Genomic DNA, 72,089 nt, shown 5'->3' on the forward strand with positions numbered 1-72,089 from the left:
CTGAGCCATTCTCCTGGCCTGGGAGAAGGAACAAATTAACAAACGGGGGGAGGGGGAGGGAATACTCTGCAGACCCCCCTAATCTGGAAGCTCAGAGCAGAAGCACTGCCAGTCCAGGCATAGGCAATCCACAGACTTTGTCTCTCACCCCTACATGGATCCAGGTTGCTATCATATTGCAACAGCAAATCTGTCTGAGATCCGACTATACCTATTTCAGCTGTGCAGGGAGAGGCAGGTTTTGGTGGTCTGATACCGCTCTGCCTAGTAAACAGGGCATTCACCTACCCACAGCAGGGGCCTGAGGACTGGAGTCTCCATCCACGCCACCTAGCCATGCACAAAAGGATAGTGGTGCCTACCAGTCCTTACAGATATAAGCATTGGGTGCAGAAGGTACAGCTGCAGAGCCAACCCACCAGAGTGCTTTAAAGAACAGAGATGCTCCTTCTTCACTGACACTTGGGGAAAGGCTGTCAGGCCCCTGCCTTTCACAGAGTATGACCCCCTGCCACTACCAGAAACCAGTGCATACAACTGTCACCACTGCTCCTCTAAGATAGTAGGTGAGCGCCTACACCACACATTAGGTGACCAACTATCAAGAAACCTGAGCTGAATCTATACAAGAATACTGAATGGACTCCGAGGCTTATATACCTGGTAACAGCTCTAGCCATCTGGTAACAGGACATTAGTGCTTCAAAGGCTCCAATAACCAAGTTAGCTCACTCTAGTAGCCTATTTGGCTATATCGAAACAAAACAAAGCAAGAAACTAGGACACAGTGAGTAAACATAAAATAAATTAATGCAATAACTTATAGATGGCTCAGAGACAACAGTCGACATCAAATCACATAAAGAAGCAGACCATGATTGCTTCAACAAACTTCCAAAACAGAGAATCAAGGACTCTCCCGGGTGAAGATGTATTCTTGGAATTACCAGATGTAGAATACAAAAGATTAATATTTTTGTTAAAAAAAAAAAAAAGAATACAGAAGATTAATATATAGAACTCTTCAAGACATCAGGAAGGACATCATGAACAAGATCAGGCAACAAACAGAAAAAGCCAAGGAACACACAGATAAAGCAGTTGAAGAAATTAAAAAGATTATTCAAGAACAGAACAAAAAATTTAACAAACTGCAAGAATCCATAGAGAGACAGCATTCAGAAGATTAACAATAAAATTGCAGAATTAGACAACTCAATAGAGAGTCAGGGGAGAAGAACTGAGGAACTGGAATGCAGAATTTGTGAAATTGAAGAGAAGTCACTTGGGACCAATATATTTGAAGAAAAATCAGATAAAAGAATTTTAAAAAATGAAGAAACCCTAAGAATCCTGTGGGACTCTATCAAGAAGAATAACTTGCAAGTGATTGGAATACCAGAAGGGGGGGGGGAGGATAACAGAAAATACAGAGAGAATTGTTGAAGATTTGTTGGCAGAAAACTTCCCTGATATTGTGAAAGATGAAAGGATATCTATCCAAGATGCTCACGGAACCACATGCAAGGTAGATCCCAAAAGAAAGTCACCAAGACATATTATTATCAAACTTGCCAAAGCCAAAGATAAAGAGAAAATTTTAAGACCAACCAGGGATAAGTGAAAAGTCACCTACAAAGGAGAATCAATAAGAATAAGCTCGGACTACTCAGCAAAAGCCATGCAGGCAAGAAGCCAATAGGATGACATATATAAAGCATTGAAGGAGAAAACTTGCCAGCCAAGAATCATATATCCAGCAAAACTGTCTCTCAAATATGAAGGTGAAATTAAGACATTTACAGATAAACAGAAGCTTAAGGAATTCGCAAAAACCAAACCAAAACTACAAGAAATACTAAAGGGAATTCCCTGGATAGAAAATCAATAATATCAGATATCAACCCAACACTGGAACACAGAACAGAGCAACCATATACCAACTCAGATAGGGAAATCATAAAAATAAATCAAGGTTTAAAAAAAAAAAAAGCTCAAAACAGGGAATCAGTGATGTCATATGTAAAAGATGACAATAATCAATAAAGAGGGACTAAATTTAAATAAAGTAGGCATCTTCCATATGTAGATCTTCCACATGGAGAGGAAATCAAGGTGATATAGGGAGACACAGGTTACATTTAAACTTAGAAAAATAAGGGTAAATATCAAGGTAACCACAAAGAAGGCTAACACTCCTACATTTCAAAATAAAAAAACAAGATAAACATAAAGACTCAGCAAAAACAAATTCAACCACATGAAAAAGAGGAACACATAATTCACAAAGAAAAACTTCTCAGCACAAAAAAGTAAGTGGAAAATGAAATTGTAAACAACACGCAAAAAAAGGCATCAAAATGACAGCCCTAAACTCATACCTATCTATAATCACGCTGAATGTAAATGGACTAAATGTACTGATAAATAGACAGAGAGTTGTAGAATGGATAAAAAAACGCGATACAGCTATATGCTGCCTACAAGAGACACACCTTAGACTTAAAGACACAAACAAACCAAAACTCAAAGGATGGAAAAAGAATATATCAAGCAAACAACAATCAAAAAAAAAGCAGGAGTGGCAATATTAATTTCTGACAAAACAGACTTCGAACTTAAATCTACCACAAAGGATAAGGAAGGGCACTATGTAATGATTAAAGGGACAATATACCAGGAGGATATTACCATTTTAAATATTTATGCGCCCAATGACAGGGCTGCAAGATACATAAAAAAACTCTATCGGTATTGAAAAGTGAGATAGATAGCTCCACAATAAGAGTAGGAGACTTCAACACACCACTTCCAGTGAAGGACAGACCATCCAGAAAGAACCTCAATAAAGACACGGAAGATCTAAATGCCACAGTCAATCAACTTGACCTCACAGACATATACAGAACACTCCACCCAACAGCTGCCGAGTATACTTTCTTTTCCAGTGCACATGGAACGTTCTCTATAATAGTCCACATGTTAGGCCACAAAGCAAGCCTTAAAAGAATCCAAAACATAGAAATATTACAAAGCACCGTCTCTGACCATAGGCCATAAAAGTAGAAATCAATAACAGAAAAAGCAGGGAAAAGAAATCAAACACTTGGAAACTGAACAATACCCTCCTCAAAAATGACTGGGTTATAGAAGACATCAAGGATGCAATAAAGAAATTCATAGAATCCAATGAGAATGAAAACACTTCCTATCAGAACCTTTGGGACTCAGCAAAAGCAGTGCTCAGAGGTCAATTTATATTAATAAATGCACACATACAAAAAGAAGAAAGGGCCAAAATCGAAGAATTATCCCTACAACTGGAACAAATAGAAAAAGAGCAACAAAAGAAACCTTCAGGCACCAGAAGAAAGTAAATAATAAAAATTAGAGCAGAATTAGATGAAACAGAAAACAGAAAAAACAATTGAAAGAGTTAACAAGACCAAAAGCTGTTTCTTTGAAAAGACTTACAAAATCAATAAACCACTGGTCAGACTGACAAAAGAAAAACAGGAGACGAAGTAAATAACCCGAATAAGAAATGAGATGGGCAATATCACAACAGACGCAACTGAAATTAAAAGAGTCGTAGCAGAGTACTATGAAAAGTTGTATTCTAACAAATTTCATAACCTAGAGAAAATGGACAAATTTCTAGAAACATACCTAAACTAACACAGAGACAGAACAACTAAATAAACCTATAACAAAAGAAGAGATTGAAAAAGTAATCAAAAAAAAAAAAAAAAAACTCCCAGCGAAGAAAAACTCTGGCCCTGATGCCTTCACTGGAGAATTCTACCAAATTTTCAGAGAACAGTTAACACCACTACTACTAAAGGTATTTCAGAGCATAGAAAAGGATGGAATACTCCCAAACTCACTCTATGAAGCCAACATAACACTGATACCCGAAGCAGGTGAAGACTCCACAAAAAAAGAAAAGTACAGACCAATATCCCTCAGGAACTTAGATGCAAAAATCCTCTACAAAATTTTAGCCAATAGAATTCAACAACATATCAAAAAAATAATTCTCCACAAACAAGTGGGATTCATACCAGGTATGCAGGGATGGTTCAACATTAGAAAAACAATCAATGTAATCCATCACATAAATAAAACAAAAGACAAGAACCACATGATCTTATCAATTGATGCAGAAAAGGCATTTGACAAAGTCCAACACCCATTCATGATAAAAATTCTCAGCAAAATAGGAATAGAAGGAAAATTCCTAAACATTATAAAGGGCATTTATACAAAGCCAACAGCCAACATCATCCTAAATGGAGAGAGATTGAAACCATTCCCACTGAGAAGAGCAACCAGACAAGGATGCCCTTTATCACCACTCTAATTCAACGTTGTGCTGGAGGTCGAGCCAGAGCTATAAGGCTAGATAAAGAAATAAAGGGCATCCAAATTGGTAAAAAAGAATTAAAAGTATCTCTATTTGCAGATAACATGATCTTATACACAGAAAAACCTAAAGAATCCTCAAGAAAACTACTGAAACTAATAGAAGAGTTCAGCAGAGTTTCAGGGTACAAGAGAAACATACATAAATCAGTTGGATTTCTCTACATCAACAAAGAGAGCGATGAAGAGGAAATCACCAAATGAATACCATTTACAATAGCCCCTAAGAAAAAAAAGTACTTAGGAATAAATCTAACCACACATTCGTAAAAGACCTATACAAAGAAAATACAAGACACTACTGCAAGAAGCCAAAAGAGACCTTCATAAGTAGAAAAACACACCTTGCTCATGGATAGGAAGACTCAACACTGTAAACATGTCTATTCTGCCCAAGCAATCTGTAGATACAATGCAATCCCGATCCAAATACCAGTGACATTTTTTAATGAGATGGAGAAACAAATCACCGACTTCGTATGGAAGGGAAAGAGGCCCTGGATAAGTAAAACATTACTGAAAAAGAAGAACAAACTGAGAGGCCTCACGCTACCTGACTTTAGAACATATTATACCACCACAGTAGTCAAAACAGCCTGGTACTGGTACAACAACAGATACATAGACCAATGGAACAGAATTGAGAATCCAGACATAAATCTATCCACATATGAGCAATTGATATTTGACAAAGGCCAAAAGTCTGTTAAATGGGGAAAAGACTGTCTTTTTAACAAATGGTGCTGGCCTAACTGGATATCCATCTGCAAAAAAATGAAACAAGACCCATACTTCACACTATGCACAAAAACCAACTCAAAATGGATCAAAGACCTAAATATAAAACCTAAAACAATAAAGATCATGGGAGAAAAAATAGGAACAACACTAGGCAACCTAATACATGGCATTAACAGTATACAAAACATTACTAGAACTGCAAAAACAGCAAAAGACAAATTAGATAACTGGGAGCTTCTAAAAGTGAAACACCTATGCTCATCCTAAGACTTGGCCAAACAAGTAAAAAGATTACCCACAGATTGGGAAAAATTTTTTAGCTATGACGTCTCAGATCAGCAGCTGATCTCTAAAATCTACGTGATACTGCAAAAACTTAACTTCAAAAAGACAAATAACCCAATTAAAAAATGGGCAAAGAATATGAACAGGCACTTCACTAAAGAAGATATTCAGGTAGCTGATACATGAGGAAATGCTCACGTTCATTAGCCATTAGAAAAATGCAAATGAAAACTACAATGAGATTTCATCTCACTCCAGCAAGGCTGCCATTAATCCAAAAAACACAGAATGATAAATATTGGAGAGGTTGTAGAGAGACTGGAACGCTTATACACTGCTGGTGGGAACGTAAAATGGTACAACCACTTTGAAAATCGATTTGGCGCTTCCTTAAAAAGCTAGGAATAGAACTACCATAGGATCCAGCAACCCCACTCCCTGGAATATATCCTAGAGAAGTAAGAGTCGTCACATGAACAGATACATGCACACCTATGTTCATTGCAGCACTGTTTACAATAGCAAAAAGATAGAAGCAACCAAGGTGCCCATCAAAGGATAAATGAATAAATAAATTATGGTATATTCACACAATCGGATACTACGCATCGATAAAGAAAAATGATGGATCTGTGAAACATTCCATAACATGGAGGAACCTGGAAGACATTATGTTGAGTGAAATTAGTCAGATGCAAAAGGACAAATATTGTATGAGACCACTATTATAAGAACTCAAGAAATAGTCTAAACAGAGAAGAAAATATTCTTTGATGGTTACGAGGGAGTGGGGGGGAGGAAGAGAAGGGGGGGGACTCAACTAATTAGATGAGTAGACAAGAACTAATTTAGGTGAAGGGATGGACAATACACAGTACAGGAAAGGTCAGCACAACTGGACTACACCAAAAGCAAAGGAGTTTCCTGAATAGACTGAATGCTTCAAAGGCCAGAATAGCAGGGGCGGGGGTTTGGGGACCATGGTTTCAGGGGACATCTAGGTCAATTGGTATAATAAAAGCGATTAAGAAAACATTTTGCATCCCATTTTGGAGAGTGGCGTCTGGGGTCTTAAATGCTAGCAAGCAGCCATCTAAGATGGAACAACTGGCCTCAACCCACCTGGAGCAAAGAAGAATGAAGAACACAAAGACAGAAGGTAAGTATGAGCCCAAGAGTCAGAATGGGCCACATAAATCAAAGACTACATCAGCCTGAGGCCAGAAGAGCTAGATGGTGCATGGCTACAACCGATGACTGCCCTGACAGGGAGCACAACAGAGAACCCCTGAAGGAACAGGAGAGCAATGGGATGCAGACCCCAAATTCTAGTAAAAAGACTAGACTTAATGGTCTGAGGCCAGAGGGATCCCAGAAGTCATGGTCCCCAGACCTTCTCTTAGCCCAAGACAGGAACCATTCTCAAAGCCAATTCTCCAGACAAGGATTAGACTGGACTCTAAGACTGAAAATGATACTGGTGAGGAGTGGGCTTCTTGGGTCAAGTAGACACATGAGACTATCTGGGCAGCTCCTGTCTGGAGGGGAGATGTGAAGGCTGAGGGGGACAGAAGCTGGCTGAACGGACACGGAAACACAGGGTGGAGAGAAGGAATGTGCTGTTTCATCAGGGGGAGAGCAACTAGGAGTATATAGCAAGGTGTATATAAGGTTTTGTATGAGAGACTGACTTGATGTGTAAACTTTCACTTAAAAAAATGCATTCTTGGTCTCCATATTGCATGCCAGGCTTATATTCTACACATATTCTCAAATACTACCCTTACTCTTGAATACTACCACCACCACCACAAGTGAGGAAAAAGAGAGTAGAATGTGATAATTACTAGCAGGCAATAATAATTTAACTTTCTATACTGAATTAAAAAAAAAGAAAAAGAAACTCTCCTTAATTCCTAATCTGCATTAAAGAAGCATCCTTTCCATAGTTTTCACTTTCTGGATGTTCTAAAATGAGGAGCCAGTAAGCTGGTTAGTCCCAACAAGGACTCAAAGGGAGAGAGAAATTATATCTTATTCAGGTTGGATATGGGAAAAGTCAACCTTAAATTCTAATTTTCTAAGTATTGCCCATCTCTGAGCACCAAATGTTTTCCCCAGCCTGACATTTCCTGAATCATAATGCAAGAAATACTACTATTACCCTGAGGTTGGCTCTAGTTCTAGGTCTATGGGATACCAAGAAGTCCAGGACATAATTTTAGATCTCAAGGAATATCTAATCCAAATGGGAAGAGATCACATACCAATTAAGAAAATGACCTAAATAAGGCTTATGTTGTTTAAGTTAATTGTAGCCTTATTAAGATACTTCCATATTAACTGCCTCAAGTCTCCTGAGAGCTCCCTTCCCTTGCCCCAGTGTTCCTGGCTCCTCCTCCAGGCTCCAGACTCCTCTCAAACTCTCCAGGATCTGTAACTGAAATGCTAATGTTTGGCACAGCGGGAGTCCTCTAGAAGCCACCGCCATTATGTCTATGTCCATTCTGATTGTTCGGTGGCCATGAAGTACAGGTTGTCAAATATTTTGAATATCACCCTGAAGACAAGACCGTAAATGAGTTACAGAGGTGCTAGGTGGTCAATAGACTCACAGGGTCAGGTAAGAAGACAGACCGCTACAATGAGTATAGATTTTGAGCCATGTAGAGAGAAGTGTGGTACAGAAGTGTGGTACAGAATTAGGGTCAGATAAGTACCAGCTAGGGGTCAGCCAGTTACATGACAGAATGAAGAGAGTAGTTCCAGTCTTTAAACTTCCAAAATTTATGCCATCTCCAGAAAAGAGGGAACAAATTATTTTCTAAAATAAGAAACAAAAATGTGGTTATGGTAATGGATTTGGAGACAAGATGAACCAGGTTTGTTCAAAAGCTAGGATGCTTCTTGGGAGTGAGATTTCTATGAAGAAGACTAGCAGGTGATATGCTTGAAAAGGAAAAAAAGAGCCATAGGCAAAAATCTCACACAATTCTAGTAGATTCCAGTTTCCATGAGCGCAGACTCAAGAGAATAGACTTTGTAGATTTTTATAGTTCGGTAGACCTTAAGGTGCAGAGACACGCTGTTGATATTTTACCAAAAGAGTATCTTTTTATAATCTGTGTTCTTTAACGTAATTAATGTCGTTGTTGGTTTACACGGTCGAGTTGATTCTGATCTATGGCGACCCTGTGTGTTAAGAGTAGAACTGCTCCATAGGGTTTTCTTGGTTGTAATCTTTACAGAAGCAGATCACCAGGTCTTTTCTTCCATAGTTCCCCAGGATGGGTTCAAACTGCCAACATTTAGGTTACCAGCTGAGTGCAAACCATTTGTACCACCCAAAGGCTAACACTACTAAATATACTGGATATTCTACTTCTGCTATGCCACTTTTTTTTTTGGCATATATATGTATTAAAAATTAAAAAAACTAAACTCATCACCATTGAGTCGATTCTGACTCATAGTGACTCTATAGTACAGAGTAGAACTGACCCATTGGGTTTCCGAGGAGCAGCTGGTGGATTCGAACGCCGACCTTTTGGTTGGTAGCTGTAGGTCTTAACTGCTGTGCCACCAGGGCTCCTATATATGTATATATGTGCATGTATGTGTGTGCATCTACATACGTGTGTATACGCACATGCATATATTCTACGGCACAGTTCTACTCTGTCCTACAGGGTTGCTGTGAGTCGGAATGGACTCGACAGCACACAACAACAGGTAATAAAATGAAAAAATGGAACCAGGAATATATCAGTCCTCGTTACATTTTTCCCCCTTTTCTTTGGACTATGACAAGCCCCAAAATGGAGACTTCAGGAGCTGGACAATTTTGAAGATAAAGGGAAGAAACATAGCGGAGTAATTTGCATGTATGAGATAAAAAGGCGTCCCTTAGGTCTGTTACAGGTTTACTTTAAGCCATTTAACTTAGGCTCCGAAGTAACTGTCATTTAATTTTGGTAGTATAGCAAATTACGATGCATAGCTTTAACTGTATGTTTGAAAATCATCACGTTTGCCTGCTTAAAATCTGAATATCAGAACTTAAGCAATTCTTGAAATGTATGAATGTCTCCTTAATATACTCATTAAAAAAAAAAGTGTATATAAGTATACTCATTACAAAGCCAAAAAAAAAAAAAAGATTTTTTTTTTTTTTTGCTGTTGTCTCAGATGTGACTTTTTAAAAATTTCATTTTAAAGCCACTAAAATTTTCACTTGAAAAATGGTCTGTAATGTGAGGAAATTGGTCAGGGAATGAAATCCAAAGAGGTTTTCAATGAAATTGTTTTACACATGCCCGTGGAAGTTTTAGCAGACATCTAAGGAATTTTCTGCTCGACATCCCTTTTCTAGAATGTCTCCCTTATCTACATGGGTGCCACGGGGTCTGCTGTTAGAACCGTGTGACAGATCCAGTGTGCGTGCCACAATCAAGCTAGTCAACGAGTCCCCCGCCAAGAGTTTTGGAATTTGGGGCTAAGAATGTGGTTAACTCCTCTCAGTGGGATAAGGCTACAGGCTATAAAACTTGGGAGTCCTTTGTTGCCATGTCTCCCGCTGTCTCCAGACTTATAGAACTGGAGGAGCCAGTCTGACAACATCCAGAGGAGCAGAGGTGTGACAAGGAGGGAATCTGATAGCATCTCAACTCTGCGTTCTGCTTATTCCTGAGGCCCAGCCAGGTCCTGTCATCAAGTCTGAGGGGCAGGCTGGGATCCTGCTAATGCACTCTCTCTTTATAAGCTAATTTGAGGGAGCTTCTGCTACTTTCAACGAACCAAGGCCTATCTAATAATGACAAAAGGCCTTGTTCTCTCCAGACAAATCATCACAACCTTGCAATCTTGTATTCTTATGGAAATTTCATTGGAGTGAAAGGAAAATAAGTTTGGAACAAGGAAAATTTGGATGCAATGGACTGGGCAGTTCCATTTCTGGAAATTAATACTAAAGAAATATTCAGCAGTCTAGTGTGCAAAAGATGTAAATGTAAACACATAATATAAATATAAGTAAATACATATGCACACAGAGAAGGTCATAAGAACATTGTTTATGATCGTGAAAAATTATGTACGATCTACTTTTCCACTGAAAAGATACTGATTAAATAAATGAGAATGTTGTTAGGTGCCGTTGAGTTGGTTCTGATTTGTATGTACAATAGAACGAAACATTGCCCTGTCCTGCGCCGTCCTCACAATCATTGTTATGCTTGAGTCCATTGTTGCAACCACTGTGTCAATCCATCTCATTGAAGGCCTTCCTCTTTTTTGGTGACCCTCTACCAAGCATGATGTCCTTCTCTAGGGACTGGTCCCTCCTTCTAACGATCCATGCTTCTAAGGAGCGTTCTGGATGTACTTATTCCGAGACCTATAGTATACAATCGTTAAAAGTTGTTGTATACCTTTACCTGTTGAAATGGAAAGATATCTATAATATACTGTTAAGAGAAAAAAGGAAGTTTTGCCGAGAATAAAAAAAGCAAAGCAAACAAATACTACGTGTGTGTATGTATGTACAGAAAAACGTCAGGAAAGATATAATAAAAATGGTAACAGTGCTTCTTGGAACTGTGAACATCCTTCATTACTTTTGTGATTTTCAGAATCTTAATTTTTTGCAATGATCATGTATTATACCTATAAATATATAAAAAAATAACAAAAACTCATTGCTGCAGTCAGTTCCTACTCATGGCAATTCCATGTGTTACAGAGTAGAACTGCTTCACAGAGGTTTTTTTGACTGTAATCTTTACTTCAGCAGATCGCCAGGACTTTCTTCTGCAGAACTGCTGTGTGAATTTGCACTGCCAACCTTTAGGTTAGCAGCCGAGAACAAACCATTTGCATCACTCAGGAACCCTTATAATACTAATATAAAGCCATAAAGCTACAAAAATTCTAATACAAATTACAAGTTCAACTCTTGTTTCAGTACGATATTTCTTCCATGAGCACAATACTGCTGATCCTCCTTCTCAGGAGACCCAGCGATGGCAGAACACTGCTGGCCCCAAGTGAGGATGATGTTGGTTTGGATCAACTCACAGAAAGAGAACAAGATGGCAATGGGAAAATCAGGCAAGGGAAAGTTAGAACTTGACGGAAAGGTCTTCTGACACTTATGAGGTCCACCACTCAGGGCAACTGCTCCTTATCTCTGCAGCCAAGTATTCACTTCTTTCTGCTTTAGAAGAAAGAGCACTCACACCTGTGCTGGGATTTGAACTCAAAGTGAATGTTTTTGACCCCGAGTCAGCCCCTCTGGCAAACTGTTGAAATAGAGTTATGATTTAACTAGAATACAACATGCCAAAGTCAACGTTTTGGCTTGTAGCTGTTAAGATCCGTGAAACAGCTGAGATTTTACCCTAGATTTTATCTTGCAACCTAACAAGGTAGCCTGTAACAGTTTCATGAATGCTGGCAGAAGACAAGAGCTTCCCGAGTCAGAGACAAAGAATAGTTTATTTCTCATAGCAATACCAGTATCCAGAGTATCATTCTTTTCTTGTGGTTTTTTTAAGCCCCAATTTCCACCGGGTGATATGACGAGACATCAGCTCTCTGTCAGTTTGTGGTACTGTGGTGGCTTCCATGCTGCTATGATTCTGGAAGCTATACCACTGATATCTCGAATACCAACAGGATCACCCATGGTGGACAGGTTTCAGCAGAGCTTCCAGAATAAGACTAGGAAGAAAGGCCTAATGATCTACTTCCAAAAATTAGTCACTAAAAACTCTCTGGATCACAACAGAATATTGCCCAACAGAGTGTTTTAGAAGATGAGATCCCTAGGTTGGAAGGCATTCAAAATACACAGTGACACAGCAATGGACAAGCATCCAATGATCATAAAGATGGCACAGGACTAGGCAAAGTTTCATTCTGCCCTATATAAGGTCGCCATGAGTCAGAGCTGACTCGAGGGCAGCTAACAACAACAACAATGTGAAGAAGGCCACGCGATGCCTGCACACACAGGGGGTGGCATCGCAGGAGATGTGCCTCTCCTTAGGAAATTTGAATCTTTTCTAATAGGCTGCTGATAGAACAGCTCTTTACCCTGGAGGGAGACATTGTACTAGCAAATCTGCCCTTTGCTTTGGAGCAAGACACTAGATCTTCTAAGGCTGTTCACTGTACCAATATTCTTGAAAAGATAAAGATAGCCTGGAACAAAATCTGTCAGTGCCTCTGTTTGTAAAAGGTACAGAAATGTGAGAGACCCACGAAGAATTGGCTCCTGCCTGCTAACTTTTCACCTTTTTCACAGGCCAAAGACATGGAATTCTGCAGGAACCACATTTGTCTGTTTCTTTAGGAGTTTGTAGAGTTATCAAAGCCAGCTGAGGGACTATTCTTAACTTTTCTCCCAAAAGGAGAAAGGTGGTTTCCTCCTGAGTCCCCAGTACATCAATTTCGTGAATTTACTCCCTAAGAAGAAATACCTAATAGCGGTTAGTGAATCTATCATTTAGAATGTCCAAAGGAGGTACTGTTCAAGTTCTCTAAACAAAAACAAACGGAAGCACACAACCTTTAAAAACCAAACCAAACCCGTTGCCACTGAGTGGATTCTGACTCATAGCGACCCTGTAGGAGAGAGTAGGACAGCCCCGCAGTGTTTCCAAGGAGGGGCTGGTGGCCTTTTGATTAGCAGCTGAGCTCTTAATGACTGCGCCACCAGGGGCACTGATTTAAGTGCTCAGAATATTTATTGATTGAAATGGAAAGATATTTTAGAAATCTAAAAATAAACGCAAGATGGATGTTGATTGAAAAGGGACAGGGGATACTTCTGGAGGTGATGGAAATGTTTTGCCTCTGGATCAGGGAATGGGTTACATGGGTGTGTTGTTTCTGAAAACACACCTTTCACTATAGGTAAATTGTACACCAACTTAAAACAAAACAAAACATAGCTAACTCTCACTCAGTGGCCCATGAACTTATCACAGGTAATCCGTATATCTTGTTTCACATACTCATTTTTTTCTTCTAGGCTCCATTTACTTATTTTCTACTTTCTGTCATGTTGCATGTATTGTCTCTCCTGGACAGAATGCAATGAAGGAGAAGCTAAAAAAAAAAAAAAAAAAAATGCTTATTAAAGAACCCACCTTAGCACAGTTCCTGGCATCTAGCAGGTGCTCATTACGTGTCTTTTGATTTCTTGACCGCTGCTTCCATGGGTATTCATTGTGGATCCAAGTAAAATGAAATACTTAACAACCTCAATCTTTTCTCTGTTTATCATGATGCTGCTTATTGGTCCAGTTGTTAGGATTTTTGTTTTATGTTGAAGTGTAATCGTTACTGAAGGCTGTGGTCTTTGATCTTCTTCAGTAAGTTCTCCAAGTCCTCTTCCTTTCAGCAAGCAAGGTTGTGTCATCTGCATGATGCAGGTTTTTAACGAGCCTTTCTCCAATCCTGATGCCACATTCTTCTTCATATAGTCCAGCTTCTCAAATTATTTTCTCAGCGTACAGATTGAATAGGTATGGTGAAAGGATACAACCCTGACACACACCTTTCCTGATTTTAACTATGAAGTATCCCCTAGTTCTGTTTGAACGACTGCCCCTTGATCCATGTACAGATTCCCCATGAGCACAATTAAGTGTTCTGGGATTCCCATTCACTACAATGCATTATTCATAATTTGTTATGATCCACACAGTCGAATGCCTTAGCATAGTCAATAAAACTCAGGTAAACATCTTTCTCGTATTCTCTGCTTTCAGCCAGGATCCATCTGACATTAGCAGTGATATCCCTGGTTCCACCTCCTCTCCTAAATCTAGCTTGGATTTCTGGCAGTTCCCTGTCAATATACTGCTGCAGCTGCTTTTGAATGATCTTCAGCAAAATTTTACTTGTGTGGGATCTTAATGATATTGTTCAATAATTTCTACATTCGATTCGATCACCTTTCTTGGGAACAGGCATGAATATGGATCTTTTCCAGTTGGTTGGCCAGATAGCTGTCTTCCAAATTTCTTGGCATAGACGAGCGAGCACTTCCAGTGCTGCATCCATTTGTCGAAACATCTCAACTGGGACTCCATCAATTCTTGAAGCCTTGTTTTTCGCCAATGCCTTCAGTACAGCTTGGACTTCTTCCTTCAGTACCATCAGTTCCTGGTCATATGTTATCTCCTGAAGTGGTTGAACATCAACCAATTCTTTCTGGTATAGTGACTCTGTGTATGCCTTCCATCTTCTCTTGATGCTTCCTGCATCGTTAAATATTTTCCCCATAGAATTCTTCAGTATTGTAACTTCAGGCTTGAATTTTTTCTTCAGTTCTTTCAGCTTGAGAAATGCTGAGGATGTTTTTCCCTTTTGGTTTTCTATCTCCAGGTCTTGGCACATGCTGTCATAAAACTTTACTTTGTCTTCTTGAGCCGCCCTTTGAAATCTTCTGTTCAGATGGATGGTAGAAAGCCATTTTATGGATAACCAGGAATGCTGGAAATAAATGAATAGGACTTCCAGGTCTCACTCCAATCAGGTGAAATCTTGGTCTTAAATGACAATGAGGGATTCTCCTCCTTACCTTTGATACTTCCTTCGTATTATTGGGAGTGGACGGGTAGGAAGACAGGTTAGCAAAGAATGGAAAAATAATAGACACTGAAAGTCAGAGTCACAATTACAGTAGACAAAGAAGCATTTGGGAAACTCATTCTTAGGGTGATGAAGTAAGCAACTAGTGCATTATGCCTTCTTTTTTCTTATTCTTGAGTCTCAGTCATAACAAGGGCTCTATCCTGGACCTATCTCTAAAGTCGGGGTTAGGGAAGGAGAAAATTATTCAACAGAAATACGTGTAACTTAAATGTCCCTAGGCTTTCAGAGTTTCTAGGTTCAAAACATGTCATGTTAAATTTTGCTAACTGAAAACTCTGACCTGCCTAAGTAGGAATTCCAGAGCTTACAGGGTTATTACCCAATATTCCCTCTGGGGAATATTATATCACATCTTCCTGGAGTCCACTCAAGGACCAGCCTGTCTGCTCTGGTCCTTCCAAAGATCTGCATGACTCTGCCTCATAAAGGGGGGGCACGCTCATCTTCATTAGATGACCTAATCAGATGACTGATGTCCTTGTCAAGGTTTCAGCCTCCACAGCTGGTAATCTTTGAGCAGCCAGAACAATATTGGGGTTATACAGACGTGGTGAGAATGGTTTCTTTCCAACTTCTGGCTATTTCAGGACCCAAAGCACAAAGGCTTCCATGAAAATAGCACCTTCAGCCTCTATTCCATCTCCTCATCAAGTCCCCCAAACTAATCCCAGGGTAGCAGTGTGGTACAGATGCCATGGTTTGCCTCATCATCTTTATCTCTATTTCTGTCTATGTCTATATCTATATAGATAGGTAGATAGGTATATATATATATAGGATGATACTACTGGGCTGTGTCTTAGTACAGGCACTGGAACTTGCCCATGGTGCTTTTGATTTATAAATCCCAGACATCCTGCCAATTCCTTTTGAGCAGCCATACCAGGAAGTCAACAGCCATGTGGGTGTTATACATGAGTTAATTGTCTGTCATCTTCACATGTCCAGCAGCCATGGCCAAACCCAGCACCTTCTTTATCAGGAACTTGATCATGGACTTTACCTTATCGATTTTGGCTGCCATGTTCTCATTGTGGGTCAGCAGGGAAGGAAATATGCCAGCCTTATTCAGGCCTGGACCCAGGATTCACAGAATCTGTTTCATCAGGACTCAGAAGCAAAACAAGCATTATATTTCTTGGCCAGCTTCTTGACTAGCTTCTTATTCTTGTTGAGTTTCTTCAGTGCCTCGATGTCTATGTAGGGGATATCATCATGGATTCATCACAGTGCTTCTGATCCCCATGGACACACCCAGAGAACCTGGGGTAAGGGGTGCACTTGAGCCTGATGACGCCCAAAGTTCTTCAAGCTGAACTGCAGCTCCACTGTTTCCACAAACTTCCAGCATTTGCACTTGTTCCCTCATAGCACCTCCTATGCCACCTCCTAGAGGGGGTCCCAAGACTTTGATGATCATGGTTCATTGTTGATAGCTGCCATTGAGTCGGCCCTTGACTCTTGGCAACCTAGTATACAACAAAACGAAATGCTGCCCAGTCCTGTGCCATCCCCATGATCGGTTGGGGATCACACTATTGGGATCCATAGAGTTTTCATAAGCTGATTTTCAGAAGGAGATCTCCAGGACTTTCTTCCTAGTCTGTCCTAGTCTGGAAGCTCTGCTGAAACCTATTCAGCATCATAGCAACACTCAGGCCTCTACTGACAGATGGGTGGTAACTGTACATGAGGTACATTGGCCGGGAACTGAACCTCAGTATTTCACATGGAAGGCAAGAATTTTATCACTGAACCAGCAACAATTTTCAGATTCCTTACTCCCCAGTAAGTGGAAAAGAGCCCGCCTTCATCCTTGTCCCACACAATTCACAGAACCACACAAAAAACTCCTCCCTCCGCTTCCTGTCCTGCCCACCCTCATCAAAAGCCACTCAGCCTATCAGTTGTGCAAATGAATCCCCAAAGGATCTCCAGCTGAGCAATTCAGCAAATGTTGTTGTTGTTGGGTGCCATTAAGTTGATTTTGTTCATAGCAACCCCATGTGACAGAGTAGAGCTGCTCCATAGGGTTTTCCAAGCTGTCATTTTTACAGAAGCAGACCTCCAGGCCTTTCTCTCGCAGAGATGCTGGGTGGGTTCAAATCTCCAACCTTTCCATTAGCAGCCAAGCACTTAACCATTGCACCACCAGGGCTCCTTAATTCAGGAAATAACCAGCCTAAATCCCAGGTGAACACAGCTAGGACCCCTGCTCTACAAGGACATGTCCTAAGACCAGAGCAGGAGAGAGCTGCCTGCTCTCGCTTCAGAAAAGAGTTTTCTGACTTGCCTTGTTTATACACAAAAGAATAAAGCATGACATACCAGAGCCTTGAATGCTGCTTCTTTCTGAAAGCTCTCTCCAAACATTCCAAATTATGATTTGTTGAAAGCCAAAAAGCCTTAATGTCATCTGTGCCCTGGGAGTATAACCACAAGGACAACAAGCACGCACAGTGCACGTGCTCGGCTCTAAGCCCTATTTTTAGGTGCTTGGCTCTAAGCCCTATTTCTAAGTCCTTACATGAAGTGGTTTTTCATTATTTGAGGTCCAGGCAGGTTAAGTAAATGAATTAAAAAAAAAAATCCAAATCCATTGCCATTGAGTTGGTTCCTACTCATAGCGACCCTATTGAACTGCCCAATAGGGTTTCCAAGGAGTGCCTGGTAGATTTGAGCTGCTGACCTTTTTGTTAGCAGCCAAACCCTTAACCACTATATCATCAGGGTTTCCAGTAAATGAATATGGTTATGCAATTAAAAAGGATAGAACCAGCTTTGAACCCAGGCAATCTGAAATAGAGCCTAATAGCCATTCAACTATGGCACGAATGGTCTGTGCTTGACTGCTAACCTAAAGGTTGGTGGTTCAAACCCACCCAGAGATACCATGGAAGAAAAGTCCTAGCAATCTGCTTCTGTTAAGATTACAGCCAAGAAAATCCTATGGAGCAGTTCTACTCTGTAAGACGTGGGGTCGCCATGAGTCGGAATCAACTTGACGGTCACTAACAACAACAACTATCCTGTAGAAGAGGCAGCGGTGATTTAGTGGTAGAATTCCCATCTTCCATGTGGGAAACCTGGGCTTGATTCTCAGTCAATGCACCTCGTAGGTAGCCACCACCTGTCTGTCAGTGGACACTTGCATGTTGCTACGATGCTGAGCACGTTTCAGTGGCGTTTCTAGGCTAAGACAGACTAGGAAGAAAGTCCTTATGTTCTACTTCTGAACTCTATGGGTCACAATGATCTGATCAACTGATCGTGGGGATGGTGCAGAGCTGGGAGACCAAAAGAGAACGGCAACAATGCTATCCTGTAGTTTCCGGAAAGTGTCAAGCTCTGCGGAACCTGTGGCCCCGGGGTGTGGAAGGAGGAGATACTGAAGCTCTGGGTTATGAAGGCCCCCTTCCCCAAAGAGAGAAGAATCACCTGTAGAAGCTTGGGCAGGCATTTCCTGGAATAGTATGACATTGACACTTGCAGAAGAATGACAAGGTTTAAGTCTGTCTGGTCCAATATCTAATTGAAAGTATAGCAGACAACCGGACAAGCATGCTTAATTTTATTGAAGGCTTGTGTGGTTTGGGCTCTTAATAGAAGCTGGAAGCAGAAGAGCTTTTCTCAGACTCCTGAGAATAGCTATGCCCAGAGGACAGTGACTAAGGACATCCAGTACTATATTTGTATATCTATATCACAGTGACGCAGCTTTACCTTTGTCTGGTGGCACCACCACTGTGACTGGGAACAGGGAAGAGAGAAATGTGAGAGGGGAAGGGATATGAGGTAGCAATATCCCACAGTTTTAACTTGTACAAGCACTTTTTTCCCAGTAGAAGAGTCAAAAATTGTTTGTAAAATTAATTTGTCCTTTCTTTACCTTTAGTGATACTCTTCAGTTTGAAGAAAACAAAGGACATTTCAAGAAGAAATATGTGCAAAGGCTCAGAGAAAGCCCACATATGAAGAAAGGCGAGGGGTCTGGTGAGGTTGGTGGGGGCAATATGGATATGAAGGGAAGGTGGTGAGGCAGCTAAATTTGTATACGAGCTTGAGGTGTATAAGCCACTTTGAGTGTAAGAAATAGATTTTCTGGACTCTGTTTTGATTAAACTGTGTTCATGTAATAGAAGTTCCCCTATCCAATTTACATTGTAGTCATAAGTAGTGTCTGATAGTCAATTTTTATAGTTAGTAAAGAGGAACACACTACACCAAGTAGTGCAGGCCTTTTCCTTAGAAGGTTCTAGGCTTTTGTGACACTGATTTATCCTCAGAATCCTAGGAATCCTGAGGTAAAACAATTACATTGGCCAACGAAAGGTCCTATTTTATTCAAAACTACCAAGAAAGGCATACCATTCCCCCAGCCAATACCACACATTAAGACTTCAAGCACCTTGGCTTATATTGGCCTATATTAGTAGGTCAGCTCTCTCCTCTCTCGCATGCCAAAACTATTCCACTTCCTCTCACTTGAGGCAACCAAGGAAGGCAGAGAGCTTCCTTCTTTCTTATGTTTTCTAATTAAAGCTAACCATTAGGGAGGAGAGGGAAGAGGGGAAGAGGCCATGGACATCTCCAAGTGAGACAAGAACTCCACTGAGGTGACAATAGGGCACTGAGGAGATGTAAGATGGAGGAGCCTTTGTGTGGAGTGTGTTTCCATCTTGCTTTAATGAGTGTGGCTTATTTCAAAGGGAATAGGAGGAGAAGGAAGAGGCACTCTGCCCCAGAACCATCCTTCATGTTTAAAATAGCCTCAGCACATCCTGGCAAAACAATACCTGACCAAGGGATGGCAGGTTTCTTACCTGCCCCTTGGCCAAAGCGACCAGGCTGCACTGTTCCTACAGCATCAGGCCGGTGCCCTTCTTCCCGAACACAAATGTGGGGAGGCAGCCTGGCCTGGAAAAGGCTCAGGAGGGTAAGACTCCCTTTGGGAGTCACTCTTTTTTGGTCTTTCCTCCTGCCTTTCTCTGTCTAACGGAAGCCCAAGAAGGTGGCCTGGTAGTGACTTTTTTTAATCGCATCTTGTCTTTCGGCTTGATGTAGCCTATGGAACTCACCCACAGGGAGGTGGCGTGAAGCAGTTGAGGCATTGGGATTAATTGGGTCAGGAGTCACAACCTCTGTGGGCTCTTTTTGTGGGTTTCTTCGCTCTCTCCCAGCAAGTCCTGTGTCTGAGGGATGAACCTAGTCCTTAACGTTCTTGTATTTGAAAGGCACGGATGAAAGCTGCTTTTCTGGACCAGCCTAATTGGAGGGAACTGCGGTTTAGAGGTAAGGGACAGCCTACTAAGAACGGGGGGAGGGTGCAGAGAGGAGGGGCCAGCTGAGGAGGGTAAGGGCTCTTTCTTATGAAAATATGGGCCTTCCCACAGTCATTGCTCTTCAGCTGCTGCCTTGCAGATGGACCCTTTAATTGAATTTCCTTACAGGCCTGGGAGAGGGAGTCATTTCAGGTCAGGAGAGCAATTGAAGTGGATCTGATGGCTTTAGTTTCTTTTCTTTGGGAGCTGAGGGGCAGGTGGGGTGGATGTCAGCCTTGGGGTATTCATCCTATGCCTGCTGCCCTCTTCTACCTTTCAATTCATCTGCATTTTTTCCCCCCTCTTTAAAAATTTGCTTTTGGGATACTTTGCTACTTCCTGGCCTTAGCTCTTGGAATACTTTGCTACTTCCTGGCCTTAGTCGTCAGGAGGGCATAGAGTTGGCTTGGAGAAAGACAAATTAGAAAGGAAGGGGCTTGTCTGATGCCATGCGATTCAACAGCCCTTTACTGAGCATCTGTTATTTGCCTAGGTCTGTCCTCTGCTCTGTGGACATGGCAGGATGTGCAAACACATGCCTTCCCTTGTAAGAATTTATACCCAATCAAGAAGAATAGGCTTAAAAAGCAAAACAAAACAAACAACAAATAAACAAAACCAGGCAAATAACATTTCCACATTGAATTCTAAGCTGGATTAATTAATTCTAAATTGTTTGAGTCAACTGTGACTTACGGCGACCCCATGTGTGTCAGAGTGGAGCTGTGCTCCCTAGCTGATTTTTCGGAAGTAGGTCTCCAGGCTTTTTTCCAAGGAGACTCTAGGTGGACTCAAATCACCAAACTTTCCGATAGCAGCTTAGTATGTTAACTGTTTGCGCTGCCCAGGGACTTCTAAATTGGATAGGAAGTTCTAAATTGTATATGATGAAGGACCAAGACATATGTGTAATGGAAAACAGTGTGGCGGTTCCTCAAAAAGTTAAATATATGACCCAGCAATTCCACTCCTGGGTGTACACCCAAAAGACTTGAAATCATAGACTCAACAGATACTTAGTACAGTGTTTATTGAAGCATTACTCACAATAGCCAAAAGGTGGAAACAACCCAAGTGTCCATCAGCAGATGAATGGATAAATACAGTGTGGTACACACCTACAACGGGGTATTATTCAGTCATAAACAGAAGTGAAGTTCTGAAACATGCTGTGACAGGAATGATCCTTGAAAACATGCTCATGAAATCAGTTAGACACAAAAGGACAAATGTTGTGTGTCATCCCGCTTATATGAAATATCTAAAATAGGCGAATGAATAGAGGCAAAGGAGCTCTGGTGGCACAGTGGTTAAGAGCTTGGCTGATAACCAAAATATCGGCAGTTCAAATCCGCCAGCCGCTCCATGGAAGCCTTATGGGGCAGTTCTGCTCTGTCCTATAGGGTGGCTATGAGTTGGAATAGACTCATCAGAATGAATTATAGAGGCAAAAGTAGACTGGTGGTTTCCAGGGGCTGTGGGGTGGTGGGGAGGAGGAATGTAGAATTATTGCTTAAGAGGTATTGAGTTTCTGTTTGGGGTGAAAAGTTCTGGAAATGGATAGTGGTGATTATTGCACAACATGGTAAATGTAATTAACATCACTGAATTTTACACTTAAAAATGGATAAAATGAAAAAAAATACATACATGTATCTATGTATATATAAGACAACTATACCAAATCTTGGAGGGTCAGAGGCATTGTGGGGCTTGTAATCTGGACAATTGTGTGGTGAAAAAAATGCACCTGTAGAAGGCTGCACACCTCTCTGTACCCAGTGGAAAAGGAACAGAGCAGGGAATATTCAAGAGAAGAGAAAAGGAATAAGGTGCAGTTCTCCACCCCCTGTGAAAATAGCAAGTGTGGGCTGTGATCAGGTTTCTGAAGTTGGCCAGCAACTGCTAAGCAAAGTATAGATGTCAGAGATGGGTGTGTGATTCTCAGGAAGGCCACAAGGAAGTCTGAATGCCTGCTGTTCAACGTCTTCAACCGTCTTAGAAGACCTTCACGAGATGGGGAAGTTGGTGGAATAAAGGGGAGGGAAGATTATTACCACAAAACTCGGGTATTGGTTTACACACTCATCATTTGTCAAGTGCCTACTCTATTTCTAATTTTTTGTTAAATCCTGGAGATACAAATATCACATAACCCCTGAAGCTCATGGGAGGAAAGAGCTATCTAGGTACACTTAATTCTGTTAAATAATGTTTTATAGCAAGAAAACATATTCATGGAAATTTGGGCAAAGAGTATGTAAAGGACATGGTAGATGATAGAAGAACTTTGCTCTGTTACAGAGATCTCTAGATACAGAACATTCTAAACAAAGCAGGCAGTCCATACCTTCTTCATCGTGGCCCCCCATGGTAGCCACATAAGGCATGGAGATTACATTTGGCTCAGCAGTCCTTCTCTGGTATCAGGGGATAGAGACTGAAGCTCTTAGAGACAGAAGGTGACCAGGGGAGATGAGACCAGAATTGTGCTTCGAAAGGAGAGGGTTTGGATGGAAAGAGAAGGAAGGATATTCCGAGTAGATCACTACTAACAAAGGAGTGATGTGGGAATGAGAATTCACAGAGAGAGGAAGAGACGGGGGAGGGAGAGACAGAGAGAGAGAGAGATGGCTAGCCTATCTGGGTGGAGGAATCAAGTCCATGAGTAATGGGAGAATTCTTTAGGCAGGGGAAGTAGAACCATCTAGGCAGAACATCACCAGCAATGGAACTTAGCTATTCCTTCAAAAAAAACAAAAAACTCTTTTTCAAGTTCCCACTGTAGTCAGGTACTTTCATACTGATTATTGTCATCATCATCGTTGCCGTTGTTGTCATCAGCTCACCCCCCCATAATACAGTGAAGTAGCTAATATTATCCATTTTAAGGATAATAATAACCAGTTGCTTTTGAGTTGATCTCCATGTGTGTCAGAGTAGAACTGTGCTCCAGAGGACTTTTAATGGCAGATTTTTTGGATGTAGATCCCCAGGCCTTTTTAGAAGCATAACTGACTTACTCAGCTAGCAAGTCAGGGTGGTACTGAGATTTACATACCATCTCCTAGGCAGGTATTAGGACAACAGGGTCATGGCCGGCATTCTCTCATACACTACCTCAGGTAACCTAGATATTTTTCCAGTCCTCAACTGAGAACTCCCAGGAGGCCCTGGAGGTGTCATCCTGACCTGTGGTACCAATCACGCAAGGACCTGAGTATGTGGTGACCAGGAGAAAGGTGAGCAAAACCTGCCAAACAGCATGCAGGTGACTCTATTAACAAATAGGCCATATCCCAGGCAATCCTCTGAGGCCAACCTGTCTCAATCTCTTCCTAATAAGAGGTACCATTTAAGTGTCTATTATGCCACCTGCTGTGCTAGGCACTTTACATTCATTATTTTAATTAATTCTCACACCAGCCTTGAAAGTAAGAATGATTACTCTTTATAGGAGTGGCAGCTCTGAGAATAGTTTTGTGCTGCAACTCAAAAGCCAGGTCTGACTCCTGCTCTTTGGCTGACAAAATTGCCTTGGGAGCCCTCCACCCCTTCCAAAGTCTTAGAGTTCAGATTCAATAAACATTTGTTCAGAGATCAGTTTACACCACCTATTTCTAGTCATACCTTGCCTCCTTTATTTAAGAAAAAAATTGGTGAATTTATTGATTCATAAGGAGTTATACAATCAGCCCTCTGTATCTGTGGGTTCCATATCCACCGATTCAACCAATTGAAGATTGGAAATATATGAAAAATTTTTTTTCAAAAACCAAAACTTGAATTTGCCACATACTGATCACTACACTGAATCCACGTGAACGAAGTGGTGAGTTGGCATACCCTGCTGTAGCCTCCCGCCGTTTCACAGACTCTCAGTCTCTCTCCAGCACTAGGTGTTTGAGCGTTGTTCCCCTCCTGTCTACTTTGTTTGCTACTTGTGTGGTGTGCACGCTTTGTTTCTGTGAAACAATGCCTCCTAAAAAGCAATAAAGTGGTCAAAGCAATCCGTCCAAGGCTAAGCGTGAGGGGGTTGAGGAGAGCAAGAGGAAGGAGTTGGCTCAAAGACACCTAACAACAACAACAATTCTTTGTTGGGGGTAGCTAGAGTGTCCTTTGCATTGTTGGATATTTAGCAACATCCCTGGCCTTTATCCACTAGATGCCAGTAGCATCCCCCTCCTATTTGTGACCGAATGGCCACTGAAAGACAAAATTGCTCTCAATTGAGAACTGTTTTTTTGTTTGTTAATTTTAAATTTTATTGTGAAGAAATACATATTAAAAAACACTTGCCATTTCAACCATTTTTAAATGTACAATTCAGTGACGTGAATTACATTCAGTGACATCAATTATGTTCACAATGTTGTGCTATCATCATCACTATCCATTTCCACAGTTTTTAATCACCCTTAACAGAAACTCAGTACCCCTTAAGCAGTAACACCCACCCCCATTTCTTCCTGCTCCCCACCCCTGGTAATCACTAATAAAACTTTGTTCTCTGTGCATTTGCCTATTCTGGCTATTTCAGATTAGTGGGATCATACAATATTTGTCCTTTTGTGTCTGACATTTCAGTCAGTATAATATTTTCAAGATTCATCCATGTGATAGCATGTACCGGAACTTTATAGCTGAATAATATTCCATTGTATGGATACACCACATTTTGTTTATCCATTCGTCTGTTGATGGACACCTGGACTGTTTCCGCGTTTTGGCTAGTGTGAATAATGCTGCAATGAACTTTGGTGTACACGTTATCTGTTTGAGTACCTGCTTCCAAGTCTCTTGGGTATATACCTAGGAGTGCTTTTGCTGGGTCATATGGTAGTTCTACATTTAACTGAGAAGCACTGTTTAAAACTGTGAACTGGTGGCTCTAAATTGATGAATTGGGACCACTTGCCTCTAGCTCAGGCTAGCGCAGAGCTTGCAAGGCAACCCTTGACAGCTTTGATTCTGGATCATCCCAGGCTGTTCTGCGCCATCTGCCTGGAGTTCCAGTAACAAAGCCACCCTTATAGAATTGACCTTCCATGGAGCCAACGCATAGCAAAATGAGCTCTGCTAATGAGGACCCAAAACAGAATTAATTGTCCCAAAACTGGGCCTAGGGTTTCTGGGGTCAATTTCCTTAGGAACAGCTGTTAGTAGACATAAATCCCTGGGAGAAGCTTTACAAATTCTGCCTCACCACTAATTAATGAGTAATCCTGGAAAGTGACTTAACCTCTCTAAGCTCAGATTTCTTGCCTGTAAAATCAGGATAACAGCACTTCTGGGAGGTGGGGGATTAAATCGGATGTTACATGTAAAGCTACCAGTCCTGTGCCAAGCACAAGGTGCCGTTGTTAGCTGCCATTGAGTCAGCCCCAACTCATGGTGACCCCATGCACGACAAAATAAAATGCTGTCAGTCCCGTGATGAGTTGAGGGTCAGGTCACTGACCTTTACGGTTTTCACTGGCTGATTTTTGGAAGCAGATCACCAGGCCTTTCTTCCTAGTCAGCTTTAGTCTGGAAACTCCGCTGAAACCTGTTGAGTCTCATAACAACACGCGAAACTCCACTAAGATGGGTACGGCTGTGCTTGCGGTGCTTTGGCCGGGAACCGAACCGGATCACCTGCACAGACGGCAAGACTTCTACTACTGAACCACCAATACCTCAGCCAGGGACACAGCAGTCTTCGTAGATCTAAATTGCTTTTCCTTCACCCTTATCTCACCAAGACAAAAACAGGATTTTATTTGGAATAAAGCTAGCAAGGGGTGTGAAATAAATTCCATCAAACAGAGTCCAGGTTATGAATGGACAGTTGTATTTCCTGCGAAGCATGGGGTTTGGGCTCTACATAATCCGATCCCTTTGTGACTCCCCAAGTAATCACTCTTTGACCGTGTGCACAAACCTGTTGGGTCAAGATTGCTGTTAGGGCCCTCGCGAAAAAGGCGTGGGCCATCTGCAGGTGTCTGCTCTCTGATAAGCTTGTCAACGGAGGCTTTTCAGAGCTTGACTCATCTGTCAGGTGTACAGGTGTGCACAGGCTCAGCTTACACCCCTGAGCCAGGATCATGGTTGCTGGGACAGAAGAGTATTCCCCCAGGGTAGAAGCTTTTATGCACCTGAACAACAACCTGCTGCAGCCTGGAGCCCGCAGAGGTCGATGAATAGATTTCTCTTTGCCTTGATTCGAAAACCAAAAGTCAGAGCTCCAGCAAAGATTGTATTGCTACGTTCCCTGGGGAATCAGGTTGGAGAGGCTATTGGTAAAGCCACAGATGACAAGGTAAAAAGAACCTGGGAGGTAGATGTTCGCTGCCAGTTAAGCCTTTGTGTCCTATAACGCATGACTAATTAAGCAGAGCATAGGTTACTCCAAGGCTGAATGTTTAGCGTTGGATGGTCTTCTTTTCTCTTTTCGCAGGCATTTCTCTGAATATTGAGAGGACGAGAGAGAGAGGATGAGAATGGGATAAATGAAGATGATGCTCGAGTCTGAAAATCTTTCTAATGGTTGCAATTGGAAAAATCATTTTAATGGAAAATTCTGGAAGGTAAAGCTTTTAGGTGAAATGGAGTTTGGGGATATTCAGATTTCATTTATTCATGCCCTGCTCTCTCTCCCAGTCAGCAGAATCCTCTAACAGTGGCTATAAAATGTTCTGCGTATAGCAGCTTGCTTCTTCTGGGGACGGAGGCACAATCACTAGGAGAAGCAGTCAGCCTTAGGAATTAGGCTTCTCTCTTCTGTTGCCCGAATATGTATTTTGGCATCACCCACAATAGCTAAGGAGGAAGAGCAGTGAGTGGCACCTCGGTTGCCAGCCTGTCGTGACACAGCTGGGCTTGAGGACCTTGCTGTGTGAAGCTCATGCAAATTGCATGATTTGAACATAGACTCCACTGGGCTAACGAGGACAGGACTTCAGACAACCCCATGGCAAAATCGCTCTTCAACCACAGTACAATGCCTCTTGGGGACGGTGGCGGGTGAAGTATATAAAAATTCAAAAGTTGGAAATAAAAACATTTGTCTTCCCCAGGAAAACAATGAAGCTACCCAGAACCCACCTGAATGTTGCCTAATAGTTAAGAGCACAGACTCTAGAGTTGGTTTTGGATTCAAGTCCTAGCTAGCTCACTGGTAAGATTACTTACCCAATCTGTGCCTCAGTTTTTACATCTGTAAAATGGGAAAAATAATGGTACCTGTCTTAGTTTCCTAGGAGACCGATGTGACAAAGCACCACAATCTGGGTTGGCTTAAAACAACAGACATTTACTGTCTCACAGTCCTGGAGGCTAGAAGTCCAAAAACAAAATGTTGGCAGGGCCACATTCTTCTGAAGGCTCTAGGAGAGGATCGTTCCTTGCCTCTTCCTAGCTTCTGGTGGTTGCCTGGCATTCCTTACCTTGTAGGCACATCATTCCAATCTCTGCCACCATTGTCACAGGGTGTTCTCTCTGTGTGTTTGTGTCTTCCATTCTTATAGGGACACCAGTCATTGGAGTAGGGCCCACCCTAATCCAGCAAGACTGCATCTCAGCTTATCTAATTATGTGTGCAAAGACCTTATTTCAAATAAGGTCACATTCACAGGTATGTAGGGTTAGGACTTCAACGTATCTTTCACACAATATAACCCACAACAGTCTCCCATGGGCTTGTTGTAGGATTAATGAGATAATACGAGAACAGTATAGACCAGTGCCTGTTGCATAATTACTCTTTTTGGTAAACTTTACAACAACATAAAGAGGTGGGTATTATTATCTATCTTCGACAAAGGGGAAACCTAGACTGGAGGTTAGGGAAATAGGCCATCCAGCTAGAAAATGGCAGAGTTAGAGTTTACATGGATCGTCATGACTCCAGAACCCATACTCTTTCTTGTGTTTCAGTATTCCATACTTACTCTAGAGTGCCTTGGTTTTTTTAATCAAAATCTATCTCCTTTACACTTTCCTTTTCAGACTCACTTTCCAACCATTGGGTTCTTCTCTGTGAACCCCTACAAATTATTCAAGTTCTAGTTCACATCTTTAGAACGCAAGATTAGAAAGTATTCAGCTAGAATATTATTGATTCTTGCATTCAGCACAAGTCTTAAGCCCTTACTTGTGCCAAGTTCACGGGAACACCAAAGAAGACAGTGACATTCCCTTACTTCAAGTGTTTGCAGATGAGATATGCCCAGAATGAACCATTTATAAACTAATTTACAGCATGCTAGATATTATTCTAAGTACTTTAACTAATATTAACACATTTAATTCCCTTAACAATTCTGTAAGGAGCCCTGGTGGCACAGTGGTTAAGCGTTTGACCGCTAACAGAAAGGTCACGGGTTCAAATCCACTAGCCACTCCTCAGGTGAAAGATGTGACTGTTGGCTTCCATAAAGATTGCAGCCTTGGAAACCTATGGGAGAGTTCTACTGTGTCTGATAGGGTCGCTATGAGTCAGAATTGACTTGATGACAATGAGTTTGGGTTTTTATTTTTGGACTGGCAACTCTATGAAGTAGGTACCAGTTTATCCTCATTTGATAGATTAGAAAACAGATGCACAGAAAGGCTGAGGGCACTGCTGGAATGTGGTGGAATGTGGTGCTTAACCTAGACACTCCACCTTGTGGCTCCAAAGCCTGTGCTTTTATGTGCTGGGTCCCATGTGGAATGGATTTATTTAAACCTTCATTGGACATTAAGGTTGTTTTCTATATTTTGCCATTAGGAACAATGTTAAGTAAACATCCTTACACTAAATCTTGGTGAATGCTCTGGGTTATTTTTCTTGTAGAATTGCTAAGTCAAAGGGTAGGCTTGTTGTTCAGGTTTTTGATACATAATGTCAAATTGCAAGAATGAGGGAAGGAGTTCTCAGGCAGCGAAAATGTGATCAGCAAGAGCAAGAAGTAGAAAAGCATGGATTAGATCAGAAAAAAAATGGCAACACTCTCATCTGAATGGAATGTGGAGTGTTTGAAGGCAAGAGATGGAAGAGCAGTCTCCAAAACAGTCTGGAACCACTTTGTGGAGGGCTTTGAACGCCAGCCTGAGGAATTTAGACATTGTCAAGCACTGCTGAAGAACCAGCATACGTTTTTGAACTGAGGAGTGAAATGATCAAATTCCATCTAAAATAATGTCCTCCAGAAAAACTTTCTCTGTCTCCCCTAAGAGCAGTTATTCCCCCTGACTGCCTTAGTGGGACTGGATGGTGGCCAGGGGAGAGGAGGTGGGTGTGCCTTTTACCTTTTTATTTTTTTTTTTCTTTTAACATGGCACATTCTCTAAAGGATCTATTTTAAAATACAGAAAAAAGAGGAAATGATGTAAAGAAGACATGGTATGCACTACCCAGCTGTTTCAGTTCTTAGCATTTGCTTCCTATTTGTTTCAGTTTTTTTAAAGAAATAAAACATTACTGATGTGAACTTCTACTACCCCCATTTTCTTCCTTTACTTGTGGGGTAACGATTCTTCTGACTGTGGCTTTATCATTCTCCTGTGTTTTTTTATATATATTTTTACTATGTATATAAGTTTGCGTAAATAATATATAATCATAAATTGCTTATTTTAAAATTTCAGGTACATAGAATCTTACTGTACATATTCCCCTGCAATTCAATCGTATGTATATATATTTAACCTTGCTGATACACGTGATTTTGGTCACTTATTTTTTTTTTCCCCACTGCTGTATAGCAGTTTGCTGCATGAACATCCCACCACTCGTTTCTTTTTCTCTTCCAATATTTTGTCTTTTTTTGCTATTACAAACCATAATGCTATAATGATATTCTTCTAGATGTCTTCTTGGGCATGTGTGCAAGTGTGAAGCCTTTCTCCACCAGGGTACCTCCTCTGAACCACAGGACATAGAAGATGATTAGAGTGACTGTTGTCTAAATTTGCCATGAATGGTTTGCAACTAGCACCATTCTAGAGGCATAAATGAGAAGTTAATTCATTTCACACAATCCCTCAAGGCAATAGGGCTTCATTCCCTGCAAAAATGGTTAAGAAAGACTGCTAGGATATGTCTTAGGAGGGGAAACTCTGCTGAGTTTGCTTAATTCCAACTTTACCTGATGTTGCCAAATTGCTCTTCAAAGTGGTCGTAGAGATTTACGCTCATACCAATAACGTGAGAGAAATCATGGCTCTCTGCAGCATTGCCAACAAATGGGATGGTCAGATTTTATAAATCGGTGCTAATCTGACGAGGGCCAGATAGTATCTCACTGTTCTGAACTTGCTTTTCCATGATGACTAGGAAGCATTTCGTGGACTATTTGGGGTATTTTCATGGACTATTTGGGTTTCCATCTTTGGGAAATCGCCTATGCAATCCTTGGTCCATCCAATTTTCAATTATATATATTTTTTTCGTATTGATTTGTAGGCATTGTTTACGTTGTCTAATGCTAATCCTTTGTTGGTGCCGTGTATCATAAATCAGTACCAAAAACCCATTGCCATTGAGTTGATTCCAATCCACGGTGACCCCACGTGTGCAGAGTAGAATTGTGTTCCATGGGATTGTCAAGGCTGTGACCTTTCGGAAGCTGATTGCCAGGCCTGTCTTCTGAGGCACCTCTGGGTGGGTTTGGACTTCTGGGCTAGCAGTTGAGTGCTACTAGCTTTAAGCATTTGTGTCACCCAGGGATTCCTTATTAATGCATTGTAGTAAGTATTAATTAAAGTAATCCTTGATGGTGAATTTTAGGAAGTCCGGAGTTCCACTTTAAGGTTAACGCAAGGTAAAAAGAGAGGGTTCCCAGAGGAAGAACCAACAAGCAAGTTACAATTCATTCACTCGGGTAACCTCTATGGGTTACACTCTGTAGAAGTGCTGCGTGTGTGCTGTGTGCCATCAAGTCAATTACAACTCCTAGTGACCCCAGGTGACAGTAGAACTGCCACATACAGTTTCCTAGGCTGTAATCTTTACTGGAGCAGATCGCCAGGTCTTTTATCCTGTGGAGCTGCTGGAGGGTTTGAACTGCTGACCTTTCGGTTAGCAGTCGAGGTCTGAACCATTGCGCAACCAGGGCTCATTGTGGAAGAACTGAGGGTATAGAAATAAGCAAGGCAGGATCTTTTTCTTTATGGGACTTGCAATCGAGAGGAAGAAACTGATATGTAAACACTTAAATTATATTATAACCCTATAAGTACCAGCATGGTCAGCAAAACAGCGTTACATGTCTTAGCCACAGTGAAGTCGTTTCAGGAGAAAGAGGATACAACGTTTCTGCAGGTGGTTACCACGGGCACCCAACACCAACCTAGCTGAACGAAGAAGAGCAATGGCAATTGGGAATGGCTTCTTTCCCGAAGTGTCAGATTCCAATACGGGCAAGACACAGTGAGGCCAGTTCAAGGGTGTGGTTGTCCCTGATGTCCTCTTGTGCCGAACACACCTGGCAAGACCAAAGGCTTTCTTAAAATTACATTTTTTAAGTACATATGTGCTCTTTGTTGCCTCATACCTCTGTAAACAAGGGTTTTTGCTCCCATTCATATCAAGCTGCTTCCTGCAACTGTGTAGAAAGACTGTCACGACAGCACTTGTCAGGAACGGCAGCGGAGCAAGCCATGACAGCTGGTGGCATGAGGAGCCATGCATCTGCTTTTTCTCCCTGCCAGGCCTCCCTGAATAATGGGAGGTCTTGTCTACATAAGAATGGTGCTATTGATCCGCCAACAGTGGGCCCCCAGCACTGCGTTGTGTTTTAAGTAGCTGGATTGCATTTACACTACCCAACGCACACACTGTCACCTAACTCGCTCTGGATGCAGGGAACATGTTTGCGCTTGGTTACAAGTACAAAGAGCCCTGAAATCCTTATCAGGAGAATGGGGTTTTGTGGCAGCCCTGCAGCATACTAGCTGGGTGACCATGGGGAAGTCATCAGGCCTTTCCAACTTTCTTTCCTCCTATGTAAAAGAGGAAAATAATAGCTGTCTTCACTCTCTCAGTGATACACACATAAAGTTATTTTTGAAATTGATTTGTGAACTCTATTTTTTGCGTTTTTTATAGCGTAAGGCCACTATGAGTCGGAGTCGGCTAGATGGCAGCAGGTTTGGTTTTTAGTTTTTAGTTGTGTGAGGAAAATGTACCAAAACCTGTTGCCGTCAAGTTGATTCCGACTCACAGTCACCCTATAGGACAGAGTAGAACTGCTCCATAGGGTTTCCAAGGAGTGGCTGGTGGATTCGAACTGCTGACCTTTTGGTTAGCAGCTGAGCTCTTAACCACTGCACCACCACAGCTCCAAGAGATTATAATTATTTGTAAGCACAGAGCAGCACTGCACTTGATAGAGGAAGACACAACTCTTAAGTGGTCCATTGATTTCATCTTGTGGTTTCTGAGCCCACACATCTGTGGCCAAAACAAATGGGCACAACCTTGGACAGCTGATATACTCAGCACTACTGGTGGGATCCAAGGAAAACAGCTGAGAATGCTCATCAAATTCATAGAATCTATGAGTCCCTGGGTGGTGCAAGTGATTCATACTCAGCTAGCTGCTCACTGAAAGGTTAGAGGTTCAAGTCCACCCAGAGGCACCTCAGAAGAAAGGCCTGGTGATCTCCTTCTGAAAAATCAGCCATGCAAACCCTATGGAGCACAATTCTACTCTGACACACATGGGGTCACCATGAGTAGGAATCAGCTTGAACTGCTGACTTTTTGGTTAGCAGCCATAGCTCTTAACCACTGTGCCACCAGGGTTCCATATGGAGTTCTTCCTGTACCACACAGCAAATCATCTTGCCCACCCCTGACAACATGCCCATGACTCTGGAGTCTACTGGGCAAATGAGGAAATTGAGGCCCAGAGAGATCAAATGATTTTCTCAATGGTATGGGTGACTGGGTTGACACCCTGGCCTGAGATTGCTGCTTCCTGATACTGTGTACAATCCTGGCGTTTACCTTACATTGGAAATTAACCTCAATGGAATTACCACACTTTGTTCTTAGTTTATTCCTGACCCACTGAGAGCCTCTTTTTTTTTTTTTCTTTTAATTAAGTTCTTCTTTTTTTTCTCTTTAATTTCTGAGAGCAGATCTGAGAGAAGGGGTATAGATTACCTTCACAGAACAATGTGAGAAATAACAGAACAAGATTGTATGTCACAGATGACACTGCTATATTTATGCCTCATTGTAATCCATTCATTGCTTTATGGATCCAAAGTCCCCTTGGGAGTGTCACAAATCCACATAATGTTCCTGAGCGCTGGATTTGGCATTTGGATCTCTGATTTAGCTGTCAGATATGTAAAATCACACGTAGCCAGACAACTCCCCAGGGACTGCACAGCTGCGAATGCCGGAGAGCGCAAGTTATCCCAACAGAGGTCGGCATTTATTTACGCACAGATACTGTTCATTTCCCTTGAGCTACCCTCTCACTGCCCCATCTCATTTTATCTGTGACTCAGACGGGTCTGGTGGGGTGACTCCAATAGAATTCTCTTCTCAGGGACTTTTCCAAGCCTGGGGGCAGGGAGGGGTGTGTGACTTTCGAAAGGGTCACATTCCCTTAAGAGACCAGTTGCCATTGAGTTCACTCAGTGGTCCACTCATGGTAACTCCATGTGTATCAGAGTAGAACTGTGCTCCATACGATGGCTGGTTTGGGGGAGGTAGATCGCCAGGCCTTTCTTCCAACATCCCTCAGGGTTGACTGGAACCTCCAACCTTTTGGTTAATCATTTGCACCACCCAGGGACTCTGCCCTTAAGAGACACAAATAGCTAACCTAGCACAGCTGACCTTGGACTAGCACATAAGGGGTCGAGAAATATTTGTTAAACTGTGCAAGTTATTTCACTTCTCTGCACTCAAGTTTTATCTGTAAAATGGGAATACTAACAGTTGTGATGATTAATGCTTAATAAATGTTTATGTAAATGAACATGAAACAAGAAATGTCTACATATTATAGTTTCCTAATGCCTCACAACTCTTAAAAGCGGGCATGTCTACCTTTGAGATTTCCATGAGGCCTTGCAAGTTGTACCCTTTCTAGGCACGACAAGTCTGGAAACCATTGCTGTTCTCTTAGGTCCCTGTTATGGATTGAATCGTGTCCCCAAAAATATATCTTGGTGTCCTAACCACCACTACCTATGAAGGTGACTTTGTTTGGAAATAGAGTCTCTGAAAAACTCATCAGTTAAGTTAACATGGTGTCCTACGGGAGGAGGGTGGGTTCTAATCTCATCTGAGTGGTGTCCTTGCAAAAGAGGAGAAGACACACAGAGATACACACAGAAGATGGCCAGTGAAGCCAGAGGTAGAGATGGGAATGATGCTACCACAAGCCAAGGAACACTTGGAGCTACCAGAATCTGAGAGAGATTAGAAACGATCTTCCCCTACAACCTTCAGAAATAACATGGCCCTACCAACATCCTGAATATGAATTTCTAGTCTCCGGAAGTGCATAGAACTTAATCTACGTGATGGGTCACCAACCCAAAGGCCCACCAGAAGCAAAGCAGGAAACAAAGAGAGTAAAGTGGGGTGAATCTGTTGGTCGGCACAGACACACTTTTTAAAATTATTATTAGAAATGAGTTGGGTGAATTTTCTATTCTTTAAAGAAATATGCTCTCTCCCAGGGCGTTCCTGTAATAGCCCACACTGTCTCTCTTTTGTTTTCTACTGTTGATACAAACACAAGTACAGGGAAATCATTTTCTACAATGAGACAATAGTGCAAGCTGAGTGGCCACCCACACTTGGCCTCAGGACAGGGCAGACAAAAGGGAAAGCAGAGGTCTGACTTGTCTGGGCAAGTCTATCCTGGATAAAGGGGGAAGCCTCCACTCAGCTCTAGGCATTTCCTCCCAGGAATTGTGGACCCAGGTGTACTAAATCTTCTGGGGTTTTTGTTTTTAAAGGAAAATAGACATTTGAATTATTTTGTGAAGTTTCTTTTTGTTTAAGGTTGCCCATATTTCTAATTGGAGCCCTGGTGGCACAGTGGTTAAGAGCTGGTTTGCTAACCGAAAGGTCGGCAGTTCTAATCCACCAGCTGCTCTTATGGATTAAACAAAACAAGACTTCAGGGCAAATCACATCTATTGTTGCTGTTGTTAACTGCCATCAAGTCGATTTCAACTCACAGAGATCCCATGTGACAGAGTAAAACTGCTCCATAGGGTTTTCTTGGCTGTAATCATTATGGGAACAGATTGACAGGTCTGGAGACCAAGGAGCTGCTGGGTGGATCCCAAGTGACAACCTTTCAGTTTGGAGCAGATCACTTAACCGTCGTGCCGCCACTCTCCTAGATTCCATCAAGGAGGCATTATTATATATTTTTTAATTTTAATTTTATTATTATTTTACATCTGGCTAAGCTATAATCTAAGTCCTGGTGGTCCAGTGGTTAAGAACCTGTGGCTGCTAACCAAAAGGTCAGCAGTTCGAATCTACCAGCTGCTTCTTGGAAACCCTATGAGGCAGTTCTACTTTGTCCTATAGGGTTGCTATGAGTCAGAATTGACTCAAGAACAACGGGTTTAAGCTGTAATAAAATAGTAATAGCAGGTCTGTTATTCCGCAGGCAGGCGCAGATACCGGTTGTTAAAATATTGAAATATACGAGTACCATTTGGTCAACGGTCTCTGTCCCTCTGTGCGTCCTCAATGCCTCCCTTCACAGCTCCCTGTGTTCAGTCCTTCACCAGGACCCCTCATATCTTCCTCTCCCTTCCTTCAGACTGAAAGGTTAGTGTTTAGGACAGCAGGGGCCAACCTGACTCTAGAATCTAAGGCTGCCACTCCTTCTGATTACCCTATTGCCGTGGAGTTGTTTCTGGCTCATGGTGACTCCATGTGTTACAAAGTAAACAGGGCTCCTTAGGGTTTTCTTGGCTGTAATCGTAATGGAAGCAGATTGCCAGGGCTTTCTTCCATGGTGCTTCTGGGTGGGGTCGAAACACTAGCCTTTGGGTTAGTTAAAAAAAAAAAGGTTAGTAGTGGATCAAAAACCATTTGTGCCACCCAGAGACCTTTCTCTTGTGATTAGGTGGTGATTTTGCTCCATGGACTAGTAAATATATTTACTATGATTCTTGTAATAGTCACAACGGTCCTCTACCTATGGCAAGAGGCTTCAACTTTTTCATTTTTCCCTCAAAGAGGTCGTCCTGGATGCGGCAGGGTGGACCCTGCTGGGGGAACCCCTGCATGTTACAAACGGCAGGGAATGTACTTGGCTGCTCACTGAAAGGTTGGCCATTTGAGTACACCCAGAGGTACCTCAGAAGAAAGACCAGGTGATCTACTTCCAAAAGATCACAGCTATTGAAAACCTTATGGACACTGAAAAAGACCGGACTTACTGGTCTGACGGACTGGAGGAACCCCTGAGACTGTGGCCCCCAGCCACTCTGCAAACCCAGAACTGAAACTCTCAAAGCCCACTTTTCAGGCAAAGATTAGACAGGCCTATATATATTTATTTTTATAAAACAAACAATAACACACATAAGGAACGTGCTTCTTAGTTCGATCAAATATATGAGACCAAATGGGCAACCCCTGCCCAAAAGCAGGACGAGAAGGCAGTAAGGGACAGGAAGTGGATGAGTGGACCGGGGGTGGAAAGCGGGAGCCTGTTGTCACATTGTGGGGATTGCAACCAATGTCACAAAACAATATGTGTATAAATTTTTGAATGAGAAAATTAGCTTGAGCTGTAAACTGTCACCTAAAGCACAATGAAATAAAAAAAAGAAAGAAAGAAAACCCTGTGGCGTGGACTGCAGACTTTCTGGAGCCATGGAGGCTGGATGGAATCCTGAGATAATCTTTAAACCTTGAACCAAAAATATCCCCGGAAGTCTCCTTAAAGCCAAACAGTAGTTTAGCTTAACTAGTAAAGAATGCCTGCCTTAAGCATTGTGCTCTTTCAAGATCTACCTATATGGGATCAAATTGCCAACCCGTTAAAAAAAAAAAACCATTGCCGTTGGGTCAATTCAGACTCATAGCAACTCTATAGGACAGAGTAGAACTGCCCCACAGTGTTTCCAAGGAGCGCCTGACAGGTTCAAACTGCCGACCTTTTGGTTAGCAGCCGTAGCACTTAACCACTACACCACCAGGGTTTCCAAAATTGACAACAGCAACTCAAAAGATTAGATAGGAACCTCAGGGGGCAGTGAGTTTATGTTAATGGGGGAGGGACAACTCAGAAAAGGAGGGTGGGAATAGTTGCGCAGCTTGAAGGGTGTAACCAGTGTCACTGATCTATACATGCAAAAACTGTTGAATTGGTGTATGTTTTGCTGTGTGTATTCTCAACAACAACAATAAAATAAAGTAAAAAAAGAAAACTCTGTGGACCACAGTTCGAGTCTGACACACCTGGGGTCACCATGAGTTGGAACTGACTCGATGGCAACTGGTTTTGGGCCTTGCTAGGAAATCCATGGTTTATTTCAAACTGACCAGATTCCATCTTCTGAGTCCTTTCTCTTCCCTGCCCTTCTTTGGGAACCATGTTCTCCTTTCCTACCTCAGCTTTCCAAATGCTTCCTAACGTTCTAAAGGAAAAATGGCATCCCACATGCCTCCTTTTCACTAAGGAGTAAATGAATAGCAGCTTGCTATACTGTAGGTAAAGGATCCCTGGTGGCGCAACGGCTGCTAACCAAAGGTTGGCAGTTCGAACCAACCGGCAGCTCCGAGAGAGATAAGATCTGGTGATCTGCTCCCATTAAGATTATTATCGGGTCAACTCCATGGCATACAGCAATAGTACTGGGTCTGGGTTTAAACCTTAGATCTGTTGCTCACAGGCATGCGAGCATGGGCAAGTGAATTGGCCTTTCTGAACTCAGGTTTTCATTCTGCAAATCAGGAATAATAGGCCTATCCTCACAGGGCTTTTTGAGAACTTGGTGGACGAGGTATGCAAAACACCTGGTACGAAGTAGGCAGCCAGCAAACCACAGAGCTGGCCCCTCATTCCTGAGTGTCACGCCACCAGGCCGTGTCGATTTTAACTGGAATCAGAGTCTTAAACTAAAGGGACCAAGCACTAACGATCCATCTGTTATGGATTGAATTGTGTCCCCCAAAAATATGTGTCAACTTGGCTAGGCCACGATTCCCAGTATTGTGTGATCGTCCACCATTTTATCATCTGATGTGATTTTCCTATGTGTTGTAAATCCTACCTCTATGAGGTTAATGAGGTGGGATTAATGGCAGTTACGTTAATAAGGCAGGACTCAGTCTACAAGGTCGTTTTAAACTAAATAGACAATAGATAAGCGGTAAATTTGGTGACGGTTAAGACAGTACGAAATACTGGGAAAGCCAGCACAACCTGTACAAGGCAAGGTCATGGAAGCTCCATAGACACATCCAAACTCCCCAAGGAACTGAATTGCTGGGCTGAGGGCTGTGGGGACCATGGTCTCAAGGAATATCTAGCTCAATTGGCATAACATAGTTTGTAAAGAAAATGTTCTACATTCTACTTTAGTGAGTAGCATCTGGGGTCTTAAAAGCCTGTGAGCATCCATCTAGGATACTCCACTGGTCTCACTCCTTTGGGAGCAAGGAAGAATGAAGAAAACTAAAGATACGAGGGAAAGATTAGTCCAAAGAACTAATGGACCACATCTACCATGGCCTTCACCAATCTGAGTCCAGTACGATACGATGGTGCCCAGCTACCGCCACTGCTCTGATTGGGATCATAATAGAGGGTCCCGGACAGAGCTGGAGAAAAATGTAGAGCAAAATTCTAACTCGGAAAGAAAGACCAGACTTGCTGGGCTGACAGAGACTGCAGAAACCCTGGGAGTATGGCCCTCGGACACCCTTTCAGCTCAGTAATGAAGTCACTCCGGAGGTTCACCCTTCAGCCAAAGATTGCACAGGCCCATAAAACAAAATGAGACTAAAGGGGCACACCAGCCCTGGGGCAAGGACTAAAAAGCAAGAAAGCTGGTAATAGGGAACCCAAGGTTGAGAAGGGAGGGTGTTTACATGTTGTGGGTTGTTAACCAATGTCATAAGACAGTATGTGTAATAACTGTTTAATGAGAAACTAGCTTGTTCTGTAAACCTTCATCTATAGTACAATAAAAAAAAACTTCATCTATAGTACAATTAAAAAAAAAAAAGATTAGGTTGTTTTAAATCAATCTCTTTTGAGATATAAAAGAGAGAAGTAAACAGAGAGACAGGGGGACCTCATACCACCAAGAAACAAGAGCCAGGAGAATAGCATGTCCTTTTGACCAGCGGTCCCTGAGAAGTTCCTCGACCAGGGAAGATTGATGATAAGGACCTTCCCCTAGAGCCAACAGAGAGCGAAAACCTTCCCCTGGAGCTGGCACCCTGAATTAGGACTTCTAGCCTCCTAGACTGTGAGAGAATAAATTTCTCTTTGTTAAAGCCGTCTACTTGTGGTATTCTTGTTATAGCAGCACTAGATAACTAAGACACCATCCTTCCCAGGGCCCCTAAGGGAAGGTCAATGCCTCTTTTTAATAACTCATGGCACCATGTACCTCTCCACTGTGCACTTATGACAGTTTTAAGCTATGTATTTTTTGCTGCCACCACCCATCTGTTAGTTTGTCATACTGTGGTGGCTTGTGTGTTGCTATGATTCTGGGAGCTATATCACTGGTATTTCAAACACCAGTAGTGGCACCCATGGTGGACCGGTTTCATCGGAGCTTCCAGACTAAGACAGACTAAGAAGAAAGGCTTGGTGAGCTACTTATGAAAATTAGCCAATGAAAACCCTATGGATCACAACAGAAGATTGTTCAATATAGTGCTGGAAGATGAGGCCCCCTAGGTTAGAAGGAACTCAAAATACACAGAGGCTACAACAATGGACTTGAGCATGCCAATGATTGTGAAGATCGAGAACTGGGCAACGTTTCATTCTGTTGTACATGGGGTCACCATTAGGAGCCGGCAGGAAGAAACAACAACAAGTTAGTGCTGTGAACCTTTTATTATTATCTGCTTCTTCACTAGCCTGTGTATGCTCCATGAGGGCCAGGATCAGATCTGTTTTCCATAGAGTTTCCAGCCTTGGAAGAATGAAATGTCAGGCTTCACTGTCCAGGTGTTGATGGAAGATATTTTTGGATACAGTCTTCCTCAAGTTCTTATAATGTGGCCCTTGGAGAGAGAAGGGAGGAAAAGTCCTTCACTTCCCTTCTACCTCACAACCATCCCGTTCAGCTCCTAGCTTCATTGCATCTCCATCTCTACTGGGTAAAAACAATCTATGGAGGTATTTGTGAAAACAATGGTATGCTTTCCCAAAGCCACAGATGTAGGAAGAGTGGTGGCAAAGGAAGATACCAACCAGCTGAGTCTCCATCATGCCAATCCTTATACCACCCTTGGAAGTGGGATGAGAAAAAACAGACTTTGGTCTGCAAGGGTCGGGACAAATTCAGATTTTTTTCCAAACTCTGGAATTGCACATAAGTTGGCCCAGCACTCTGCTGAGCACAGATGAGCAGCGTTCATTCTGGGTCTCTCGCAGTTCCTCCAGGGCAGGATCTAATATTTGGGTCCCAACCCAGCCTGTCAAGCCTCCACCCTCACCCCTAGTCCCCGAGCTCAGAGACAGTCAGCTACTCAGGAAATGGCTTTGTTCATTACCTTCCAGAACTCTCTTTAGCCCTAGGCTTCCCAAGGCCAACCCCGGCAGGAGGAGTGAATTATCAATGGAGCCAAGTACACCGCCTATGGTAGTAACCCAATCAGAGCAGTTGCTTTAGTCATAATTGCTTTATGGAGATACGTTTTTTAAAAGGAGAGGGGAATGAAAAGGTTGCCCCGATAAATGATTCACCAGTGTTATGAGAATAAAAAGGAATTGCTTTTATTTCCAAGCCAAGATTTATGGAAGCAAAAGACAGTCCCCTCCTGCCAACACACACACACACACACACACACACACACACACCCTTTTAAATTAGAATCCAAGTCAGACCAGTCCCTGCATCTGAGTGCAGTGGGCACATCTATTTCCTAGATGGCAGCTTCCTTCTCCAGTTGAACCACAAATACATAGGGACACGATGCTAAATTTCATTTTATGGTCACAAGTGTATACAGGAGTTTTGTTTTTGCTTCCTAAGTTATCTATTTTACAGGCCAGTGTTCCATCTCTTATTATTGTCCTGTTTGAGCATCGATACGTTCTAGGAGCTGAGGATGTTGTTGTCAGCTGTCATTGACTCAGCCCCCGCTTCATGGTGACCCATGTACAACGGAACAAAATGCTGCCCGGTCCTATGCCATCCCTATGATTAATTGCCATAGGATTTCCATTGGCTGATTTTCAGAGTAGGTCACGAAGTCTTTCTTCCTAGTTCGCCTGAGTCTGGAAGCTCTGCTGAAACCTGTTCGGCATCACAGCCACACGCAAGCCTCCAGTGACCAATGAGTGCGGTGGCTGCACATGAGCTACGTTGGCCAGGAATCGAACCTGGGTCCCCTGCATGGAAGGCGAGAATACTACCACTGAACCACCAATGCCTCGTAGAAGGATACAGCAACACAAAAGCAGGGTCCATCTCCTTTCAATGTAGATAATAGTTGGGGAGATACAGCATCACCACAGGGGCCAGGGCCAACTTCTAAATGGGTAGAAAAGGCAACGACTACTGCGGGGGCTGAGAAGTTGAGAGTGGTTGTTGGTTGGGGAAGGCTTCTCTCCTGTGGTTGTCAGTTACTGGATGAAGAACAAGCACAAAACACAGAGACTACTCTCCATCCAATTTCCTCAGAGTTCTTTCCTGTACCAAGCACAAATGGAAAGGTTGATTATAACCTGTGGTTGCGTGGATGCTGATAAGCACAACCTAGATTTCGCTTTTAATGTATCACTTTACAGCATAGTACCTACTCTAAAGACATTAAAATAGTAATTACAAAGATTTACAGAATTTTGTAACAATTTTTTGACCACTTCTCTGGACCACAATTTTCTTATCTGTAAAATAAAAGAAGAGACTAACCAAACTTGATCATCTCATAAAGTCCATGAACAAGGTTACTTTTAGTTTCTGACAATAAAAGTAATATAGTTTCATTGTAAAATAATTAAGACAGTATAGAAAACTATAAAGAAAAAAGAAAAATTCTTCTATGATTCCTCTTTTAGATGTATATCTTTGGAAACATTTTTCAAATAATTTTTCTTCTGTTTTTATAAAAATATAATTGCTCTATATGAAATCTATTAACCTTTTTAAAAAATGTATATTATAGATGCCGGAACAGGTCACTGTAAATACGGCTACATCTCGGTTTCAATTACTGCATAGTTTTCTACTTAGCACAACTCCAACTGAGAAGCATTTGTTGTTGTTGTTAGCTTTTGTCAAGTTGGCACCTACACATGGTGACCCCATGCACAATGGAAGGAAATACTGCCCAGTCCTGCACCATCCCATGATCAGTTGTAGGTCAAACTGTTGTGATCCATAGGGTTTTCACTAGCTAATTTCCAGAAGCAATGGCCAGGACTTTCTTCCTAGTGTGTCTTAGAGTGGAACCTCCACTTAAACCTATTCAACAACAGAGAAACATGCTAGCCGCCACTAACAAATGGGTGGTGGCTACACATGAGATATATTGGCCAAGAATTTAACCCAACTCTCCCACATGGAAGATGGAGATTTCTGCTACTGAACAACTAGTGTTTTCATGATGAGTGTTTAGATTGCTTTACATTTTCACTCTTAAAAATAAATCACCAATAGCATCATTTTACATAGATCTTTGTCCACTTGTGAACTCACCTCTTTGAGGTTCACTTTTAGAAGTGGAATTCCTGGGCCAAAGTTATGTGCATTTCTGATACAAGATGCCCACTGCCCCACAATGAGGCTGCAGCACTTATGATCTAGCAGCTGAGTCTGGGAGGGGCCATTTCCTCACACCTCACCCCAGGAGTTGTCATCCTCCTTTATCTTTGCCATTCTAGTAGTTGAAAAATAAGAACTTTTGTCTTTGCAATAAATCAAAAGTCATTTATTTCCTAAGACGATGTCTACAAAAAGTTCTTAGCCATCAGTTTTTGTGAGCCTTGCTAATTATGAAAGTGACCATCTACCAGAAAATTTAGAAACAAACTCACGATTTCTTTATATGCAAAAGTCTGGAGTATTGTCTTATGCATTTTTCTTAGCCTTCTACCTGTTTAGATTTTGTTGTTGTTGTTCTTAGGTGCTGCCCATCCAATTCCAACTCCTAGTGACCCTATGCACAACAGAACAAAACACTCCCCGGTCCTACGCCATCCTCACAGTTGTTGCTATGTTTGAGCCCGCTGTTGCAGCCACTGTGTCAATTCATCTTGCTGAGGGTCTTCCTTTTTTTCACTATCTTTTTTTTCAGTATCCTCTGTTAACTTTTTTTTTTAAACAACCACTTAAAAAATATGGTAAATAAAAATGTAAGAAAACATTTGCAGTTTCAACATTATTCGCATGTACAATTCGGTGACATTAATTCCATTCATCATTTTGTTCAACCATCACCATTATCCATTTCTAAACCTTTCCATCACCCTTAGCAAGCTCAACTGTCCCCCTAAGCAATGAGTTCCCATCTTCCCTTCCCTCCTGTCCACCCTGGTAACCATTTTTAATCTTTCTTTTCTTAGTGTATTGTGTACATCTTATATGTCGCCTTAAAAGCTAAGACAGAGAATGAACGGTGGATGAATGAAGTAATAAACTACCAGAGGTTTCTCATGATGGTGGTGATGGTGAGGACATGGCGTCATAGAACTTTCTCATCCACTTCTACAACATGAAGGTAAGTGTTGCTCCCTGGGTCTCCCTTTCTCACAGAAAATTCTAAGTGTAGAGAGGGTTTGTCAAATATTTGGCACAGGGGGAAGAGTTTCTAGGAGACTTGTATATATGGAGTCCAGATGGCGCTGGGAGAAATTGTAAAAATATCCTAGGGATTGTTGAGATGGAATGGGGAATGGGGAATGGGCGCAGGACACTAATGTGGTACTCTGGAGCAAGACTGTGGGATAATTACAACCGCTCTTCTGAAGAAGTGTCCCAGATGGGTATGAAACTATAGTTTCTGGGCTCTGTTCTGGACACTAAGCTGAAGGAGCCCCTTCTGGCTAAATGAAGTTGAGTGTCCACGAAATGTCCCCATATCAACTCCAGGGAAACTTGGCCTAGATGACCTCTTAATACACAGACTCGGTCAAGCGCTTAGTAAGTAGAATGTTCCCCGTCACTGGAAGTATTCCAGTGACAGGGCTGGAAAACAAAGACTCTGTCAGGATTACTGTAGGAGAGCTTCCTGCATTACACGACTAGGTGCCAAAGGTATTTTTCATTACCTTGGAATCTGTCACTACCGAAACAGTCAATTCAGCTCAACAATTAAATGGAAAGAAAAACAGTCAGACTGGTTGTTTTACTTTTTTGTAAGAATTGATTGTTATACTTGAACAAAGATGTTGATCCCATTTTGCATGTGGAGATAGTCAATTTAGAGGATTGTTCTCACTGGCGTAAACCCTGGGAGATGGAGATTAAATTCGACACAGCAGCAGAGGCCGGGATGTGGAGAAGGTAAACGAAGCACTTGAAGGCTTGGAGTTTTTCCCTCTGGCTCCTCAGGGTTTTGCAATCTGGTGGATACTCAGAGTGGTGGTGATTATTGACACTTCAATAAACGTTAAGCAAACGTTTCTAATTGGTGGTAATTGGATGGTGCAGATAACCAACTGATTCTCTGTGGCCAGGGGAATTGTGAGTTACTGAATCATGGGTGTGGCTGTGAAAAGTAGCCCTTAGAGCTTCTGTTAAGCATGATGGAAAAATTCAGGAATGGTTAATGGTGATGGTTGAACAACATGATAAACATATTTAATGTCTTGAAAGTATACATGTGAAGAGTTGTTGAAATGGCAACTGTTCTGTTACCTACATACTTACCACGATTAAAAAAAAAAGAAGGAAAATACTAGCAGGGTCACCCATGGTGGACACGTTTCAACGGAGCTTCTAGACTAAGACTAGGAAGAAGGGCCTGGTGATCTACTTCTGAAAATCAACCAATAAAAACCCCGTGGATGACAACAGAAGATTATTCAATATAATGCTGGAAGATGAGACCCCTAGGTTGAAAGACACTCAAATGGTTGGTGACCATGACAATGGACATGTGCATACCAACAATCATGAAGATGGAGCAGGACTGGCAATGTTTCCTTCTGTTGTATGAGGGGCATCCATGAGTTGGAGCTGATTTGATGGCAACTAGAAAGAGATTGCCCTCCGTAATGAGGATGGGCCTCATCCAATCAGCTGAAAGTGTTCAGAGTAAAAACTGAGGCTTCCCAAAGAAGAAAAGATTCCATCTCAAGACTAACACAGAAATCCTGCTGAATTTCCAGTCTGCGGACCTGCCCTACAGATTTCAGACTTACCAGTCCTCACAACAGTATGAGCCAATTTCTTAAAATGAATCTTTCTCTCTCTTTCTCAAAAAAAAAAAAGTATCCCTCAGAACAAGGTCTACAAGTGTCAGGGATTATGTTTGCCTTGTTATTTAAAACAAAACCAAACCAGATGCCATTGAGTTGATTCCGACTCATGGCAACCCCATGTGTTTCAGAGTAGAACTGCACTCCAGAGGGTTGGAAGTAGATTGCCAGGTCTTTCTTCTGAGGTGCCTCTAGGTGGATTTGAACCACCAATCTTTCAGTTAGTAGTCAAGTGCTTAACTATGCCGCCTAGAGTATCCTTAACTGTAACAAGGCAGTCGTAAAGCGGAGCCTCAAGAAACAAAATTCTTCTCCTTTGAGCTCTCAACCCTAACCAAGAGGAATGGAAGCCAACACGAACTACCTCTGTTGCCCACACTGGGTGGGGGATGTTTGCAAGTACACCCACCCCTCACTTACAGACATGGTTAGGGAACAAAGACTGGCCCGTTATGTGAAAATCGCTGCTATGCGAAAATGGAGGATTTTTTTTCTTCTGTTTTCAGACCATCCATTTGTCTGATATTTTTATTTAGAAAATATGATCATAGAGGTAATAACAGCTAAGATTTACTGGTGGTGCAGTGGTTAAGAGCTCAGTTGCTAACCTAAAGGTCTGCAGTGCGAATCCACCAGCAGCTCCTTGGAAGCCCTACGGGGCAGTTCTACTCAGTCCTATAGGGTCACTATAAGTCGGAATTGACTCGACGGCAACGGGCAGATTTACTGATGTGCTCAGCACTGTGACGAGTCCAGCTGTGGGTTATTTCTCTGCAGAGAAGGAGGTTTGGAGGAGGCAAAGCTGGGGTACAGCCAGGCTGTGTAACTGGAGGGCCCGTGGCCTAACCACTTTACCTTCCTCCTGAGCTGAGTCAGAGCTTCCCTCAAAGAGCTGCCTCCAGGGCTCCACCCCTGCAAGCCCTGTACTCACCATATCGGAGCCTGCTGTGCCCTCAGGTCCTGGATGGTCTCCCAGGTTCAGGCTTCCTGCAAGGGCACTGGGAGCCCGGTCGTATACCTGGCTGCACAAGGCGGATGCTTAAGGCCCAGTTCAGTTCACCTTGGCGTATCATTAAACTCGAACACATTCCTCCAGGATGCCCTCAACAATGCCCCTTTCTTCCCTTCCTTCCCAACCCCCCGCCGCCCACACACACACAAAAAAAAACCCATCACCATCAAGTCAATTCCAACTCATAATGACCCAACAGGACAGAGTAGAACTGCCTTATGTGGTTTCCAAGGAGCAGCTGGTAGATTTGAACTGCTGACCTCTTAACCACTGTGCCACCAGGGCCCCTTCCCACCCCAGAGCAATTTTGAGCTGCAGGACCTCAGGGCCCATTAGGAGCTGGGAACCCAGAACAGGAGCCCACTGGCTCAATGCTGCCTGTAGATCCACCCAGAGGCTATGGCCACAGAGGAGGCCACCGCCCCCCGCCCCCTCTCCCCACCAGCCCCCTGGCAGCTGGCCTTGGTGCCCTGACCAGCAGGAGGGAGTGGAAGGTGCTGGACAGCACAGCTTAGCTTCCCCGAGACCCTCCTTGAGTAAGCGGTCAATCCATAGCTGTTGCCGATATGCCTGCCACCTCATTAATGCACAAAATAGTTGAATATAGATTTTTCACAGTTGTAAATGTGAAATGTCAGATAACAAGATAGTCGATAAGTGAGAGGTGGGTGTAGAAGCATTCACCACAAATGGAAACCACTGTTCCTAAGAACAAGGTCAAGGGGTAAGAGAACTGTCTCTTTGTATGCTACAAATCAGGGGTCATCTTGGGGAAAATGCAAGAGGTAATGTGAAAAAACAACCAAGAAGTTCAAAATGTGGAGGAAAAGAATCAGAAGTGGAGTCAAGAGAAAGAGATTAGACAAATGGGACAACAGAGGAAAAATGTCACAGAGAAGAAATTCACCCTTAGAACTTTGCATGTGATATGAGATTTGTCCATCAAAAGTGAGACCCAATCTTTCAGAGAAAAAAGTGAAATGATAAGGAGTCTTACCCCTCCTTAGTGAATGCAAGGGAATTCCCTAATAGCTCAAGAAGAAAGATATGCCATGGAGTTGGGACTCCCTGTCCAGGGGCAGAGAGGAGTCCTCATAGAACAGCCATAACTGAATTTCTTGGATCAAGTACGGGGAAAGTGAGAGCCAGCACCCCCCCTCAAGATTTATTAAATTCATAAACCACATCCATCCTTATTATTTTTAGGGTATGAATAACATCATTTGAAGTGACCAAGAATATATTTTTAAGGATTATGAAGTTTGAAGGAAGGAATGGAAGAATTTGGAAGCCCAGTTGGTGTTTTATTGCTCCTTCGTGTCAAGAGCTGGAATTTAGGAAGAAACAGGGAAGTCAAGGAGGTGAGCAGGTGGCCTTGTGGATGGTCTCATGAGCAGGACCTACACTGCTGGATGATGGTTTAAGATGCCAGAATGATGGAAGCTAGCCTGAGAAATGAATGTATTTCCTGAGGACAGAAAAGAAAGAATTTTCGTAGAGGCTTACTGACCTGATCAAGAGTGTTTTAAAATAATTCAAGACTGGCAAGATGTTGACAACATTTTCAGGGTGCAGAAATAAGCTGATCTGCCTTAAAAAATGACTCTTGGAAAAGGACAAACACTGTATGAGACCACTATTATGAATTCAAGGAAAAATTGACACAGAAAAAAAAAATCTTTAATGGTTATAAAGGACGGGAGGGCTGGGAAGGGGAAATCACTAAATAGATAGAAGACAAGTGTTAACTTTGGTGAAGGGAAAGACAACACATAACAAAGGGGAAGGCAGCACAACTTGACCAAGGCAAAGTCATAGAATCTTCCTAGACACATCCGAACACCTCGAAGGACTGAGTTACTGGGGCTCAGGGCTGGGGATCATGGTCTCGGGGACATGTAGGTCAGTTGGCATAACACAGTTCTTAAAGAAAATGTTCTACATCCTATTTTGGTGAGTAGCATCTAGGGTCTGAAAAGCTTATGAGTGGGCATCTAAGATACATCTATTGCTCCCATCCCGTCCGGAACAAAGGAAAATGAAGAAAACCAAAGACACAAGGAAAATATTAGTCCAAAGGACTAACGGACCACATGAACCACAGCCTCCGCCAATCTGAGCGAGAGGAACTAGATGGTGCCGGGCTACCGCCACCAAAATCTCTGACAGGGATCACAGTAGGGTCTCGGACAGAGGGAGAGAAAAATGTAGGACAAAATTCAAATTCACAAAAAAAGACCAGATTTACTGGTCTGACAGACTGGAGAAACCCCAAGACTGTCCCAGGACACCCTGCTAACTCAGAACTGAAGCCACTCCCAAAGTCCACCTTTCAGCCAAATATTAGACAGGCCTATAAAACAAACGATAACACACTTGAGGAATGTGCCTCCACTGGAGTAGAGAGCAGGGAGAGTACTGACACATTGTGGGGATTGCAACCAGTGTTGCGAAACAATTTGTGTATAAATTTTTGAATGAGAAACTTATTTACACTGTAAACTTTCACGTAAAGCACAATTAAAAAAAACAAAAGGCTCTTGGCCCAGCTGCAAATAGTGGTTAGTAGACAGCCTCCAGATGTTAACTGTCTTAGGTCCACCTCAGCTTTGGAGCCAAGCCACACTCTTCTCAAGGTGGGCCAAGCCAATGACCGAACAAGACTGTGGTTCAAGGCCTTCGTTATTTAAACCCAATGAGGGACTCCTCTAATGGGCACTCTTTGCTCCAGACCTCTCCATTGAGCTGGCAGAGATTCTATCAGCTCTGCAGGGTGGTCTGAGGGCTCCCCCTGCTCATTCCTTCTTTCCTCTGCTTTCACAGGTGTTTTTCCATTCTTAAATTCATTTCAGCATCTATTTCCTGGGGATCCACTGAGTGAGTGGTCCAGTAGTGGTCCAAGAAAGCAGACGGTAGGAGATATAAAAGGAGCTTGGTGGCTGGATCACTCACAACTGACTAGCAGTAAGATGCCATCTCAAGTGGTATGTGGGGCATGGATAGCCTTTGACACAAGGTGGTAGGCCAATTGCTAAAACTTTTACCAGTGGTAACTTGGGAGAATATTGCAGTGGATAGGAATGTCCTGGCCAGTATAGTAATTCAGAGATTGGAAAAGTGTGTGTGGGAGGAACAATGCATGCAGGTTCAATATTGGCTGGTCTTAATAAGATGCATTGCCGCCCTACAGAGGGATACATCTTGGCTAACGCCTCCTCTTTTGGTATATAGTCACTTTTCTTTTAATTAGGTCTAGTATGTCCCCAGCTGGGTTATACTGAGACGTAACCCTGGTAATTGGCCTGGCATCCAAGAGAGGAGGTCGGGGCAGATTCTGGGGGGACTGAGAGACAACAGGGGTGCCATTGCCCCATCAGGGAGACCCGTGTAGTTTCTTCCTATAAGTGATACAAGCAAGATTTTAATATGGGGGTGGGGCGTTTTCTGTAGGCTCTGAGTTTAGAAGTATCTGAGGAGTCAAGATGTTAGGGGGTGTCTTAGTTACCTAATGCTGCTATAACAGAAATTTCACAAGTGGGTGGCTTTAACATGCAGAAATTTATTTCCTCACAGTTCTGGAGGCTAGAAGTCTGCGTTCAGGGCATCAGCTGAGGGCAGTTAAAAACAATTGAAACCTAAAAATGTGAAGCCCAGAGGGCCTTGTTAGTACCTTACGAAGAGGTCTTGATATCTTGCCTAAACCAAAACCAAACCTGCTGCCATGAGTTGATTCTGGCTCATAGCAAACATATAGGACCGAGTAGGACTGCCCCATAGCATCTCCAAGGAGGGCATGGTGGATTCGAACTGCCAACCTTTTGGTTAGCAGCCGTGGCTCTTAACCACAACACCACCACCAGGGTTTCTTCTCTTGCCCTGGGAGAACAGAAAACCAAAGCTGAAGACAAATTCAGGTGTTAATAGAGAGAGCCCCAGCTTCAAAGACGTTGAATGGTAAGCCTGGGTATATCTGATACACCAAGGATAAGGCCCTAGTTGAAAAAATCTAGGGCTCTGACATGTGGGCTGGGATATCTTGGTGGATCCCCTTGTTATGGATTGAACTGTGGTCCCCCAAAATATGTTTTGGAATCCTAACCCCTATGCATGGGGATGTAATCCCATTTGGGAATAGGATTTTCTTTGTTATGCTAATGAGGTCATATCTTTGTAGGGTGTATCTTAAATCAGTCACTTTTGAGCTATAATAGGAGTAGGTTAGGCACAGAAGCAAGCAGGCAGAAATGGGGGAAGGATAGATGCCATGTGGAGGTTTCCAAGGAATGCCCAGAAGGCGAGACAAGATGTTTTCCCCCAGATTGGACAGACAAAACCTTCCCCTAGAGCTAATGCCCGGAACTCAGACTTCTAGCCTCCAGAACTGTGAGAAAATAAATTTCTGCATGTTAAAGCCATCCACTTGTGGTATTTCTGTCATAGCAGCTTTAGGTAACTAAGACACCCCCTAACATCTTGACTCCTCAGATACTTCTAAACTCAGAGCCTGCAGAAGAGGCTCCCTCTCCACATTAAGATCTTGCTTGTATCACTTATAGGAAGAAACTACATAGGTCTCCCTGTTGGGGCAATGGCAACCCTTTTGTCTCTCTGTCCCCCCAGAATCTGCCCCCACCTCCTCTCTTGGAGGCCAGGCCAATAGCCAGGGTTATGTCTCAGTATAACCCAGCTGGGGACATACCAGACCTAATAAGAAGAAAAGTGACTATATACCAAAAGAATTGGCAGGAGTTAGCCAACATGTACCAGTCCTATGGGAATGGGATCTAAGTGTGTTCAAGAAAGGGGCTAGAACACAAGACTGTATATGGGAGAGTATATTGAGTGCAGGGCACCCTCTCAGTATATGGTATGTAACACCTTGGAAAAGATTACAGGGGATGGGACAAACTCATCCCTAGGATAGCTCCTAGAAGCCTGGAGAAGTCTATGAGTGTGTTGAGCGAAGTTAAAATGCCTGAATTGCCATGGTAAGTGGCCAAGGAAGGAATTAAAAGGCTTGGAGAAGTGGGTGTGCTGGAGTGGACGCATTTATGTGAGTCCTGAATTCCCACCAGAGCTTTAGGTTCCCCAGGAGGGAATAAAGGAGACACCATTCAGCAAGGCCACCAAAATGGGGTGTCGAGGGCAATAGCCAATACAACCAGGAGCCATTTATCCACTCCTCCTGTCCATTGTCCTCTAAGCCCTGGGTGTGGCTCAAGCCAGTCAAACCCAGTTTACTAGCCTACACGCCAAAGAAAAAAATGCAACGTGCCTTACTGCATCTACACACCATGATAACGTATGTAGTACATAATGTTTGCATGTACTTCCTTGCGAGAGGTGGTATAAAAGGTTCTGCCTCCCTTTGTTCAGAGAGCTTGATTTGAGGTATACACCTCATTGCTCCTTGCAAAAAAAGCTCTTCCTCCCTCCTCACCTCGGTATGTCTTTATTGACAGGAAGCCACACCGAGCAGGACCTGCTTTGGATAACAAGAGGCACCAATATCACTAAGCAGTCCAGCAGCGGGTCTCCTTGGGAGGCCAGGGCTGATGGTAAGAAGAGGCTGTCACGGAACTTGGCTCATTGATAGCAATGGGGATGATGGAGATAGGGGCCAGGTGGTGGAAGCCAGGGTAGTTGGCAGTTCTCAAAACAACCAACAACCTGGGAGGAGCAGCAAAGTAGTCAGAGAAGTTATGGAGATGGTTAATAGGCCATGGTAACTATAGGGACAACATGGATGGGCAGCCAACAAGGGTACTGCATAGTGTATGCAATCAAAATAAAGGGAGAATGGTTGAGCACCATGAAGCTGAGGGATATGACTAAGAAAGTCATGATCCCTTTCCCGGTTCCCAGACCTGAGCCAGTTTTCAGACCCAGGATTTGGTCCCCAGGAGAAGAAACCCTGCAGCACAGTATCAAGTATATACTGTAACGCACCCCCTAACCCTTCCCCTAAGGACCCTCAGGAACCTGTGGCCATTTGCACTAGGGAAAGGAGAATACCTAGACATTTTGAGGTCAATTAGACACAGAGTCGGAGTTGACATTTATGTCCAGAGACCTGGTCCCCTGATAGAATGAGGGCATAAGGAGCCAGGTAATAAATGAAGTTCTGACCAAAGCCCAATTTACAGTGAATCTACAGGGTCCAAAGACCCAGCCAGCAGACATTTCCCCAGCCCCCAAATATATCATTGGGACTGATGTGCTCAGTAATGGGAATAAGCCCCACTTTAGATCCTTGAGGGCCCTGGTTGTGCCGTGGTTAAGAGTGTAGCTGTGAACCAAAAGATTGTCAGTTCAAATCCACCAGCCACTCCTTGGAAATTCTATGGGGCAGTTCTACTCTGTCCTATAGGATCGCTATGAGTCAGAACCAATTCGGGGTTTTTTTTTTTTTTTTCTGGTTTTAGATCCTTGGTCTGGAGTAAGATCTAGCATAGTGGGGAAAACCTGAAAGCCTCTGAAACTGCCCTCCCTACCCACCCCTGGCCAAGATAACAAAACTAAAACATTAGTAATAATAACAATAACCACATTGGAGAAGGATGCTGCAATTAGTGACCACTTTGAAATCTAAGAAGTCCCTGGGTGGTGCAAATGGCTAAAGTGTTGGCTGCTAACTGAAAGTCTACCCAGAGTCACCTTGGAAGAAAGGCCTGGCAAACTTGGGAAAAAAATCAGCCACTGAAAACTCTATGGGGCACAATTCTACTCTGACACACTTAGGGTCAGCGTGAGTCAGAGTTGACTCGATGGTAGCTGGTTAACTGGTTTTGAGATTTAACATGGGGAGTCCTAGCCCCTAATGTAGCTCTGCTTAGTTCACCAGTCTGGCCTCTGCAGAAACTGTTTGGAATGACCCCCTGAAGAAGCAGCTGAAATAACCATCTGAGAAAACAGGGTACCATCCTCCACGATGCAGTATATGCAGTGAATCAGACACCTCCATAAGGCGCCGTATCCCCTATAGGAAAAATACATGCATCTGGAAACCAAGGAATTGAACCGGGAGTAGCCCCTTACCATCACTCCCATGACCCCCTGGGAGTCTTTGTGATTCTTGTCTATGGAATTCTAGGCTTTGCAGGATTAAAATTGCTGACCTGGAAGGGTCCCGTTGAACCACGAGCTATGACTGAGCACTTAGAACTCCTGTGTTCAGGGACCAGAGGCAAGAAGAGGAGTCAGCATGCTGAGGGGGCCAATTGACTCCTATTAGCAGCAGGAGATAGAGCTACACTCCACCGTGGGGCAGGAAGGGAAATGTGGAACCTGGGCGATCCACTGGCCGCCTCTTGGTCTGTTCTTACTCAGTCATGATTGTGAATGGAAAAGTGCAGCAACCCTGGCTTTGCCAGGGGACTGTGCCCATCACTCAGGAGTGTAGTTAGGGGGCAGCCTCCAGCTGTTAACTCTTTCCAGTCCAGTTCAGCTTTTGAGCTGAAGTCACACTCTTCTTGGGTGAGCCCAGCCAACAAGTGAGAAGACCGTGATCCAAGAACCCAGCCATTTCCATTGGCACACAAAGGAAACCTGTGGAGTTGACTCCGACTCATGGTGACCCCAGGTGTTACACAGTAGAACTGCTCCATAGGGTTTTCAATGGCTGTAAAAAAAAAAAAAAAAATCTTACAGAAGCAGGTCACTAGGCCTTTCTTCTACAGTGTCACGGCTTGGATTTGAACCACCAACCATTTGGTTAGTAGTCGAGTGCCAACCATTTACAACACCCAGGGACCTTCCATCAACCAAGGACTCGTTTAAAGACCACCTTTGCCCTGGACCCTCCTGTTGGGCTGGCAGAAACCTTGTCAGGTCTGCCTCCCAGTCTGAGGACTCCCCTTGCCAATCCTGCTTCCTTCCATTTCTTTCCATAGCCGTCGCTGCCTAATAAATCTTTTGCTCTCCTAACTCCACCTTAACATCTGCTTCCCAGGTGAACCAAGTGACACACTGTTGAAGTCAAGTGATGTATTCATGGGAGGTTCATTGTATTGGTCTCTCTTCTTTGGGGTATTTTGAGTATTTTCAGAATAATTTTTTTTTTTTTAAGGAAAGAATAGAAATGAGGGAAAAGAATGTCTTAAACATTAAGTATAGATGAGGAGACATAAAAATGCCAGATAAATCTATAGAACTAATTGCTGTGAAAATCTGAAGACATGACATAGAAAAATAAATAAGAATGAGTAAAGTGTCTGCCAATTTTTTATCTGAAAGCAATTGAGCAGGGGGACAGAAAAAAAGAATTATTATAATCTTAGATGTCTTATTTTATGCCAGTCAGCAAAGCATGAGTAACAAAATGAATTGGAGATAATTTGAGAGGATTTCTTACAAGATAGGGTAATAAATACGATCTTATTTCACCAAGCTTGGGAAACGAGAGACACAAAATTGAAATATGTTGATGAAAACGTATGCTCTATTCAAAAGACATCGACCTGTTAGGAGAAGAGACTGAGGAGATGCTATACCAAGAAGACAGGCATCTTTGTGGCAGTCATGAAGCTGGGGATGGATGCATGCTGAAGAACAAAACAGATACGCGTAAAAGGAGACAGGCATAGAAGTGATATTGTTTTGATGTAGGGCAGTGTTTCTCAGATCTAGCTGATTGTCAGAATTGTTTAACCAGCTGCTGTCAAGTCAACCCTGACTTAGGGTGATCCCAAATGTGTCAGAGTAGAGCTGTGCTCCACAGGATTTTCACTGGCTGATTTTCTGGAAGTAGATTACGAGGCCTTTCCTCTGAGGCACCTCTTGGTAGACTTGTACCTCCAACCTCTTGGTTAACAGCCAAGCTCGTTTGCACCACCCAAGAACTCCCAAAATTGCTTAGGTGGCCTGTAAAGTGCGGTTTCTGGAGCTTCCACTAAATCAGAAACTCTGAGCTGGGTCCTAAAATCTATATTTTTACAACTCCCACAGTAGTTCTGAGAATCCAACAAGTGTGTGAACCTAGTATACAGTCTGGGCCACTGGGACACATGAATAAAAAAGGGTGATGGATTCCTGTTGTGGGTTGCATTGTGTCCCCCCAAAATATATGTGCTAATACCTGGTACCTGTGAATGTGACCTTATTTGGAAATAGGGTCTTTACAGATGTAATCAAATTAAGATGACGTTATACTGGATTAGGGAAGGCCCGGAATCCAATGAGTGGTATCCTTCTAAGAAGGCCATGTGAAGACATAGGTTCACAGGGACACACAGGGGAAAGGCCACGTGAAGACAGAAGCAGAGATCAGAGTGATGCAAGGAATGCCGGTGACCACCAGAAGCTAGGAGAGAAACAGGTTCTCCCCCAAAGCCTTTGGAGGAGCGTGGCCCTGCTGACACCTGGATTTCAGACTTCTGGCCTCCAGAACTGTGAGAGAATAAATTTCTGTTTATTTAAACCACCAAGTCTGTGATCATTTGTTATGGAAGGCCCAGGAAACAAATACTGTCCCTAAGACACTTTTTTAAAAAACGCCGTATAGGCTTAATTTAGTAACAGTGGGGGATTTCAACTGTCTAAACATCTCCTAGAAGCCTCATTTGGCAAACACAGAGCAGCATGTTGCTCGCCTTGCTAAGTTTTTAAGAAGATAAAGCAAGCAAATGAAGGAAAGATTGCCCAGATTTAGTTCTGACCCAACTAGGATAAAGTAATGTTTAGCAAGGAGAATGAGATAGGACCCTAAGGAAAAAGGTCACTGAGTTCACAGAGTTTGAGCTAGGAGACACAGGGATAGCATGATTCAGAGAAAAAAAGTCAAAGAAAGAAAAGCAAGCTTTCCAGGCAGAAGCATCTGGAGGGAAGGTTCACTGTACCCAAGATTTTATAGACATGTCTCAAATATTCGAATCTCACGATGCAAATCCAGGTGAGCCAACAATAAAGAGAAAGAAAATCTAAAACAAATAACAAAAATGAGCAAACAAAAGCAGAAAAAAAACAAAACGAAAGTGTCGCTCTTATAGTTCCAACTATCACTGTCCATTGGAATCGCCTGGGGAACTTTAAAACAAACAAACAAAAACCCAACTGCTTCCATCACCTGGTGAAATTTTGATTCAATTTGCCTGGGGGAGAGGGGGAAGCCAGCTTAATATGTATTTTTTAAAATCTTCCCAGATGATTCCAATATTCACCCATAGCTGCGAACCTCAACTCTGGAAGCTTAGATTTTAAAGAACAGGATGGGAAGAAGGTCACAAAAGAAGTATGTAAGAGAATGACTCAGATAGAGCTGTGTATCAAAATGACCAAAGGCTGGTAAATAACAAAAAGGGAAAAACAAAATCAAAATATCTCCCAGCTCTGTTTGGGACTAGTTGGAGACCGGGGACTAGATAAGCAAGCTGTTTGGGAAGAAGTCAAGAGCCATTAGAAGGCTGGAAACAAGTAAATATCTTTCCAATTTTCTAAAATGGATAGAAAATGTATTCTGTAAACTATGGCTGATCGAGCTGGATATGGAGCTCAGACAAGATTCTAGAATGTATTGCTAAAGTGATATTATAATAGGCACTCAAATAACAAAGAAATGACTACAGGACCCAGCAGAGATTTGGGAGAACGAGTTAGTCCAGCCCATTTCCATTCCTCAGTCGGGGGCTGGCTGATAAAGACAATGTAACACACATTTCCATCCAGGCATCTGGACTTCCAAAAAGCGATGATATAATTGTGGTTAAGATAGAGAAAAATATGTTGGATGCTAGAACATTTTTGTGGGTTATTAACTGTTCAAGAAGTCATATCTAAAGAATACTCGTTAATGGATTGATGTCAAACCTGGTGAGGGGGTCCCTAGTGTCCTGGTCTTCTGCCAGAGAAATAGTTCACAGCCCTGTGTGTGCCTCGATATTTTTTTTTAGAGACTTAGATGAACGTGCAAAAGGCATGCTTATCATTTCCACAGGAGACGTAGATTAGTGTGATAATGTAGATATTATATGGTAGAAACCATGCCTAGGGTATCGATCTTTATGTGTTCCAATTCTCCTAGGTTCATACATTCCACGTTCTGATTATTAATGGTTTGCAGCTGTTTCTTCTCATTTTGAGTCATGCCACATTAGCAAATGAAGATCTCAAAAGCTTTACTGCGCTATGATGAGGCCGCTCTCCCTCAGTCGTATTTTGAGTGCCTTCTAACCCGAGGGGCTCATATTCCAGCAATATATCAGACAATGTTCTGTTGCTATTTGTAAGGTTTTCACTGGCAGGTTTGTTTTTTATTTTTAATGAGTATATCTCTAGACCCTTCTTCCTAGCTTGTCTTAGTCTGGAAGCTCCCCTGAAACCTGTCCGCCAAGGATGACCCTGTTGGTATTTGAAATACCAGTGGCACAGCTTCCAATATCTCAGCAATATGCAAGCAACCGCCATACTACAAACTGCCAGATGAGTGGTGGCTGTAAAGATTGCAGCCTAGCAATCCCTGCGGCGCAGTTCTACTCTGTCCTATAGGGTTGCTTTGAGTTGGAATTGACTGTACGATACATAGGAACAACAACAACATCTTACAGTACAGGTGGAGGAGAGATGAGATACAATAGCGGCTGACATTTTTAAGAACCTTGAGAGTTTTAGTCAACAATTAACCCAGTATCAGTTAAAAACAATGTGGCTGCAAAAACTGGAAAGCGAACATATGCCTATGATCTCTAATAAAAATTATTGCTGTTAGCCGCCATCTAGTTGGTCCCAACTCATGGTAACCCCACGCACAATGAGACGAAATACTACTCGGTCCTGTGTCATCTTCATGATTGGTTGTTGATCAGACTGTTTTGATCCATAGGGTTTTCATTGTCTGATTTTCAGAAGTAAATTGCCAGGCCTTTCTTCCAAGTTTATCTTAGTCTGGAAGCACCAATTGAAACCTCTTCAGCATCATAGCAACACACAAGCCTCTACTGACAGATGGGTAATGGCTGTGCATCGGGTGCAATGGCTGGAATTGAACCTAAGACTCTTGCATGGAAGGGGAGAATTCTACCGTTGAACCACCGATGTCCCACTTGTATAATACTGACTCTGGCCTTATTATCCTGAAATTATTATTCGTTTGCTTTTCCTGGAAGGTCACCTCTTGAAGTTGACCCAATGACAACTAACAACAGCAAGCATGTTGGTATAATCTTAACTTTTTTCCTTCTAGACAGATAGACAGAAGTAGAGAATAGAGAGAGAGACAAAAAGTAAAATTATGTACATATATATTTTTTCCTAAAAATTAGATAACATGACATTATTTTATAAACACACTTTAAACTTTTTCCTCTAAATATATAGAAGATATTCTAAATATCTTTTATGCATTTACCTTTTGTATCAAACCCTTCCGAAGGAATTCTCAGGAATGCAATAGACTCTGAAGGAGTCTATTTTTTGGGTACATCAAAATTCATTTATTAATCCCTTACTATGGGACATTTAACTACTATAATAAACAGTGAAGTAATAAAACAAAACAAACAGAAAAAAACCATAGCTGATCTAATATAGTCCCTGATTTCACAGCCCTACTATATTCTTCTTCTCCACACAGCAGTCAGAGGGAATTTCCCAAAATATGTATCAGAGCCTATCACTCTCCAAACCCTTCAGTCACATGCCCACGACCCTGCATGTTCTGGGTCCTGCCTACCACCAATTCCTCAGGATAAACCACCTAACAGTCTCCACTTGTTCACTTCGCTCCAGCCATACTGGCCTTCTGGCTTTGCCTTCAACATGCCAAGTTCCTTTGCCCCTCAGGGCCTTTGCACATGCTAATCTCCCTTTTTCCAGATCATCATGATTTACTTCCTCACTATTAATCAGCCTCTGCCCAGGTGTCAGGCCTCTCCCTCCACTGTCTAAACAGTTCCCCACACCCATTTTTCTCTATCCATTTGTTCTTTCTTTTTCCTCATTGTTCCACCAGCTGCAATCATGTGCATTTATCTGTTTACTGGGTCATAGTCTTCAGAATGCAACCTCTGCGAGGGCGGCATTTTGTTGGCTGTGTTCATGACTGTAATCCCAGTTCTAGAACGGTGCCTGGCACATAGTACAGATGCTCAACACATATTTGAGCCCAAGTTTGAGCACTGATTTCAGGCCCTTTGAAGCAGAAACCCAAAAAACAACCCCATTGCCATAAAGTCGATTCCGACAGATGAGTACGTTATAGGACAGAGTAGAACTGCCCTATAGAGTTTCCAAGGAACAGCTGGTAGATTTGAACTGCTGACCTTTTGGTTAGCAGCTGAGCCAAGCAGAGTGGGAGTTAACTCTACCTTCTATACTTGTGAAAACATAAGAAATAGTTTAGCTGTGTTTGGTTTCATCTAAGAAGGAAAATGACACTTGCTTTCTTTGATATCCCCAGGCTTCTGGGTGTCCTGGATAGAACAACTCAGGTAGTTGGAACAGAATCCAGCTACATGTTTTCTAAAATGAGAGTGTTCTCCAGGTATCTTGATTGCCCATTGACTTTCTGTCCCCAGTAGGGAATCCCCAGGCTGTCTGCTTCTTGTCAGAGCAAACCCAGAGCACTCAGCAATTGGAAAGTGGGGTGGGGTGGGACCTTACAAAGCCAGTCATTAAACCACCCCTCTGTAGCTTTAAGTTAGGAAAATATCACACAGCTTAGAAGGGAAATGATATTGAAGCTATCAGGCCAAACCAGGCCTGGGAATTATTGGTAGATGTAATTTATCTGGATTATCCCCTAAAGCCCCCAATACCACAGATATGGACATGGCCACATGTTCACTAAATGATGCTGAATTCAACGCTGTTTGCTAAAACATCATTCACTTGTTTACCTCCCCAAATATTTTTCACAAATAGAGCATCCAGCATACAATGGGTTACTCTGAACCCCAGGTAAGAAGTTACTTGACCTGACACGATCAGATTTAAGGAATATTACATTCAACTTGAAGAAGTTATTTTAAAGCTGAGATCCTATTTTTAAGGTGTGTGGACATGAAAATACACTTTGTGCAAGATAATTGTAGCTTCCATTTACATAGAAAGGAGTAATAATTACAAATCTGATGATCATGAGAGCCCTAGTGGTACAATGGTTAAGAGTTTGGCTGCTAACCAAAAGGTCAGCGGTTCAAATCTACCAGCCACTCCTTGGAAACCCTATGGGGCAGTTCTACTCTGTACTATAAGGTTGGTATGAGTCAGAATCAACTCGACAGCACATAATAATGACATGATGATAAGGATGACAACAAACATTTATTTGACACTTACTATGTGCCTGACCCTGTTCTAACGACTTTACATCCAAACCGAGACCCAGTGCCGTCGAGTCGATTCCGACTCAGCGACCCTATAGGACAGAGTAGAACTGCCCCACAGAGTTTCCAAGGAGCGCCTGGCGGATTTGAACTGCCGACCCTTTGGTTAGCAGCTGTAGCACTTAACCACTACACCCGTTCTAATGACTTTACATAAGATAATTTAATCCTCACAACAGCCCTGTGAAGTAGATATTTTTACTACCTCTATTTACAAATATTTTTTTTTTTTATATTTTACTGATGAGGCAGAGAGCGATTAAGCAACTTGTCTGAGGTCACACAGTTAATAAGAGGGAGACCTTGGATTTAGCCCCAGGAGGTCTCCCTGCAGGACTGTGCTCTTGACCACTGTGGCCCACTGCCTCTCCCATATCCTGCAGGTATGTCCCTGGCATCTGGAAGGAAAATGCCAGGCTGTTTCTTATATGCATTGAGAGGGTTGTCCATCCTCTCAGAGACAGATTCATTTGTTCGTTGTTTCATTCATTTCAACTCTTATGTAAGGAGAGCACTCTGTGCAGGTTCTAGGGGATGGTTCCTGTGTCTAGGCCAAGTAGTCCAGAGAGGGGAGATTTCTTATACCTTTGCTCTTTTTTGCAGTCTCACATCTGTTTTCTTATACCAGCAGTAAATCCTTCTACAAAGAAAAGAAGACCATCTTATCAGAGAAGAGGAAATCAGAGTGAGGAGCACTGTATTTATTAGATAACCCTGTTCTGTATCCGGCCACAGCCCAAATTCCACTCCTGTGACACATACCCAGTGGTAAGCTAGGGCCTGCTCACGGAGGTGCCCATCTCTTCCCAACTCCATTGTCTTAGTCATCTAGTGCTGCTATAACAAAAATACCACAAGTGGATGGTTTTAACAAAGGGAAGTTTATTTCCTCACAGTAAAAACCCAGACCCAGTGCCTCACAGTAAAGTAGACTAAAAGTCCAAATTCAGGGTGTCAGCTCCAGGGAAAGGCTTTCTCTCTCTGTTGGCTCTGGAAGAAGGTCCCCATCCCCAGTCTTCCCTTGCTCTGGGAACATCTCAGGGCAGGGACCATAGGTCCAAATGACACGCTCTGCTCCCAGTACCGCTTTCTTGATGGTATGAGGTTCCTCTGTCTCTCTGCTTGCTCCTCTCTTTTATATCTCAAAAGAGATTGCCTCAAGACACAATCCAATCTTGTAGATTGAGACCTGCCTTAGTAACACAACTGCTGCCCATCCTCCCTCATTAACATCATAGAGGCAGATTTACAACATAAAGGAAAATCACACCATACAGGGAAGCATGGCCCAGTCAAATTGATACACACATTTTTGGGGGGACATAATTCAATCCTTGACATTCATGTTCAGTGATATCACATCTGTACCTTGAAATTGACCATGGGGAAGGTATTTACACCATGTAATCAGCAAATGAGGTCCCTGGGTGGCACAGCTTGCACCCAACTACTAACGTAAGGGTTGGGAGTTCAAACCTATGCAGATTACAGCCAAGAAAACCCTGTAGAGCAATTCGCTCTGTGACACATGAGGCCACCATGAATCGGAGTAGACTGGACGCCAGTGGATAATCAGCAAATGCTGCAAATCATGGTTGATTTGTTTGTTCATTTGTTTATATGTTTGTTTTGTCTTTTGGAGAGCCAGCTTACCAGCACACCGCTGCATGTCCCCTTGAGCTGCCTTCCCGAGAGGATGACAAGCCTTGTGCCATTCCGCTCTCTCCATGAATTGCATTTAGGATAATGCAGAATACACACTTATGTTCCCTCATGCTTCCCTCCAGAGCCATTATCAGCTGTCAAGCAGAACGTTGATTATGAACGTTTTCACTCCAAAGAGGCACTAAACTACTGAAGTTGACTGTCTCACAACCTCCCTCATCCCATCAAACACAGATTCAGCATTCCTTCCCATCTGCTGACTCTCCCCAAACCTTCCAACTCAGACTATTGACTCTCTCAGTCCTCCCAGCCCTGTTGAATCCTCTACTCCTGGAGTCAGTTATAGTTAAATCTGCTTTTAGATCCCATCCTGACCACTGTAGAGTTCACTTTAAGCCTCAGTTTTATCATCTATAAAATGGGGATTATAGTAGTGCTAACCTCAAGAATTGGTTTGAGGATCAAACTTTTTGAAAGTATGTGAAGCACAGAGCAGTCCTTGGCATGAAAGCAGAAGTTGCTATTGTTACTCACTCCTCTTAGCAAGCAACGGATGCTCTCAGCTGCTGTAACGCTCCCCTGCTACCTGGCCCTACGAGGGGATAATATAAATAGAACATGTGCACCATCCACATTCCCTACCTTCTTAGCGTGCTCACATGCACTCTTTATTCTAGAAGGCCTTTCCCTGCCTGTCTTACACATACTTCACAACCCTACTCAAATGCCACCTTCTATATGACATATGTGCTGATCCTCCCAGCTGCAGTTAAACTCTGATTTCTTTGCTTTCCCAGAGGCCATTGGGTTACTTAAAAGGCAGCATCCCTTTTCCTCTCCCACTTTCTTGACTTTGCCTGGAATGTTGGTAGAACTCCACTTCTTAGGGCAAGGTATAGAAAATTGTTCTTAAAGTGTAAATGTGCTCTGGGAGGGATACTCATTAATGCACTGTCAGCCATTTGCCCCAGAATTATGGAATCATAGCATTGGAAGTGCTCCTGGAGAACATGTAGTCTGACCCACCCACCTCAAAGAAGAAAAAAGAGAGGCCTGGCAAGTGACTTACCCCAGGTCAGACAGCTGGCTTAGGACTTGATGCTTTGACTACATAGCCTAGTGTTCTTTTCCACCTGTGATGGTTAGTTTTATACGTCAGCCTGGCTAACCAGCTATTTGGTCAAACACTAACTGAGGTGTGGCCGTAGAGGTATTTTTTACAGGTAACAGCTATAATCAATTGACTTTAAGTAAAGGAGATTACTTTCATCATGTGGGTGTGCGTCATCCAATCAGTTGAAGGCCTTAAGAGCAAAAACTGAGGTCTCCTGGTAGAGGGGAAATCCTGCAGGGGCAACTCCTGCCGGGTTCCCGGGCTGCTGCACTGCCCTACAGATTTCTGAATCAATACTATAACATTAACTCCTGCCCTACAGACTTGTCAGAAGCACAATCATGGGAGCCAATTTCTTTCCATGAATAAATGAATGAACGAGATCAAAATAAATTCTACTTGGTTCTGTTTCTCTGGAGAACCTTGACTGATACAACAACCCACCAGGTTCCTAGAGGAACAGGACAAAGACTGAGGAAGTTAGGTTGTGGACAACGGTCTAAGTGTGGAGAGCTTTCAAAGCAGGCAGATGAGGGCAGCAAGGACAACACGAGGACATGGGAATAAGGGCAAGAAGAAAATCAGGCAAAGGGTTTAGAAAGAGTTTCTGGAGCAAAAGGCCTGAAGAGAAATTATCTGCTTGCTTCATTGTTTTGTCCAGATTGACAACAACAACCTGGCCCTATCAACAGCCTGGCCCAGGGGCAAAAGGCTTACCCTGCCTTCAGGGAAGTATCCTCACTCTGCTATTCAGGATGTGGGCTTTTTACATTTCCTAATCTACGGCAGTGAGAGAGAGAGTGAGATTTTAGGCTTGAGGATGTCTTTCAAGGACAGGAGTGGGTTTTTTTTAATGGCTACACACAGGTTCCTGTCCTTGAAAGACATCCTCAAGCCTAAAATCTCACTCTCTCTTTCACTGCCGTAGAGTCGATTACCGACTCATAGCAACCCTATAGGACAGAGTAGAACTGCCCCATAGAGTTTCCAAGGAGTGCCTGGTGGATTCAAACTGCCAACCTTTTGGTTAGCAGCTGTAGCTCTTAACCATTACACCACCAGGGTATAAAAAATAAAAAAAATAGCCACCACCAATTCCCCTCCTCTATTCACCTTCTATTTCTTTATCTTGCTGTATGTTCTTCAGCTTCAGTAGGTCTCTTCTTACCGAAAATTATGTCATTCACCCATTCATTTTCTCCTTTATTATCTGCTCCCCATCTCCACTAGAAGAGAACCTTGAAGGTAGGGAATTTTGTCTTGTCCTAGTATAGTATGGATAACATTGCAAAGAATGGGAATTCCAGAACACTTAATTGTGCTCATGAGGAGCCTGTACATAGATCAAGAGGCAGTTGTTCGATCAGAACAAGGGGACACTGTGTAGTGTAAAGTCAGGAAAGGGGTGCATCAGGGTTATATCCTTTCACCATACTTATTCAATCAGTATGCTGAAGCAAATAAATTGAGAAGCTGGACTGTATGAAGAAGAACAGGGCATCAGGATTGGAGGAAAACTCATTAACAGGCTGCATTATGCAGATGACACAACCTTGCTTGCTGAAAATGAGGACTTGAAGCACTTACTAATGAAGATCAAAGACCACAGCCTTCAGTATGTATTACACCTCAACATAAAGAAAAACAAAAATCCTCACAACTGGACCAATAAGCAACATCATGATAAACAGAGAAAAGATTGAGTTGGTTAAGAATTTCATTTTACTTGGATCCACAATCAACACACATGAAAGCAGTAGTCAAGAAATCAAAAGAGGCACTGCACTGAGCAAATCTGCTGCAAAAGACCTCTTTAGAGTGTTGAAAAGCAAAGATGTCACCTTGAAAAACTAAGGTGTGCCTGACCCAAGCCATGGTGTTTTCAGTCCCCTCATATGCATGCAGAAGCTGGACAATGAATAAGGAAGACCGAAGACTTGACACCTTTGAATTGTGGCATTGGAGAAGAATGTTGAATATACCATGGACTGCCAGAAGAACACATAAATCTTCCTTGGAAGAAGTACAACCAGAATGCTCCTTAGAAACAAGGATGGCCGGGCTACATCTCACATACTTTCGACATGTTATCAGGTGCCTCCAGTCCTTGGAGAAGGACATCGTGCTTGGTAAAGAAGAGGGTCAGCAAAAAAGAGGAAGACCCCCACTTATTTCCCAGTGTCCCTGCTTTGACTTTGTTTTAAAGAAAATATCAGAGAAACCCAAATTGAGAGAAATTCTACAAAATACCTGACTTCAGTGCTATGGCTGCTAACCAAGAGGTCAGCAGTTTGAATCCTCCAGGGGCAACTTGGAAACTCTGTTGGGCAGTTCTACTTTGTCCTATAGGGTCACTATGAGTCGGAATCGACTCGAGGGCAATGGGTTTTTTTATGGGTTACTCTAGAAAACTGTCAAGGTCATGAAAAACAAAGAAAGACAGACCAGATGAGAATAAGGTGACATGATAACTAAATGCAATGTGGCAGCCTGGACTGGATCCGGGAGCAGAAAAAGGACATTAGTGGAAAAGTTGATAAAATCTGAATAAAGTCTGGAGTTTAGCTAATAATAATGACCAATGTTGATATCTTAACTTGGCGAATGTACCATGGTCATGTCAGATGCTAACATTAGAGGAACCTGACGCTGGGACTCTGTATTCCCTTTGCAACTTTTCTATAACATTATCTAAAATCTGAAAGTAAGAACACCGATGAGTTCTTACTTTCACTCCAGCTCAGCAGTGCATTTAATGTTCTCATTTTTAAATCCATATTTTAGTTGTTTCATTTGGGAGGTTCCTTTAGGGTATCTATTATACCTACCATACCACCAGAAATAGAAGCAACTTAGCCAGGGAAGAAGAGACCAGAATCATAAAAACCAAATTAGGCAGTTTTTTGTTTGGTTTTGCTTTGTTTCTTTTAGGGTTTTCATTGGCTGATTTTTTGGAAGAAGATCACCAGGCCTTTCTCCCTTGTCTGTCTTAGTCTAGAAGCTCTGCTGAAACCCATTCAGCCTCATAGCAACACATAAGCCTCCACTGACAGGTGGGTGGTGACTGTACATGAGATGGACCGGCCAGAAACAGAACCCAGGTCTCCCACGTAAAAGGTAAGAATTCTACCACTGGACCACCACTGTTCTCATCAAATGAGGCTATTTTAAGAAATGAAATATCATGGAATCAGACTAAAAGTGTTTAAAGAACCAGGACCCAGAGGGAAAGGGACATTTTTTTTTTTATGGTACTATAGATGAAGGTTTACAGAGCAAATTAGTTTCTCGTTAAACAATTATTATACATACTTTTTTTTTTTTACATAGGTTGCCAACCCTGCAACATGTCAACGGTCTCCCCTTCTCTACCTTGGTTTCCCCATTACGAAGTTTCCTGTCTTCTTGTCCTTGCTCTTTTAGTCTCATTTTGTTTTTTGGGCCTGTCTTATCTTTGGCTGCAGGGTGAACCTCAGGAGTGACTTCAGTACTGAGTTAAAAGGGTGTCCAGGGGCCCCAGAAAGGGACATTTGAAAGAACACAAATGGTAGCAGTTACAGAAAAGTAAGATCAGTTGACGTTTAACCCACAGCAATGGGAGATTACTCAATCAAACCTGTCTCCCCACTTTATTCAGATTTTATCAGCTTTTCCACTAATGTCCTTTTTCTGCTCCCGGAGCCAGTCCAGTCTAACATTGCATTCAGTTATCATGTCACCTTATTTTCCTCTGGTCTGTCTTTCCTTATTTTTCATGACCTTGACATTATTACCACTATGCTATAAAAATAATAAAAGGCCCCCCCCCCCAAAAAAAAAAAGCCAACATTTCCCTTGAGTAGAGTTAGTCCCTGAAACTCTACATGATGTCTTTGCATTAGGCCTGTCTGCGTGGAAAGCATTCAGGCTACAACCCTCTGTCTGCAGCCACCTGGAGGGGCAGGAGGCATCCTGTGACCCCGAGTTCATTCCCACTGCCCGCAACATTCCCAGAACTGCACAATGTCCTCGTCTATTAGTACCACAGTTTTCCTGAGAGGTCCTGGGACATAATCAATTGTTTTCCTTCAAAGTGCTCACTCCCTGAAAAAGCCCAGTGTTCTTACTGACCCGGCACTTAGATAATGCTCTGAAGGAAATCGACACAGCACGTTGGCTGTTCAGATCCGGAATTTGGTTAACCAACAAGGTCATAAAGACACAGAGACCTGCTGCTGTCTTTGCCAATGTTGCAAAAAGACTGTGCTAGAGCCTCAACTTGAGCCAATGCCCCATTGCAAAGCCTGAAAGGGCAGGGGACTGGCGGACCTCTAGCCTTGTTGGTCCCTGAGATTATGGGTCAGTGGGCAGAGTCTTCAGACTTAGGAAGCTCCTAGGACCTCTCCCAGCCCAACAAAGCCCAGTCCCAATCTCTCACAAAGCTGAAGAAACAAATAAGAGTAGAACTGCACCATGTGGTTTCCAAGGAGTGGCTGGTGGATTTGGACTGCTGACCTTTTTGTTAGCAGCTGAGCTCTTAACCACTGCGGGACCAGGGCTCCAGACAAGATACAGGTTACCCCCAAATTCACCCAGAGAGACCTGAAATGATGCAGGTGTTAGGGACTTGCTAGAATCGCAGACCTTGCAGCAGAGCAAATGGAATATGTCCAGAAGCAGATGTACCTCCTCTAAGGAAGTAAGGTACACTTTCTTTCTCTCTCTCCATATATATATATATATCTTTATAGAGGCACACATATATATGTATATATATATATATATGTATTTATAAAAAGCCAGCCCGTTGCCATCAAGTCAATTCCGACTCATAGTGACACTGCAGGACAGAGCAGAACTGCCCCATAGGGTTTCCAAGGAGTGGCTGGTGGGTTCAAACTGCTGACATTTTGGTTAGCAGCCGAGCTCTTAACCATTGCACCACCAGGGTTCCATATATATCTACAGTGACATATATAAAGATATGTCTCTGTCTCTGTCTCTCTACATATATATGCATAGACAGAGAGATTGAAAAATAAATAGAAGTTCTATTTTTTTCCCCATACCTGAGTGGGTCATCTCATGAAGTTCATGTTGGAGATCACTGCCTTTGACAACATTGTCCTCTGCTGACTTAGCCTTACTTGCCAATGGGACAAGGTTGGCCAGTGGAGTTGTCACAAGAGGATTCTTCTTTGTGCATATTCATACTTAGAAATCCACATAGGAACCGAGTCCCAGGGTGACGAAAGTGGTTGGAACTCTAATAGTCCATGGGTTTCTGAAATATAGAAATGTGTCTGATGCTCCCAAACTGAGTTTGGGTACAAAGAAAAGGCAATGGGGCCTCCAAGAGGGAAGTCACAGTAAAGGAGGGCCAGAGAGGAGGGCAGATGCTGGGGTGGGAAGTACATGTGTGAGTTCCTGCAGCCAGGTTACATGAGATCCAGGCAGTTTTACTATGAAACTTCTGCTTACTGAATGCAAAGCTGGGAAGAGATTATACTCCCTCTTCCTGTGGGGACATTGTTGGACAAATTGACAAAGACCTACCTTGAGTAGGTGGGCGTTGCTGCTTGATGATAGCCCTACCCTTGCAGGTCTATGAGGGCTTGAGCTAGAAGGTCAAAGCACAGCCATACTGGGGTGTTATATGTTGACTTCTGTCCCCTAAAAAGATATGCAAGTCCTAAGCCCTGGTACCTGTGAATGTGACCTTATTTAGAAATAGGGTCTTTGCAGATGTACTTAGTTAACGTGAGGTCATATTAGAGTAAGGTGGGCCCTACTCCAACATGACTGGTGTCCTTACATGAGGAGGAGAAGAGACAGAGACAGACACAGAGGGAGACAGCCATGTGACTGTGCAGGCAAAGACTGGAGTGATGCTATCACAAGCCAAGGAACACCTGGCCAACTAGAAGCTCGAAGAGACGAGAAAGGATATTTCGTTAGAAACTTTGGAGAGAGCATGGCCATATTGACACACTAAATTTAGTCTTCTGGCCTACAGAACTGTGAGAGAGTAATTGTCTGTTGTTTTCAGCCATCTGCTATGTGGCATTTTGTGACATCAGCCCCAGGAATAGATGTACAGGGTACGAGAGAAAGCCCTTACACACTGAGGACCAAGTACCCAGCCCCAGAGCGTGTCTTTCACCTCCAAAGGGTGACTCTGATGTCTGAGCTAGAGAAGATGTCCCAGTGCTCTGCCTTGTGGAGAGGGGGAGCCTGTTTCATAGATAATGGTAGCTCCAGCAGCACCCGTAGTGGGAAAGAAGTTCGGAGGGCAGGGTGACACCCTGGTGGAAATTTCAGGCTTGGGGCTGTTGGGTGGTCCTGTCTTGGCCAGCAGCAGAGTCATAAAAAATGACCAGAACCAATTTCTGGATGCATGCGAACACCCCTGGAGGTTCCCAGGAAAAAAAAAAACTGGAAAAAGAACCCTGGAAGTGATTCTGTTTTCTGCAGCCAGAAAGGATATTTTTATAACTATGATTTCATTTGTATGAGCAGGAGAGTGAGACCGAGGCATGCCTGTTATGCACCCCTAGACTGTCCTGCTAGAGCCATGAAATTAAGTTTGAGGACAGTGCCATAAAAACAAACTCACAGATCCTGGTCACCTTACCAGATACCCCGCTAAAACAAATGATGTAGTGGCAGTTAGTGCAATAGCTTCCTTTAAGAACATCACAAAAACATCTGTAGGAACAAAATAAACAATCCCATGCTTTTGGCAGAAGAGCCGAACCAAGTGTGGAAACCAAATAATCAGCTGCCAGCATGGAGGCTTCAACATGCCATTCTCCTCCAGTCTGTGCCAAAACCTCCCTAAAATTCAGGAAAGAAATAAAAAAGTTAAAAAAAAAAAAAAAAAGAAAGGAAAAAATCCACATAGCCAAAGAGACTTGAGGAGGAGACGATAGCAGACAATTGTTGTCAACAAAACTTGAGAACTGGAAGGTGGAGGGCAGCTGACTTACCAGACTAGGGAAAGCTGAAACTTTAACCTGCAGGAAAGGAAGACACGAAAGCAAGCTATTATTCCCCTGAAGAATCCGGAAAAAACCCAGGTGTTCAAGTTACTGGTCCCTTAGAAGGCAAGAAAAATAGGAGGACTGACTGGAAGGCTTTGTAAGTAGCATTGAGATCCCCAGATTCAGTCTCCTACTTCATGCAGTCAAGTGGCTGTCCCTTCCCCATTGCCTCAGAAGACTGGAGGCTTAGAGAGGCTGAACAAGACAGTCTTTGGACCCCCAAAACAGCTGAAGGCAGAACAAGAGCCTTACTGCAAAAAGGAAATTTAGGTGAAGTCTGCACATTGAACAATGAGTCTCCCAAATCTTCCCTCCCATTTGGCAGGCAGAAGGTTGGAGGCCAAGGAAGAAGATTAGAGTCGAACTGCCCAATATGGCAGCCACTAGCCACATGTGATGGAATCCCTGGGTGGCGCAAAAGGTTAAGCACTGGGCTGCTAACTGAAAGGTTGGTTAGCAGTTCAAACCCGACCAGAGGCTCCTCTGAAGAAAGGCCTAGCAATCTGCTTCTGGGAGGTTACAGCCATTGAAAACCCTGTGGAGCACAGTTCTACTCTGACACTCATGGGGTCCCCAGGAGTCAGAGTTGACAGCAACTGGCAAAAACACTTATGGCTATTTAAATTTAAATTTAATACCTTTGAATAAAATTAAAAATTTTACTTTTTCGCCTGCACTGGTGACATTTCAAGTGTACAAAAGCCACGTGTGACTAACATCTACCATAGTGGATAGTGCTGATATTGAACATTTGCATGGCCACACAAAGCTCTGTTGGACAACACTAGCTTAGAGGATCCCTCTCTGAGGAAACTGACTGGGTTCAAAGAAAAGACCGAAAGAAAGTGACATTTGCTGACAACCCACCGTGAAACGCAACAGTTAACAAGCCCCATTCATGCAAACAGAGGCTCTTATCAGCAAATTAGTGTCT

The 72,089-nt window shown here is 42.8% G+C and overlaps 1 pseudogene; it reads right to left on the reverse strand.

Annotated features, from left to right (window-relative positions):
* Positions 1-15,916: 15,916 nt before the first annotated feature.
* On the reverse strand, positions 15,917-26,526 carry LOC126059978 (60S ribosomal protein L10a-like; annotated as a pseudogene).
* Between the last annotated feature and the right edge of the window lie 45,563 nt (positions 26,527-72,089).

This window comes from Elephas maximus, chromosome 1 (genome assembly GCF_024166365.1).
Source record: "Elephas maximus indicus isolate mEleMax1 chromosome 1, mEleMax1 primary haplotype, whole genome shotgun sequence".
Classification (NCBI taxonomy): domain Eukaryota; kingdom Metazoa; phylum Chordata; class Mammalia; order Proboscidea; family Elephantidae; genus Elephas; species Elephas maximus.